The sequence below is a fragment of the Sus scrofa genome, chromosome 14 (assembly GCF_000003025.6).
Source record: "Sus scrofa isolate TJ Tabasco breed Duroc chromosome 14, Sscrofa11.1, whole genome shotgun sequence".
Classification (NCBI taxonomy): domain Eukaryota; kingdom Metazoa; phylum Chordata; class Mammalia; order Artiodactyla; family Suidae; genus Sus; species Sus scrofa.
The window spans coordinates 129,440,923-129,508,072 of record NC_010456.5 but is presented as its reverse complement, the minus strand read 5'-3'; the positions used below and the strand labels follow the sequence as shown (position 1 = coordinate 129,508,072).

General features: G+C 42.5%; 1 protein-coding gene and 1 long non-coding RNA gene across 24 annotated transcripts; one reads left to right on the top strand and one right to left on the bottom strand.

The window, feature by feature from the left end:
- On the bottom strand, positions 33,336 to 41,890 carry LOC110256777. The gene is made up of 2 exons (XR_002338744.1): positions 41,678 to 41,890; positions 33,336 to 41,273 (listed from the first exon to the last, which is right to left on the bottom strand). It is a non-coding gene; the product is annotated as an uncharacterized LOC110256777 (long non-coding RNA).
- TIAL1 (TIA1 cytotoxic granule associated RNA binding protein like 1) lies at positions 40,923 to 66,864 on the top strand. 23 transcript variants are annotated; one of them, XM_013983803.2, is made up of 14 exons: positions 40,965 to 41,453; positions 43,582 to 43,649; positions 44,145 to 44,206; positions 48,500 to 48,596; positions 54,895 to 54,993; positions 55,235 to 55,289; positions 55,446 to 55,533; positions 57,429 to 57,504; positions 58,959 to 59,067; positions 59,380 to 59,475; positions 59,576 to 59,660; positions 59,886 to 60,009; positions 60,365 to 60,504; positions 62,097 to 66,864. In XM_013983803.2, the coding sequence occupies exons 4-14, from the start codon at positions 48,585 to 48,587 to the stop codon at positions 62,221 to 62,223; spliced, it is 1,011 nt and encodes a 336-aa protein (XP_013839257.1). In that variant the 5' UTR covers positions 40,965 to 41,453; positions 43,582 to 43,649; positions 44,145 to 44,206; positions 48,500 to 48,584; the 3' UTR covers positions 62,224 to 66,864. The 23 variants fall into 23 exon arrangements, 16 of the variants coding, with proteins under 16 accessions (XP_003133244.1, XP_001928970.2, XP_013839257.1 ...); XM_021073447.1 differs by having other exon boundaries at positions 40,985 to 41,453; positions 43,564 to 43,649; XR_002338741.1 differs by lacking the exons at positions 43,582 to 43,649; positions 44,145 to 44,206 and adding exons at positions 56,592 to 56,967; positions 60,211 to 60,269 and having other exon boundaries at positions 41,205 to 41,453; positions 62,097 to 66,863.

Sequence of the window (67,150 nt, the reverse complement as noted above, 5' to 3'; positions counted from 1 at the left end):
TATGGCTCTGGCGTAGGCCTGCAGCAACAGCTCCGATTAGACCCCTAGCCTGGGAACCTCCATATGCCATGGGTGCAGCCCTAAAAAGACAAACAAACAAACAAAAAACCCCAGAGAGCTCCCTCACTGCTTGCTTCCTCAAGTGAGAAGTGAGAAGACAGATGTTCCTCTGGCCCCTACTAGACACCGAATCCACTGATGCCTTGATCTTGGACTTCCCAACCTCCAGAACTGTAAGAAATTTCTTTCTTTCTCTTTCTTTCCTTCCTCCCTCCCTTCCTTCCTTCCTCCCTCCCATCCTTCCTTTCTTGCCACACCTGTGGCACATGGAAGTTCCTGGGCTAGGGGTCAAATCAGAGCTACAGTAGAGGGAACACGGGATCTGAGCTTCATCTGTGACCTACACCGCAGCTTGCAGCAACACCAGATCCTTAACCCACTGAGGGATGCCAGGGACAGAACACACATCCTCACAGAGACAACATGGTGTTCTTAACCCACTAAGCCACAATGGGAACTCCAGGAATAAATTTCTGTCATTTATAAGTCCCCCAATCTGTGTTATTCTGTTATAGCAGCCCGAACAGACTGAAACTCCAGGCCTCCTGGAGTTCATTCACCCAGACCAGCAGCTTAAACACGACTCTGAATTCCCCTTTCTCCCTTACCAGCCAATCAACACCAAGTGTGTAGATGCCATCACCTCAGTATTCTTTCACTCTGGTTACCCTTCTTTTTCTTCAGTCTAGCCTGGTCCAGGTAATCCTTATCTCTCACCCGGACCCCGGCAACAGCCTCTAATATCATCCATGGGCAATCCATTGCCCAAATGGCAGCCACCGTGACTTTTTTCAGGCATTAATGGACCATGTTCTTTCTCTGGTTAGATTGCCTTAATGACTCCCCATTGGCCTCTTTATATCCAAGGCCACACTCCTTGGCCTGGTGTATGTAAGACCCTTCATCCCCTCTTGCTGGTGCCCACTCCATGCCAGCCCTGCTGGTGTACCTCATGCCCACACTGCGCTTTCTCTTGTCTGCACACACTGCTTCCTCAACCTTCTCCCTCCGCCCCCACCCCCCAATGCCTCCCACTCCCTTCACCTGGCTGACTCGTCTCCATCTCCAGGCATCACCTTTGACACCACTCTCTTTCACCCTCCTACACGTCTGGATCACGTGCCATTTCTAGATGCTCCCATACAAATCCTGTGGCAACCTGTCAAGTGCACTGCATTACAGATGCTTGTCTAATGGTCCAAATTGTTGTGGATTGAGTTTCTTGAGGGCAGGTACAGAATCTTGGTCAATACAGAGTTCCCAGCCTCTAGCACAGAGCCTGGCAAATACCAGTTTTAAAACCAACAGTTGTAATGGTGACCACTTATTAAGCATTTACTGGAGGCTAGGTACTGTGTTTACACACTCTATGTGAATAATCTCATTTAAACTTTGCGATGGAGGCTGGGATCCCCTTTCAGGATCAGGAAAACCAATCTCAGGAGTCCTTCGGGGACTGGCTCAGCTGAAGAAAACTGCCTTGCTCAAGGTCATACCTCCTTCTAAGGGCAGTCTGCATCCAATGGCTGATCTACCCATCTATCAAGGGACATAATAGCCCTGCCCTTCTGGTCCAACTCTAGGAAAGGCTAACATGCTCTCCCAGCTCCAACCCCTGGGGTTGGCTAGTTCTTTCTTTTTTTTTTTTTTTTTTCCTTTCTCTCTCTCTCTTTTTTTTTTGTCTTTTTAGGGCCGCACCACAACATATGAAAGTTCCCAGGCTAGGGGGTGAATTTGAGCTGTAGCTGCCGGCCTACACCACAGCACAGCAACACCGGATTCGTAACCCACTGAGCGAGGCCAGGGATCGAACCCATGTCCTCATGGATACTAGAGTTGTTTCCGCTGAGCCCATGACAGGAACTCCTGGCTGCTGCTTTCTCAGTACTGCATCCCAACTCAGCTTCTCCCTCTGCCCAGTTCTGTTTCCTGCTCTCCCTTTTACTGGTGTTCCTCTGAAGAGAATCCTCTCATAAAGTTCTGCTGGCTACCTTCTGCTTCACAGTCTGCTTCCCAAGGACCCAAACTTGAAACAATCCTTGCAGCAGCCTAATGGGTAGGTGTTAATAGGATTCTCCCTTTACAGATGAAGCGATGAAGGTTTAGAGATGCTAGGTGACTTGCTCAGTGTCACAAAGCTCTCAGTTTGTACAGGTGGGATTTGAATTCAGGTCATTGATTCTAGAGCCCCTGCTTTTGACCACATACTCAATAAATGCAATAAGTGAATCGATGGCTAGTCCCGCTACCCATCTATCAAGGGACACCGAGGGGGAAAAAGTTTTTTAAGCTATTATTCAGAAGCAAACTTTGTGGACATAATTGTCTCAATGCTGAGGAAACGAGGGCAGCAGCAGATGGCTGTGGACGATCACAATCCACCCTGTCAATGGTGTGGATAGTCCTGGCTGACTCGTAGCAGAGGTCCCAGAGCGAAAACTCCCGCCCAGCTATAATGGTGCCTTCTACATGAAAATGTCACCCGGGATGGCTCAGCAGAAGCAAATCTGATTAGCGTCCGTGAGGATGCAGGTTCGATCCCATTGTGGCTCAATAGAAACGAATCTGATTAGTATCCATGAGGAGGCAGGTTCGATTCCTGGCCTCGCTCAGTGGAGTAAGGATCTGGTGTTTCCGTGAGCTGTGGTGTAGGTCGCAGATGCGGCTTGGATCTGGCATTGCTGTGGCTGTGGCATAGGCCACAGCGGCTAGAACTCCAATTCAACCCCTAGCCTGGAAACCTCCGTATACTGCAGGTGCGGTCCTAAAAAGACAAAAAGAAGAAAAAAAAAAAAAAAAGAAAAGAAAAAAATGTCACCCAAAAGATCCCAGTGTCTGGATGATTTAATCCATTTCCAATGGAACACATGAAGCGGCATAGAAGAACAGCCAGTTCTCCCGTCTGTGAAAATGCTGATCGACCCAAGTTGTTTTTGTTTGCCTTGGGAAGTGATCAGAGATCAACACATGCAGCTGTGCGCAGCCTCACCAGCCAATGCCTCCCATGGGGACCCTTCCACTATGGGCAGCCTAGACAAGGGGAGGCCAGAGCCACCTGGATGGAAGCTCGGGCCTCTCTCAAATGTCCTAATGGTCAAGTTCATTGGGAGAGAGGGACCACAGGCAGTAGGTGGTAGAGCAGAGAGAGGAATAGAAGGTGTCTGGTCTGCTTACGTGGTGGAGAACTTGATGATAAGCTCCAGATAGACACCCTGGTGGAGGGGGAGGGGGAAATCAATATGGCTTAGCTCAGAGTTTCAGATTTCAGCACTAACTTTGCATCTGTTTGTTATTAAAAGTTAAAGTCTGTGCCTGCTCCAACCCAGACGTCCTGCGCTCTCTGACCTCCTGTGGCAGGTACATCCTGTTCCAGGCATCTGGGTCTTTAATCATAAACTATTCTGTTTTGCTATTCAACTGTCTATGTTCTTCCCTAAAAGGATTGGCAAGAGCCATGGAAATGAGGACACTAGTATTAAAAACTGATTTTTTTAAATATCAGGTGCAGGTGCTAAGCACACTAGGAGGTGATCTTATTTCTCTCAGCAGTTCTAGGAGGCATTAAGCCCATTGCATGGAGGAGGAAATAGGCTTAGAGAAGCTAAGTAACTTACCGAAGTTCATAAGGCTGACCAGCAGGTAGAACCAGGATTTGAAATTAAATCTGTCTGATTCCATGGCTGTGCTTAACCACAAAATTAAATATGCCTTTGCTTTTGGCTCTTTCTCCAACTGAGCTGTACGAGGGTAGAGAGTGTTCCCCCAAATTCACCTCCACCCAGAACCTCAGAATGTGCCCTGACTTTGCAGATGTATTCAAGTGAAGGTGAGGTCATAATGGATTAGAGAAGACACTAATTTGGATGGGTATCCGTATAAGAGGAAAATGTGGGGCGTTCCTGTTGGGGCTCAGGGGTAACAAACACAACAAGTGTCCATGAGGATGTGGGTTTGATCCCCAGCCTTGATCAGTGGGTTAAGGATTCAGCATTGCCACAAGCTGTAGGGTAGGCTGCAGAGGCAGCTCGGATCCCGAATTGCTGTGGCTGTGGTGTAGGCCAGCAGCTGCAGCTCCGATTGGGTACCTAGCCCGGGAACTTCCATATGCTGCAGGTGTGGCCCTAAAAAGCAAACCAAAAAAAAAAAAAAAAAAAGAAAGAAAGAAAGAAAAAGAGGGAAACGTGGACACACACAGGGACAATGCCATGTGATGACACAGCGAGGGTAGAAGTTGCAGTGATGTGCCTACAAGCCAAGGCTTGCTAGCCAACGCCAGAAGCTGAAAGAGGCGGGAAGGATCCTCCCAGAGCCTTCCAGAGAGAGCGTGGTCTTGCCAACACCTTGATTTCCAATTTCTAGCCTCTGTAACTGTGAGAAGATACTTTTTCTTTCTTTTGTTTTTTTAGGGCTGCATCCGAAGCGTATGAAAGTTCCCAGGTTACGGGTCAAATCGGAGCTGCAGTTTCTGGCCTACAACATAGCCACAGCAACTTCGGATCCAAGCCACATCTGGGACCTACACCATAGCTCACAGCAACGCCAGATCCTTCACTATGGATACTAGTTGAGCTTGTTACTGCTGAGCTACCATGGGAATTCTTAGACAATACATTTCATTTGTTTTAAACCAACTAGTTTGTAGTATTTCATTGAGGAAGCCCTAGGAAACAGCCACACTAGCAACTTTTTTACCTAACCCACATGTCCCTTCTGTAATCCATGACAAGACCCACCCTTTGGAGCATGATTGACAGATTGTTTCCTTTGTCCCTCATCAAGCACAGCTTGGATGGCTTTCCAGATTCTTCATCTCTCCATCAGGCAGAAATCAACCCTCTTCCTGTTTGAGGAATTGTTTCCCTCAAAAACTACTAAACTCTCAACTCATTGGAAGTGAAACTCTTAAATATGTTGGTTTTTTTTTCCTTTTAGGGCCACACTCATGGCACATGGAGGTTCCCAGGTGAGGGGTCAAATCTCAGCTACAGCTGCCAGCCTACACCACAACCACAGTGACGCCAGATTAGAGCCACATCTGCAACCTACACCACAGCTCACGGCAATGCTGGATCCTTAACCCACTGAGCAAGGCCAGGGATTGAACCCGCATCCTCATTACTGTTGAGCCACAATAGGAACTCCCAAATGTTTTTGTTTTTTGTTTTGTTTTGTCTTTTTGCCTTTTTTTTTCTAGAGCTGCTCCCGTGGCATATGGAGGTTCCCAGGCTAGGGGTCCAATCAAAGCTGTAGCCGCTGGCCTACACCAGAGCCACAGCTACGCGGGATCCGAGCTGCGTCTGGAAATTGCACCACAGCTCACGGCAACGCCAGATCCTTAACCCACTGAGCAAGGCCAGGGGCCGAACCCACAACCTCATGATTCCTAGTCAGATCCATTAACCATTGCGCCATGACAGGAACTCCCCAAATGTGTTTTTATTTATTTATTTATTTATTTTTTAATTTTTTTTGCCATTTCTTGGGCCACTCCTGCGGCATGTGGAGGTTCCCCGGCTAGGGGTCCAATCGGAGCTGTAGCCGCCAGCCTACGCCAGAGCCACAGCAACATGGGATCTGAGCTGCGTCTGCGACCTACACCACAGCTCACGGCAACGCTGGATCGTTAACCCATTGAGCAAGGGCAGGGATCGAACCCTCAACCTCATGGTTCCTAATCGGATTCGTTAACCACTGCGCCACGACGGGAACTCCTCCAAATGTGTTTTTAAATGAGATCTTTTTCCTTTCATCTGTCAAAATCCTCCAAACCTTAGGGTCAGGTCTCAGTGATCTTACCCTGACGAATCATCAATGAATTGATAGTTTAGCAAGTCCAAAATCAATGAATAGCCATAAAAATAGAGGAAGGGAGTGAAAAATGTCTAGTTATGTATTCATTCATTCATTGCAGCAAACATGTGAGGGCTGGTTTCTAGGACTATAAGGATGGATAACATGTGGGCCCAGCCCCTTTCGTGGAGGTTAGAACCCCATGAACAGTTAATCACATCACAAAATTGTGAAATGTTCTCAGAGCCCCAAAGTCAGAGACATCAACTCAGACTGATGAATCTGGGAAGACTTCAAGGAGGAATGGACATTTGTGCTAAAATTTTTTTTTTTTGGTCTTTTTGCCATTTCTTGGGCCGCTCCTGCGGCATATGGGATGTTCCCAGGCTAGGGGTCCAATCGGAGCTGTAGCCACCGGCCTAAGCCACGGCCACAGCAACGCGGGATCCGAGCCACGTCTGCAACCTACACCACGTCTCACGGCAATGCCGGATTGTTAACCCACTGAGCAAGGGCAGGGATCGAACCCAAAACCTCATGGTTCCTAGTCCGATTCGTTAACCACTGCGCCACGATGGGAACTCCCAAAATTTTTTTTTTTAAATCAGTAATACACGTACACGATACAGAACTCAAAACGTACCAAAGAATGCTGTATTCATTTGCTAGGACTGCTGTAACAAAGGCCCACAGACTGGGTGGTTTAGAATAATAGAAATGTGTGGTCTGGAGTTCCCTGGTGGCCTGGCACGTTAAGGATCCAGCATAGTTACTACAGTGGCTTGAGTCACTACTGTGGTGTGGGTTTGATTCCTGGACAGGGAACTTCCACAAGCTGTGGGTGCAGCCAAAAAAACTGTATTGTCTCATAGTTTTGGAAGCTAGAAGTCCAAGATCAAGGTGTTTGCATGGTTGGTACCTTCTAAGAACTGCAAGGGAAAAATCCATTTCCATGCCTCTCTTCTGGCGTCTAGTGGTTTGCTGAGAATCACTTGGTACAGGGTTCTCCATGTGTACCTGTCTATCCAAACTCCCCCTGTGTAGAAGGATGCATGGCATATTGGATTGGGGGCCCACACTATTCCTATATGATTTTCTCTTAGCTAGACACATCTGCAACGACCCTATTTCCAAATAAGGTCTGATTTTGAGATACTGGGGATTAGAACTTCAACAAATGAATTTTGTGGGTCACTATTCAACCTGTAACCGTACTCAGCAAAAAATAAATCTCCTTCTCTCTGATGTTCCCAAGCCTCCCAGGTCCCCACCCAGGTTACTGGGTATTCTGCCAGGGTCCTCCATGCATTTACCACCATGTATGTGTGTTCTTCCCACGCACAGATGCTAGCACGCCACATGCACTGGCATCCTCCTTACTTTTTTCACTTAGTACCCTGCAAAATTTTCCATAGCAGTCGCTACAGACCTTGCTTGTTCCCTTAAGTGGCTGTACCATAGTTTATAATTTATTTAACCGGTCCCCTATTAATACACATTTAGACAGTTCCCAGCCTTCTGCTATTACAAACAATGCCACAATGTATATTTTGGGGAAGACGTCATTTTGCATGAAGGTACAAGTACATCATCTATTAATACCTTGAGGTGGAAGTGCTTGGTCATCAAACCAGTTCATCTTTAAAATTTGAGACGTTTTACCAAATTGCTCTCTCAAGGAGGTCAGAGAAGGTTGGCCTTGCACCAGCTGTGCGTGTTTTCCTACAGTCTTACCAGAATGTGTATCTAATTTACTGATCTTTGCCAATCTGATATATTCCCTTTGTACTTTTAATTTGCATTTCTATTATTATGAGTGTAACTGAGCATCTTTTCATCTGCTTAAGAGACATTTGGTATTCCTTTTTGAACAGCCTGTACCTATCCTTTGCCCATTTGTCTACTGGAATTGAGGAGCAATGAAAAGGATGTTTACAGTTGCTGAAGAGGAAATAAAAAAGGGCACCAGATAATTGTGAGGCATACAAACTCAGGGACTGGCACTGCAAAATGGCTTGACGACCTAACCTTACCAGCTCTCTCCAGTTGCCTGAGATTTCTGGCGTAGGCCTCCTACCTCCTCGAGCCTAAGAAACAGCCTGCTTAGGAACCAAGAGGAAGCCTGGAAATTAGATTCTGGGTTTAGAATTGCAAATTGGAGCTTGGACTGTGTGAGAAAGCACTGGGCCCCTCCTCTGAGCCTGGTTTATCTTCAGGGGGGTGATTTAAGTTGATGGGGACAGGGTGGGACATAAGGCATGGGAGCTTGTTGCTTGAATTACTAACAACAGCCTTGGGAGAAAGATGAAGCTTGAAACAGGTACAAATGTCATAAAAAGACAGTCAGAGACCAGGTGCAGAAATTCTTCCCTAGACCACAACATGCTTTTGTGTTTTTCTTTTGTCTTTTCTTCACTGGCTAGGGCTAGGCTGAGTTCAAAGTCAAATGAGCAGACATTTCTGTCTAAATCTGTTATTATCTTGGAAGGTATGACTGAGTATGGAAGAGCTGTTTTCAGGAGAGAAGGGATTAGGGTTATGCTTGTGGTGTCTCTGCAGCCATGTGTTTGCACTCTGGAGATTAGGCAGATGCTGGTCAAACAGCCCCTGTTGTTTCCAGAAGGGGCCCAGGGTTGCTCCCAGGGGTTCTATCAAATCTTGCTGCTCTGTCCTTCCATTCCTGGGGGCATTTATTGAACACTTCCGGACAGAAATCTCTCAGTTTGACCCTGTGGGAAGATTCAGACGTGTCCGCACTAACCTGTGCCTTTCAAGGTGGTAGAGTCTAGTTAGGGAAATAAGACTCTTATGATAGTTAATTGTATATGTCAGCTTGGCTGGGCCTTGGTGCCCAGATATGTGGTCAGCATTATTCTGGATGTTTTTTGTAAAGATATTTTTTTTGGATAAGTGAAGTGTTTAAAATAGTGGACGTTAGTAAATCAACCATCCTTCAAAGAAACTTTAAAACATTAAAGAAATAAAAATAAAAAACAGGGTTAAGAATCTGACTGCAGTGGCTTGGGTCACTGCAGAGGTGAGGGTTAGATCCCTGGCCAGGCACAGTGGGTTAAAAGGATCCAGTGTTGCCACAGCTGCAGTGTAGGTCGCAGCTGTGTCTTGGATTCAGTCCCTGGCCTGGGAACTTCCATATGCCATGGGTGTGGCCATTAAAAACCCTAATTAATTAGTTAATTAAAATCATGGACTTTGCATAAAGCAGACCACTCTCCTTAATGAGAGTGGGCCTCCTCCAACCCACTGAAGGCCTTAATCAGAGCAAAAAACTAATGTCCCCTGAGCAAGAGGGAGTTCTGCCTACAGGCTGCCTTTGAACTTGGACTAAAACTCTTTATTGGGTTCCCAGTCTGCTGTTCCACCCTGAAGGCTTTGGACTTGCCATTTCACAACTGTGTGAACCAATTCTTTAAATATCTCTTTCTCTCTCCCTCTCTCCTCTCTCCGATAGACAGATAGAAAGACAGATACATTCTGCTGGTTCTGTTTCTCCGGAAACCCCTGACTAATACAACCACTAGTGAGTTGTATTGCGGTATCTGACTAAGCACAGGACGAGGAAGATGACGAAGAGAGAGAGGAGGTGAGGACCTCACCAGACAGGGAGGCCTTGAGCGGGAACTGGAGAGTTGAGCAGAATTCTGAAGCAAGGTCAAGAGAGATGAAAGAAGGAGGAGACCAGGCCTTCTGGGAGGGGGAACCGCAAGAGGGAACCTGTGGAGCGAGGCCCAAGCGGGGCTGATCCTGCAGATGCAGATGCTCCTGGTACCAGGCACCTTGCCCATGGCAGCGTCAGAGGTGCAGCAAGACCTTGTTAGTGGGAGTATGTGTCCAATGCCTGTCTCCCTCTTGGGCCACTAGCTGGTGTGTTTTGAGCATGCGTATTCCCCATGCTTACCTAGGCCATTAGCGTGAGCTGGTGTTGAATAAATATTTGTGGAATGAATGCATTCACTTTGTCCTCGGATTGAATTACAATCTATAGAAGAATGAATTCCCAACCTTGTTCAAAAAGGGGTCAAGAAATTGGCAATAATGGTTAAGAGGATTGCTTTTTCCCGACGGGGAAATAACTTTATTACTTTCCATTTCAAAAAGCATACTTGTAAGCAATTCAGACAATGCAGAAGGAGAGAAAGTAGACTATCTACAGTCCTGTTGCCCAGAGACAAGATGGAAATGAAATAGCATTAAATCACCATTAAGTGTAGAGTGTGATACATTTGTGGGGTTTTTGTTTGTTTGCTTGCTTTTGTGGTTTTAGGGCTGCACCACGGCATGTGGAGGTTCCCAGGCTAGGGGTTGAAGGAGAGCTACAGCTGCTGTCCTACGCCACAGCCACAGCAATGCCGGATCCTGAACCTACTGAGTGAGGCCAGGGATGGATCCTGCATCCTCATGGATACTAGTCAGATTCATTTCTGCTGAGCCATGATGGGAACTCTAAATTTGATGCCCCGTTGTCAGAGCTTCACTTGCTCTTGAGCCAGGACCGTCATATTTATGGAGCAGGTACTCCTGCGTTAGGGAGTGAAACACAAAGCAAAATAGACAGACGTGGGCTTTTCCTGCCTCCTGGGAGTGATGAGCAGATTAGAGGGAGTCTCACAGAATCAAAAGCTTTTCCCCACTTGGGATGTTTCTGTCCCACCTCTTGGCTACTGGCCACGTGGTCTTTTGTTGTGGTTGTGCCTAAAAAGATATTGTCCCTTCCCCTGCCAAGGGTGAGAGGAACAAACCTCTCAGAGCATTTCTTTGGAGCCGTTTCCACTTTACACAAAACGGGTTGTTAATTTTGAAGGGCTCTTTTCACTTCTTTCCTTAGATCCCTCTGGAAATTCGGTCTTCTTAGTTTAACGATTTTTTGTCTTTCTTTTGGTATTGTTTGTGTTTAAAGATCACATTCTTCTACTGGGCAAGCAGCTATTCACTCTGACAGGCCAAACTGGTTTAGTTTTTAACACTCTTCACTTATAAAAAGAAGCATTCTTCTCAGGACATAGAAAGGAGCAATTAGCACTGTCTTCGTTTAAGTTGTTGTTTTTTTTTTTTTTATTTTTTTTAGTGTTGTTCATTTTTAAGCACCTAAATGATAAATGTGTCCTGATATGAACATGTGTTTTAAATTTTAAATTCAGGTGTAAATGAAGCATTTCATCCACTAAGTCTTAATCCAGACTTTCTTGCATTCTTTAGGGTTGTTTTTATAGGGTGCAGGCCAGTGCTTAACTCATTGGCACCTGAGAAAAATCTGTTATGATTTTCCAAAATTTCTCTGTTTCCCAGATTAATTTTATTCACTTCACCCATCCAGCTATACTGTTTATAGGCCACAAGATGCCAGGACCTACTTGGGAACCAGAGCAAGCAGCATTTGCTTTCATGGTGTCTACAACCCGGTGAGGCCACCCGCACCCTCTGGGACAGGCCTAGTGGCCCCCTGAGCATTCATACAGTGTTCCTTACCCACTGCTCTAGGCTGATAAAGGAGCATTTGAAAGTCAGGGAAAGCCCTTGCTAGTCAGTGGCAGCTCACAGGCCATGCCAATAGCAGCCCGGTCCCAAAGTCAAGGGAGGCCAAGCTGTGCTCATGCTGGACTCAGTGACCAACCTAATGTGGCAGAGGAGGCCAGCAATTAGGATTCTCTCTCTCTCTTTCTCTTTTTTCCTTTTTAGAGCCACACTTGTGGCATATGGAAGTTCCCAGGCTAGGGGTCAAATTGGAGCTGTAGCTGCTGGTCTACGCCAGAGCCACAGCAATGCTGGATCTGAGCCTCATCTGCAACCTACACCACAGCTCATGGCAACGCCAGATCCTTAACCCACTGAGTGGGGCCAGGGATTGAACCTGCATCCTCATGGATGTTAGTCAGATTTGTTTCTGCTGAGCCACGACAGGAACTCCTTCTTTCTTTTTCACATAAAGAGCAGAATTAGATTTTGTGGTTAGAATTTTTAAAAACGGTATTCTTTTCTCTGTAATCTCATAAGCAATTTATATATACTCTATAAAAGCTGGAAAATACAAAAATCACAGAAGAACATGAAAATCTCGTGCAAGGGTGAGAGCTTTGAAGGAGACAGGATGCAGGTTGAGATGGGGGAGAACTTGCTAACGGTCAGGAGTGAGCCCCTGGTCACTGGGAGTGTTCACCTGGCAGGGGACTGAACAACCCACCTCTAAAAGGCCTCTCTGCTCTGATTTTGTGGGGGGATAGCATGTCCTTTGTCTTCTGGCTTCCTAACACTGTGCTCATTTTCCTTAGCCCTCCCCCCACAGAGCAAGGGAGGACAAAGTGAATCAAGGCTCTGCGGAGTGGCATTGCAGAGTGAGTTTCAGAGATGCCACATCTGTTTGTTCATTTGTTCATTCATTCATTCATTCATTCACTACTCTTTAAATATTTATTGAGCGGTTACCATGGATGGGGCACCACATCAAGCTCTGAGGATTTTCCATGAACAACATAAACTCTAGATCAAGTTATTACATAGGCATGAAAGTCGTACCGATAAGAATTTAGCCACAAGCTTTCAAAAAATACACAAAAGCAGAGCTCCTGCCGTGGCTCCGCAGTTATGAACCCAACTGGTATCCATGAGGACGCGGGTTCGATTCCTGGTCTCACTCAGTCGGTTAAGGATCCGGCGTTGCCATGAGCTGTGGTGTAGGTCTCAGACACAGCTCTGATCCCATGTTGCTGTGGCTGTAGGGTAGGCCGGCAGCTGTAGCTCTGATTCGACCACTAAACTGGGAACCTCCATAGGCTGCAGATGCAGCCCTAAAAAGACAAAAAACAAAACAAAAAAATACACAAAAGGAAAGAGAAAAATATTTAATCACTGAATAGCAGTAAATACTGTTCACATTTTGATAGGTAACTTTTCAGTGTTTTGTATACATTTTAATTTTTTATCAGAATGAAGTGTTATCCTCTATCCTCTATTTGTAGCTTGTTTCATAATATGTTTTCCCATGTCATTAAATAATTACATCAAAAAAAAAAAAAGAATTTAGTCACAGGAGTTCCCACTGTGACACAACAGGATTGGCAGCACCAGGAGGCAAGTTCGATTCCCAGCCCAGCACAGTGGGTTAAAAGGATCCAGGTTGCTGCAGCTGCAGGGTAGGTTGCAACTATGGCTCGGATCCGATCCCTGGCCTGGGAACTCATACGCCTTGGGATGGCCAAAAATGAAAAAAAAAAAAAATAGAATTTAGTTACAGTTGTTAACAGCCAGAAGGAACAGAAGTTGGGAAGGCGTCTTTGAGGAAGTCACAGGCCTTTTTCAGATGAGTAGGAGGTAGCTGAGCAGAGGAGGGCAGAGGAGCCCTTCTACAGGAGGTGTGAAGGTCTGTGTTAAGGAACCTTCAGGAAATGAAACAAGGCCGGTGTGGTGGGAGCCTGGAGAGCAGGGCCCTGCTGTGAAGTAGGCTGGCCTTGGCCTTGCAGGGCCAGCGAGGCCTCTCGGGGGGTGTGGGACGTTTTCCCAAGGGCAATGAGAATCATTTGCAGAATTTTAAGCCAGGAGTGACATGATCAGATTTGTGTTTTTAGAGACTTATTTGGCTGCCTTGTGGAGAATGCCTTGTAGGAAGGCAAGGTTGGCGGTCAGGAGGCTAGTTAAGAGGCCAGATGAACATTAAGTGAGAGATGCTGTGGCTGAGACTAGAATGGGGAAAATTGAATGAAAATAAGGTTTGATTGAACATATTACTAAGTGCCTGGCACCTGTATGATTTCATCCACTCCTCACAAGCACTTGTGAAGTCGGTTTTATTAATAGTTGTTTTATAGAGACCACTGAGGCTCAGAGAGGTTAAGACATTTGCCTCAGGTCACACAGCTGGTGAATGCAGAGTCAGGATTTGAATCTGGGCACTCTGGGTCCAGAGCCTGTGAGCTTAATTACCATCTTTACTAGAAAGAAATAGATAAGACTCAAAATACACTTGAGAGTGAACAGCAACAGAACCTGGTGATTGATTGACTTATTTCTCCCATGAACCCACTAGATGATCTGTGCCATTTGTTAAGACTGGGACAGCGAATTCAAACTTAAAACTTTTTACAGATACGGCTTAATGGGAGAAAAGCTGCAGGTCAATTAATTTATACTAGGGTGATAATAATAATAGCATATGCCGATATGGAGCTATATGCCAAACGCTCATAATCTTCTATGAGAATTAATTTTTTTCTTTGTATGGCCGCACCAGTGGAAGTATCAAGGTTATCATCCCTGCTCTGGTCTTTTGAATGTTTGTGTCATCCCAAAATTCATATGTTGAAATCCTAACCCCCAAAGGTGATGGTAATAGTAGGTGGGGCCTTTGGGAGGAAATAAAGAAAAAGAAAAAAGGAAAAAAGAAAGAGGTTCCAGAGAGATCCCTGCCCCTCTCCCACCAAGTGAGGACATAGCTACAGAGAGAGAGAGGGCTCCCCCAGAATGTGACTATGCTGCCTTTTTTTTTTTTTTTTTTTTTTTTGGTCTTTTTAGGGCCACACCTGTAGCCTATGGAAGTTCCCAGGCTAGGGGTTGAGTCAGAGCTACAGCTGACAGCCTACACCACAGCCACAGCAACACAGGATGAGAGACACATTTGCAATCTACACCACAGCTCATGGCAATACCAGATCCTTAACCCACTGGGTGAGGCCAGGGACTGAGCCTGCGTCCTCATGGATACTAGTCGGGTTTGTCATTGCTGAGCCACGACAGGAACTCCCCATGCTGCCCTCTTGATGTTGGACTCCACCCTCCAAAATGGTGAGAAATAAATTTCTGTTCGTAGAAGCTTCCCAGTCTTTTATTTTGTTATAGTAGCCTGAACAGACTAAGACAATACTATTTCATAGATAAGAAACAGAGGTGCCGAGATTTCAACTGACTTACCCCAAGTCACAGAGCCAGAACATAAGCCCCAGCAGGCTGGCTGCAGAGGCCATGCAGCTTCCAGGAGCCTTTGCAACATACTGGTCCCCCTACCGGGCTTCACCAAAGCAACCATTACTCTGAGTGAAAGCCTAGCCATAAAATTGGCGCTTGGATGTTTAAATAATAAAACTTGTGACTGGCATCTCTGGCTCATTGCTCACTTATGAAGGAATCATGAGTCTGCTGTAAGCTGATTATTAGTAAGGCCTGTATTGCTGAAAGGCGTTCTTTTCCAGACATCATTTTCTGAATTGGTTTGGAGGTTGTTTGTAAGATTGTGACAAGTTATTTAATGAGGAGTACACAGGGAGACTTTTCTCAGAGTTCTGATGACATTTTTTCATTATGCAGATGTGGCCTTCTTGGTGGTGCTGAATAAAGCTTGGCTTAATTTGGATGCCTCTGAAATTACATTTGGAGGGATTTCTGTTAAAGGAAACCAGTGGAGGGGCCATCATTAGTTCCTCATAAGCCTGGGTGTCTTTGTGTAATGGAGCTACGGCTTTCCTCAAATCATACACAACCCCTGTGAATTAGAACCCAAAGGGGATGGATGCTCCTGCGTTTAAACAAATCTTCAGGAGTGTGTTTAAACAAACCTTTCTGCTGTGGCACAGTGGGGTCGGTGGCATCTTGGGAGCACTGGGATGCAGGTTTGATCCCTGGCCTGGCACAGTGGACGGGGGATCCCATGTTGCTGCAGCTGTGGCTCAGTTTGCAACTATGGCTTGGATCTGATCCCTGGCCCAGGAGCTCCATATGCTGCGTGGCGGCCAAAGACAGAAAGAGAGAGTAAAAAAGAAAGAAGGCTTCAAATGAAGACTCAGCCCCTGGAACCACCCTCAGGAGTCCCCATTCCTGTTTCAGAACCTTGGAGAACCTCCCACTGCTCTCAGCAAGAACCCAAGCTCTTCACTGAGCTGCCAAACCCGTCCCAGTGTCACTCCATCCGACCTTGCAAACTCTTCTCCCATCCACCCCACTATCCATTCCCACTAGAGTCTCACCTCCCCCAAAAATATCCCAGCTGGGTTCCTTCCTGCCGGAAATGGGCTTCTCCCTTCTCTTCATCTGGATCTTCTCTCCATCTCTTCCTTTGAGACCCTGACAGAAATCTCCCTAAAAAGCTTTCCCCACCTGACCCAGGTACTTCAAGTAGAGATTTATTATACACAAATGATTATTTGGCTGTGTGTTATCTCCCTCTCTAAACAGAGAGGCCAGGGATCAACTTACTTGTTTTCATTCTTTTTCCTTCTCACCATCTGTGGCCCCTCCATCCCACAGAGCACGTGGTGAACAAGTGCCAAACTGGGCAGACTATGCTGCCCAAATTCTGACCGCCACCCTCTGCCCAATCTCATCATTGCAAGACTATCCTGACCACAGCCCTGTGCTAAGGGGTCTAGGTTTTGGACCATGTGAGCCTTGGCTCACTGAAATGTCTCGGCTAGGAGTGAATCCCCAGAAGCCAACCCAATGGTTGGCATGTAACCTGCGATGACCTGGGGAAAAAAGATGAGCTGAGTCCTTAGGCTCTGCTTTTAGGAATGTGAAGTAAGAAACATAGAAAGAACTGGCAGAAGATGGGGTCGTGACTGAGTCACATGAAGGGAGGGAACAAAAGTGAAAATGGAGGGAGGCCTTCTACCTAAAGGTCCATAGCTGCCTTGACTCCAGGATACCCCCTGGAGAAGAAGAAGGCCGGCTGTGGTCACCGCTCTTGGTCTCTGAGTCCCAGTTTCCCTTCGTGGTAGTCAGCGTCCGAGATGCCCCCATGACTATAACCTCCTGGTACTCACCATTGTATAGTCTCCTCTGACATTGAATAAGGCTGATGGGTGTGGCCCATAGGATAGTGCAGAAGAGACTGGCTGACTTTCAAGATAAAGCATAAAAGACATTGCAGCTTTTGCCTTGGTGTCTTGACTCACTCAGCCTGGGCGAAGCCATTCACCACATTGTGAAGACACACCAGCAGCCTTGTAGAAAGTCCTTGATGAGAAGGAGCTGAGGCCTCCCACCAGCCATCAGCGCAACTGGTGAGTGAGTCACCTGGGCAGTGGGTTCTCCTGCCCCATTCAAGCCTTCGGATGACTGGAGAGCTGGCTGACTGCATGAAACACGGAGCCAAAGCCTCTAGCTAAGTGGCCCCCAAATTCCTGACCCACAGACACTAAGTGAGATAATAAGTGTTTGCTGCTGTGTCTGTGTGTGTCTTTTTTTTTTTTTTTTTTTTAGGGTTGCACGTGTGGCATATGGAGATTTCCAGGCTAGGGACTGAATCGGAGCTGTAGCTGCCAGCCTGCGCCAGAGCCACAGGATCCAAGCTGTGTCTGCGACCTACACTACAGCTCACAGCAATGCCAGATCCTTAGCCCACCGAGTGAGGCCAGGGATTGAACCTGCATCCTCGTGGATACTAGTCGGGTTCGTTTCCTCCATGCCAAGATGGGAACTGTGCTGTTGTTTTAAGCCCCTAAATATGTTATGAGCAATAGACAACTAACACACTTTGTTTCTTTACAATAAAAATTCCCTGTGTTGGCTTATGTGTAAATACTCACTATTTACTCACTGATGCCTTGTGTGGTTGATGGGTTCCCACGCATACTCAGGACAGTTTATGCCCTGGGATTAGCATCTGCTCCACTGGAAGCATAGAAGAGCTATAATACATCTCTCTGTATTGGTTATACCAATAACATGATATTTATGTTTGATGTGTTAGTTTTTTTTTTTTTTGTCTTTTGTTGTTGTTGTTGTTGCTATTTCTGGGGCCGCTCCCGCGGCATATGGAGGTTCCCAGGCTAGGGGTCCAATCGGAGCTGTAGCCGCCAGCCTACGCCAGAGCCACAGCAACACGGGATCCGAGCCGCGTCTACAACCTACACCACAGCTCATGGCAACGCCGGATCGTTAACCCACTGAGCAAGGGCAGGGACCGAACCCGCAACCTCATGGTTCCTAGTCGGATTCGTTAACCACTGCGCCACGACGGGAACTCCTGATGTGTTAGTTTTCAAAGAGCTTTTCATACACATCTCATCTGATCCTCTTAGCAATTGACATGGATGTGTAATTCTACATCTCAGATATACCTACTGCTATAGATTACACTGAGAACGTTTGCATTAGTACATGGATAAAGCACTTTTTGAAATTTTTCACATACATATGGGATCAATAGTTTTCCTAATTCAACAAATACTTATTGACTTCATGCTATGTGTAAGGAGTTAGATAGAAATCATATAGAAAGGAATCAGAAATTAACCTTGCCTTCAGGGAATTTATAATCTAATGGGAAGATTGGAATGTGTATCTAAATAATGAAGATACCATGTAGAATCTTCTAAAGCCCTAACACCTGGAAGTGAGCAGTGACCTTCTCCTAAGAGCTGCACTAAAAGCTTTAAGAGTCCCTACTTAGATGTGATATCCACAAGGGCAGGGATTTGTCCTTAACTCTTTGTGTGTGTGTGTGTGTGTGTGTGTGTGTGTGTGTGTGTGTGTGTGTGTGTCTTTTTAGGGCTGCGCCTGAGGCATATGGAGGTTCCCAGGCTAGGGGTCAAGTCAGAGCTATAGGTGCTGGCCTACACTACAGCCACAGCAATGCCGGATCCAAGCCGCATCTGTGACTTACACCACAGCTCACGGCAATGCCAGATCCTTAACCCACTGAGCAAGGCCAGGGATCGAACCTGCCCCTCATGGATACTAGTCAGATTCATTTCCGCTGAGCCACAACAGGAACTCCTGTTCTTAAGTCTAACACCTGTGACAGTACTTGGCACATGGTAACTATTTTTTTTTAGTGAGTCTCACTGAGTCCCCACAATCTCATGAAAAAAAGGAGAGTAGCAGAGTGGTTAGTGCGTAGGTTCTAGAATCAGTCTCCTGAATTTGGATTCTGGCTCCATTACTCGCAGGGAAATGATCTTGAAGAAATTACCGACCATAACTCAGTTTCCTGACATGGGGGGCGAGGGTGTTCATAGGTGTCTAGCTATATGATCTAATCACATTATCTCACAGGGTTATCCTGGGACTCACATGAGATAAATACTTGGAAGCGTGTCTGACACATGATAAACACTAAAGTGTTAACTCTCATTACTGTCGCTATGATTATCCCCATTCTACAGACAAAGAAACGGAGGCTTGGAGATGTTTAGTAAGCATGGGTACATGCTTTTAACGGTATCATTCTAATATTTCCCAAAAAGGTGGAAAAGGAAGGCAGACCAAGATTAGTCTCAGAATATTTTCTAAAGAGAAAAGGGAGGGTGAGTTCACATCTAAAGATGTGAGGAGATGAGTGGAGCACCTCTTTGGAAAACAGTCAGCTCTAAACCAAGGTCAACCGGATTCTGGCCCCAAGTTACTTTTACTACGTCCCCTCCCAGATGGTTAGTTGGCAGAGAAGCCCCTCTGGGGCTGGGGCGAGGGGTCCGCAGCTGGAGAGGCCATTTTTGCACGACTCACCAGGCAGTTCATAGCACAGTTTAGAAACACCAGGGAGAGCAAGACTGCTAATCACACAGTCTGCTGATGTAAACTCTATTTGGATACAGTAATGTTTTAAAATAACCGCAAATACAATTACCACTCTGAGGAGGGGGCTGGTTGAATGACTAGAGAAATATCATTCAGATGGTTCATTGAGTAATTACAGCATTCCACAAACTGTGTGCAAGGCAAGGGCTGTGGGGCTGAGTCACAGGGCCGAGCTCAGGGGCGGAGGGAGGTTCAGCACCAGCATCAGGAGGTGGTACTCTTTTTCTTTTCTTCCTTTCTTCCTTTCCTTCCTTCCTTCTTATTTTTTTATTTTTATTTTTTTGCTGTGTTCACAGCATGCAGAATTTCCCAGGCCAGGGATCGAATCCGTGTCACAGCTGCAACCTGAACCACAGCAGTGACAATGCCAGATCCTTTACCCACTGCACCACTGGAGAACTCCAGGAGGTGCCATTCTTGATTGGGCTCTTCCCTCCTTGCTGTCCTCCTAGCCTCCATGGGCAGGTGCTATGGGAGGCCCAGAAATACTTCCACGCCAGGGCCACAGAGCTTCAAAAGCTCCGTTCCTCTCCATGGTCACTCCCGACACTGATAACCCAAGTCAGAATCTCAGAGAGCTTGAACAGGGCAGGCAGGTGGCCAGTCACCCATTCAGTTAATGCACCTGCTGTCTTGAGAGCTGGGTGGAAGGATGGATACCTCCTGCCCTACTACCTGGAAAGCACCTGCTGATCTTTCAGCTGGAAAGACGTGAATTCTTACTACATAGGACAGGGGTGGCCAGGCAGAGGCAGGGCTGGTTACAATGCCACCATGGGGGGATTAAAAAGTTATTTTTAAAAATTATTTAAAGGTGTAAAAGTGTTAGCAAAGCACATTGAACTCCTGCTGCTTCAGACAAGCCACTCTTTGAATCTTGGTTTCTCTAACCCTTGGTTTTTTGTTTTTGTTTTTGTTTTTGGTCATTCTGTCTTTTTAGGGCTGTACCTGCAGCATTCGGAGGTTCCCAGGCTAGGGGTCCAATCAGAGCTGTACCTGCCAGCCTATGCCAGGGCCACAGCAACGTGGGATCCGAGCAGCATCTGTGACCTATACCACAGCTCATGGCAACGCCAGATCCTTAACCCACTGAGCGAGGCCAGGGATGAAACCTGCATCCTCACGGATGCCAGTCCAGTTCGTTAACTGCTGAGCCATGACAGGAACTCCGGCTTCCCCAACTCTTAAGGAGTTAAAATTAGTATCTACCTCAAAGAATTGTTGGGTCAAATGATGTATGGGTTTTTAGCACAATGCTTGGCAAGAAGCCAGGGCTCAATCAATTCTTCCTGCTGTCATTTGATCACATGCATGCTCTTGCATCCTTGGGAGGAGAGCAGGTTTAGACCTCTGCTCCCTCCCTGTCTCTGAACACTTCTCCATCCGTGTTTGGACCCTCCCGGCATTTGGCCACCATTGTATGTTGCTAAAGACTGATGACTCGCAATTCTTTTTCTGAACTTTGAAACTCAATGTCAGTAGCATACTATTTCCTGAACAGCAAAAGCTCCCCCAGCAGCCCCAGGTGAGAAGTGGCAGACACCCCCCACCACTACCACTTTGTTTTGAAAAAAAAAAAACATTCTTTATGAGAAATATAATTGAGCCTAGCTGGCTGTACGACTCAATTTTTCTATTTTCCTCCAAAGTGAATGCCAGACATTTCTGTAGCCAAAGACAGGATTAACGTTTCTCAGCCTAGTAAACACACCCATCTGGATTCAGCAGGGAGCATTAGGGCTCCAACCATTTCCTGTAATCAGCTTGAAGGATCCAGGCCCCAAGCTTGGAAATTGAATTCTAGAAGTGAGTTTTCCATCGTGGAAGCTGTTTCAATTATGGCTTCTTGCAGATGAACCTCAGACAAACGCAAACTTACCAGCCCTGCACTTCAGTAAGGAGTCTGCACAATGGGAACCTTGGGGCAGCACAAGTGAATAGGCCACCTGGAGGCTCAGAACACAACTGCTGGACAGAGCCACCTGCTCTGAGTGCCCTCAGTGTGCCAGACATCAGGTGAGTCTGAGCAACTCAGGGGCCCCGAACCTGGGGCCCATCCTTAAATACCTGCAGTCCAAAGGGGAAGGTGCATTTCACTGTTGGAGCTGGCATGGCAGTAAACCCTGGTGCTATGAAACCATTAGCCCAGCATGGGGTTGAGGGTGCGACCTCCGAGCTGAATCTCTGAGATTAAATAGCAGTCAGCCACGTGAAGAGAGATGCAAAGGGCATTTCAGGCAGAGGGACGAATAAGCCAAGACCCAAAGGTATGAAACGTGGTGTGTAAGTGTGGCTGCATGTGTGTGCATGCACATGTGCATGTGTGCACATGCCTCCAGGCTGCCTTGTATTCAAGTGGGGGGGGGCGCGGAAGATCAGCTTTGCCCATTACCATCATTTTTAGCCTCAGAAAATCCTCTAGGAACTGCCCCAGTATCTTATCTCCAAGACACCACATTTCTAGGGCACGAGATTCAGAGCACAGTGAGCCCTCCCCAGCTCTGCAGAGGCCAAACAGCGGGATTTCCAAGCTGGATCTCTAGAGTACAGTGGGGCCTGAGTATTAGAATTAGGGTCCGTGGGTGGCAGAGTAACCAGGGCCTGGGTGGATATTCCAGGACACAACTGTCAGTCTAGGAAGTTCTCGGCTCTAGATCTCAAGAACAAGATTCAGGGCCATTTCAGAGGTCATCAGACAGGTGCCCATAGGGCGATCTGATAGCAGGTGCCACATGGCTCAACATAGAAGACCTGGGAGCAGAGAGAGGCTGGCTCACGAGGCAGGAGCCTTGCACTTATGCACTCTTGGTATCCGACACAATTTGGGTGAAGGATGCTTAGGAAGGGGGGCCTGAACCTGTGAAACCTGTGGCACCTGGCCACTGTCAGCTCACCTGCAGGAAGCCCACAATGGGAGTTCACAGGAGGTCGGACAGACCAGAGTTCAAGTCTTAATCTTGCAGTTTAAGATTCTTAAATCTTGCTGTGGGCCTGAAATGACTGACTTTCACAAAATACCAGATTCCTTGCTGTTAAAATGGGGACAAGGGGGCTCAGGGGCTAGCGCGGGGGTCAAATGAAGTCAGTGTAAGACCTGGCGTCAGAGTGAGTGTCAAACAGTAAGGGGTGTTGTCCAGGCGCCACTGGATAGGCGGTTGCAGCCAGGTAAAAGGCTAATCTTGAACTGTTTAGGCTGCTAGGAGGAGAGTCCTACCCTTCAGTTTTGAGGCCTCTTTAACGTCACCATAGTGGCAGTGGGGTTGGCTCATCCATAATCACATCCTTGGGAAACCAGAGTTGGTGGCTCCTGAAGGGCCTCCAACAGGTCTTTCCTCCTTCCTGCTTCTGCTGAGCTCCACGTGGCTCCTGGCCACCTTCTCCACATCAGGCTGCCGGAAAAAGGGCATCCGGCGAGAAGGCAGGCAACCTGGGTTTTCATTCACTGCCCAAATGGAACTTGTTGGGACTGAACATTTCCCCTGCCCCACTTGGTTTCAAAATCCAAGAGGGAAAGGTTTTACAAGAGAAGTAATGTAGAGTCAAATTTTCAAAAACTCAAACAATCTAGGACCTTAGAAATGAGTTACTTCTGGTTTTAGTTTTCTAATCTGTAATGCAGAGATAACAGTCATATCTTCCTCTTGGGGTTACTGTGCAGATTAAATGAAAGCATTTGAAAAACACTGGGTGCAATGCCTGGCTGAGAGCAAGCACCTCACATATGTGAGTGATAGTCATCATAGCCATTCTACTTCCAGAGATGATATACGTCTCTTTCCAGAAATACTCCATGCTTACAAGAAAATATACCTACATACGCATGCACACAGAGAGATGCTAAACAATTTTTTTCGGCCACACCTGAGGCATACGGAAGTTCCTCGGCCAGGGATCAAACCCGCACCACAGCAACGACCCAAGCCACTGCAGTGACAATGCCAGATCCTTAATCCACTGCACCACAAGAGAACTCTGAGAGATACACTTAAGCCCTGTGACTTGCTATGTGCATTTAACAATCATCTTGGGCATCTTTCCACACTGATGCTTATTGATTTACCACATTGTTTTTAAAGAACTGGACAGTATTTCATGAAATGAGTTCCAAATGTTATATGACCAAAGGAGAGCATTTAAAATATATAATTGCATACTTGTCTGGAGGTTTTATATTTCAACATATGTGCAAAACCTACTCAAATAATTCAAACATCCTTTACAATGTTTACAAATCTTATAAACTTGACCCATATTGTGTGCCCACAGTGGTGCAGAGAAACAAACTGGAACTTCAGGTCAAGAGCACTGTGGACCAGACTGGACGTGCCTAATGGGGCCAGTTAAAAACATCGTAAGTTACTATACTTATCCCAGATTAATTTGGCACAGAATCAGCGTTACAGAAAGTGTCATAGTTGTTTGCTCAAGATTTTAACTGCAATGTAAAAGCACCAGTGGTTTTACTGTTATTTTTCCATTTGGATTCCTGGCACCTCAAATTCAATCAGTGCCCTGCTGTTCAGAGGTATTTTGAAGTGTGCCAAGTCTTAATTGAAGTGGAAGTGCCTGAAACCAGAGTTAATACTATGAGCAACAGGGAGTCAAATTTATGGAGATAAACTGTTGCTAGCTCTGCATTTCAACTACTTTTGGTTCCCAGGGTCAATTGAAATTCTGATAATAGATTGGATGGTTGGAAGCTGGACTGGGTCAAGGCTGCAGCTCTGGTGATTCTGCTGAGCTTTGGGTTCCCTTGGAATGTAAGGAAAGAGTTCTGCTGCCAGGTGCAGTGGCCCAGGGTGGCCAGCACCTGGATGCAAAGTCTGCTGAATGCACCAGGCACTGTGCTGGGAGTTAGAGATGCAATGGACAGCAGGATGAGATCTGAGCAGGGTCCCTATCCTGTAAGATTTTCCTTGGGAAGACTTGACGCAAGCAAGCAAAAAAAATGAATAGAGCTTATGGTTGGTACCTAGAAGGAAATAAAGTGATGAAATAGAGAATTATTGGGAGAAGCCACTTTCCATAGGAGATTAAGGGAGGGGGCATGTGAGCTGAGACCTGATAGATGAGAAGGGCCTGGCTCCAGGAAGAGCTGAGAAAGACCATTCCAGGTGAAAGGAAGAACAAAGGCCAAGGCCCCAGGGTGGGAAAGAGACTGGTATGTTTGGTGAACTGAGAAAGCCCAGGTGGCTGGATCATAGGGACGAAAAGGAGAGGAAACTCCACAGTGGGGCCCAGATCTTGCAGGGTCGTATCAACCATAGCAAGTAGCTTGTTTGTTTGCGTCTTTTTAGGGCCACAGGTACAGCATGTGGAAGTTCCCAGGCTAGGGGTCAAATCAGAGCTGCAGCTGCCGCCAGCCTACACCACAGTCACAGCAACGCAGGATCCTTAACCCACAGAACAAGGCCAGGGATTGAACCCACATCCTCATGGATACCAACTGGGTTCGGAAGCTACTGAGCCACAACAGGAACTCCAAGCTTGGATTTTATTCTCAATGCCTTGGGAGGCGACTGAAGGTGTTAAGCAAAACAGTCATGTGGTCTGGTTCTCATTTGTTCAAAAAGACCACTTGACTGCTGTGTGGAGAGTGCATGGAACGGAAGGAGACCAGTGGAGAAGGCGGTAGCTGTTTTCCATGCAAGAGATGATGGTGCTGGGGGCAGTGGTTACAGCAGCAGAGGCACAGCTTAGTTACAGATACCGCCAGCAGGCTGAGCCCCCTGTAGGCTCCAGGATACAATGATCCTCCAGAGTTTCCCATCAACCCCTCACCAGCCATCCCGAGTACTTGCTGAGCACAGGGACAGATGGCTGGTGCCACAGGGTTTATAGGAAACATTAAGACAGATACCTGTCTCAATGGGTACATCAAACACCCCCCACATACAAATTAAATCATAAGATGCCAGGCCTCAGGCATTTGTGACTGTGGGCATGAGTCAGGGCAGCAGGGACAACTTCCTTGGCCCCACAGACACGTGGGATCCTTGGCAAAACTGTGAACCCTGTACTGTCTCTACTGCCTTCATTTCCCCAGCCAGGAATACAGACTCACCCCATCTTTCACACCGACCCTCTACTCAGACCCCACATGCCAGCTTTAGCCACCCCAACACAATCTGCTTTTTATTTTTAATTTTTGGCCATGGCTTGATGTGGGATCTCAGTACCCAGCCCAGGGATTGGACCTAATTAGCAGAGTGAAAGTGCCAAGTCCTAAGCACTAGACCACCAGGGAACTCCCCACACTTGCTTTCTATTGATTTATTTTTGGCTGCGTCCGTGCTCTATGGGAATCCCCAAGCCAGGGATCGAACCTGCGCCACAGTAGCGACAACTGCTGCAGGGACAACATCAGATCCTTAACCCACCGAGTCACAAGGGAACTCTCACATCCGTTATTTATTTATTATTATTATTTTTTTTTTTTTAGTGTGGCCTATGGAAGTTCCAAGGCCAGGGACTGAATCTGAGCCACAGCTGTGACCCGTGCCACATCTATAGCAATGCTGGAATCCTTTAACCCACTTGGGCCAGGGATCGGAACCTGCACCTCCACAGTGACCCGAGCCACTTCAGTCAGATTCTTAACCCACTGTGCCAGAGCAGGAACTCCCCACATCTGTCTTTTAAAGTGATGCTGTAACCCAAGTGGGTATTTCATTTACTGGTCTGTGTGGGAGAGAGATTTAAGGTCTGGCTCCACCTGGGGACTGAAAGGCTACAGTACAGGCCGGGACTAAACAAGTGCTAGGTGAGTCCAGAGAAGCAAACTTCAGGGCAAGAGCTGTCTGAGGGACAGGTCGGCGGTGCTGAGCTCTGACAACTTTTAGAAGCTGGATTCTAGGATTCCTGGCAGGGAGCCATGAGGTGTGGCTTTTCTCTCTAGTTGCTTTTAAGATCTTCTCTTTGTCTTTTGGTGTCAGTAATTTCACTATATTGTGTTGGGGTATGGGTTTCTTTTTATTTGTCATCCTTGGTATATAATGTAATTCCTACTGTTTTGAGCTCCCCCCGCCACACCTCCCACCCACCACCCATCAAAGTGTTGAAGTTCTAGCCCTAGTACCTTAGAAGGTGACTGTTTGGAGACAGGGTCTTTAAAGAAGTAATTAAGTTAAATGAGGTTAGGAGGCAGATACACTTGGAGGAATAACAGGTGAAAGACAACCTCTTGCCAGCCCCAGAGAGAGGGTCAGAAGAAACCAACCCTGCTGATACCCTGACCTCAGATTTCTAGCCTCCAGAACTGGGGAAGATAAACTTCTACTGTCTAAGCCACCCAACCTCTGGTACTTTGTCCAGGCAGCCCTGGGTGCCAAGAGACTGCTCACTACCAAAAATAGCAGCCAGGAAAGAGTAGACATTATTTTCCAAATACTGGCAGAAAGTAAAGGATGAAGGTGAAATAGGAGAATAAACTTTTTGATTATTTTACGGCTCTTCAAGGATGTTACTTCAAATCAAATATTGGGAGGAGTTCCCATTGTGGCTTAGTGGTTAGCGAACCTGACTAGCATTCATGAGGATGCAGGTTCAATCCCTGGCCTCGCTCAGTGGGTTAAGGATCCAGTGTTGCCATGAGCTGTGGTGTAGGCTGGCGGCTACAGCTCCGATTTGACCCCTAGCCTGGGAACCTCCATATCCCGTGGGTGTGGTCCTAAAAAGACCAAAAAGAAAAAAGAAAAAAAAATTCGAATACTGGGAGAGTGGGAGGGCTCATGAAAAGAGTTTACTAGAAAATGTTGGAACCAAATATTACTGATTGATTCAGGGAAGGGTCATCATTAAGTGCTAAAACCACTGGTGAAATAATGTTGGGGAAAAAGATACTTGAGCAGAACTCCAATTATTACTTCGCAGATTACTTATTAATTACAAACAGTAAGAGCTCTCTTTCCAAAGGGGAAATCTGGAGGACATCTTCTTCGTCAGTCACCTTTTTCACGTCGTCTTTAACATGACCAACGATGCAACAAATCAGCACCACATAGCTTCTAATGGGATGTGCCGAGGACACTGCATCACTTCTGAGGTCTTCCTACCAAAAATGTTTAGCCTGAATATATTTATGAGGAAACAATGAGACAAATACAAAGGGAGGGCCTGAACCTTTAAAAAGTGTCAATGTAATTTCAAAAGAAATATGATTGTGATAAATTAGTATTTGAAAGAAGGGAACGGAAGCACAGACTCAGCCTAGTGTAAGTTACCCCCTAACTTACAGGTAGATAGACACCTGGGGGTGAGTAATGCACTAATTCTTAGGTTGGGGGGCAGTTCCTGAGAATGCACTTTATTAAACTGACAATGTCACACATTACAAATATTCTTTAGCATGTGTGACATATTACATGGTGTTTTAAAGTGGCATTTTGGCTCGGGGAAGTCAGGAATGCCCACATTTTACCTTTGGCCTATCATCTCTAGCCAAAAGATGGCTCTAGTTCCAAAAGAGGAAGCAATGGCAGGTAACTGGGGGCCCAAGGACCATGGATTGTTCCACCAAACCCCATCCCAGGAGAGGGGGAAGCTGGGCAGAGCAGTACTGCCCCTCTTACCCGGATTGGTTGGGCTGAGGGGCCTGCTCACGGGTTCTGCGCTCTAGAATTTCCTACCCTAGAACACAGACTTGGGCCTTAGATTGTGCTGCTGCGATGGGAAGAAAAGTGGGCTTCACACACAGCCATCATGACCAGGGAGAATGGACCCAGGGGGCAAGAGCAAAGGCACCAAGTGCAGAGCTGGTTGGTGCAGGTGGGGAGGGAAGGGGGGGAGGGACGGTGGTTTGGGCAAAGGCTCTTATGGAGGGAGCAGGCCTCCCCCCTTTTTTCGTCCTGCTATTATTTTACAGGGAGGGACTTAGGAAGGAGCCACGTTGTACCCGAGATCTTTCTCACTCAGTAACACTGTCCACTGGCAAGTGTGGCCCATGTTGAGTTCCAGAGAACCTCATCTCAACATCAGGGGGGAGCAGGCGTTGGGTGGGAGCAGGACAGGAAGGGACCTGGATTCCTGAGCCTGGAGGACAATCTGTGCAAACAGGGCAGCTCCAGTTTATTCTTCTAAAATTTAAATTGACACAGTTCTTGGGGCTTAGTAAGTGTTACATTGCTTCCTTCCCCTCAAAGAACCCATGGTCTCCTCGGCCCAAACCTTTGGGTGGTGAGAAGTACTGTTATCCTCACTCCCCGCTGGGTCAGCCAGGGGCCAGCTGGGTCCTTAGGGACAGAGCTCCCTCTACTGGCTCCAGATGTTGAATAGAACCCTCCCTATGTGACATCGGCCTCAAAGAACTGTCATCATAATAATCTGTAACAATTTGTTTCTTATCTCGTACACTTATCTACTGCTATAGACCAATAATGTTAATATGAAGTGTAGCAAGGCTCTAGAGCCAGCCTGGGCCCTTACTGGCAGTGACCTTTGGCGTGTTTCTTAATTTCTGAGCCTCAGTTTTCTCATCTGTACAATGGATATAATAATACTGTATCAGTCAGGGTCCAGTGGGCAAAACAGAAACGGCACTAGTTGATTTAACAGAGAGAGCACGGGGGAATTGTTAAACATGAGTTGGAGGACTGAAAAAATAAAATGGGTCTTTTGTGGCTACAGGATAATAACTACAAATAGCAGCTACCATTCCTTTGGTGGAGAGAAGAGGTTGGGGTTATCAGAACTGCTTCCATCATCTCTTGCTGCTCCACAAATCACCCCAAAGCTTAGAGGCTTCACATCCCCTGAGGTGGCTGGACAGTTCTGTGGGTCTCACCTGGACACACTCAGGCTGCAGTCTTCCACTGGGAGGTAGGCTGGGATACCTGGGTGGGTTGGCTTCTCTATGTCTCATTCAACCTCAGGGAAGCTAACCCAGGCTCCCTCATGTGAAGGTGGCAGCAACAGTCCAACAGAAGAAGTCCCAAAGCCTAAGTGCTGGTCCAGCCTTAGCTTCCTATTAGCCAATATCCCACTGGCCCCAGCAGGTCACATGGCCTGAGTCATGCAGGAGAGAGAACATTGACTACAGGAGGCATTATCTATCCAGGGTCAATTATCTCAAGAACCTACAAGCTTAGAGGAGGGGTCTCCAGCTACTGCTGTTACCTCAGGACCGTGGCAGGATGGGGTGTCTCATGGAGCTGGGGCACAGACAGCTGAAAAGTGGGCGCCACCCGTCTATGCCGGGAGTGTGGAAAGAAGTTGGAAATTGGAACCATCTGCTGTTCCCGGCAAGCAAATAGAAGGAACAAGTCCCTTCTGCCTTCTGATCTCCCTCCAGTGGTCCTTTTTTGGCCAGCTGACAAAGGGGAAATGTAGCTTGCAGACTCCCAGCCCTGGCATCAATCAGAGAACTGGGCAGAATAGGGGGAGCTGAAATAAAACCTGCCTTGGAGGCATGGGGAAGACTGGTACTGTTTGCACAGCCCAGATGAAATGTTCAACAAGGGATAACTTTTGTTATTAACCCCTTTTTCACCTTTTTTTCCCTTCTCTTTTTGTCTTTTTAGGGCTGCACCTGCAGCACGTGGAGGTTCCCAGGCAAGGGGTCTAATCGGAGCTGTAGCTGCCAGCCTACACCACAGCAACTCCGGATCCGAGCTGTGTCTGCGATCTACACCACAGCTCATGGCAATGCCGGATCCATAACCCACTGAGCGAGGCCAGGGATTGAACCCACAACCTCATGGTTCCTAGTCAGATTTGTTTCCACTGCACCACGATGGGAACTCCCCCTTTTTCATCTTTCTTAATTTAAGCACACCTGCACTAAACTCTTGCTGTACTAGGTCCCATGCGGTGAGATAAAATTTGGAGATAACTGAGGTTTTATTCTATCCCCATTTCTTACTGCCCTGTAGCCCTCATCCACAAAGGCAGTGACATCCCAAAAGCACAGAGGGGAAAGGAAGCCATGAGGTCCCTGGAAGAGTTGTTTTTTTGTTTGTTTTCCTGCCCCAAAGGAGATGGTAATGACAAACCAGTAGGAGAGAAAGAATCAGAGGGGCTTAACTAGATCTGATTTGTTGAGTCTGCAGGAGAGGCCCTATATGCTGGTCTCTCCAGGAGCTCAGGCAAACACCAACTGCTGTGGGAGTGCCAAGAAAGGAAAGGTTTCCTTATTGTGTCTCAAAAAGCCAGGAACAGCCTCATCTATCCAGGACACAACACGCTCAAACTGGGGAATTGAAAGAAAATGAATCAGGGATCTATTTACAAAAGTGTGGGCAGGGTTTAGTAAGAGCAAGGAGGAGGAGCTGGTACAGTCCTCTGGTACTAATAATAGTTGGGAGCTATCAACTACCACTTTTAGGCCTGAGGGAGCAAGTAAAAGGACCAGTTACTAGAACCTGGTGAGCTGTATGTTGAGGGCCGCTGGACAGGAGCTATGGGAGACACAGCCAACCCACTGCAGCAGCTCAGTGGGCAGGAAGCTGGGGGAATAAATACTGTCGTCTTTTTCCTCCTACCAGCTAGTACAAGGGTCACCAGATTACATGGGGAACACCTCTGCTAAAGTATTGTTTATCTGAAATTCACATTTAGCTGATGTGTATTAGGTCTGGCAAGCCTAGCCTGTGCTCCTCATTGGCTGAACTCAGACAGAAGCCAGCACTCAGGACAGCCTACTGATGCAGCCACAAGGGTCCCTTTAGGTTTTATTTTGTAGGCAATACGGATAATGCTAGATTTTAAGGAAATGAAGAAACACTTTACTTATCTATTTGTTTATTTTTTGGCTGTGCGCACAGCTTGCAGGAGTTCCCCAGTCAGGGGTCAAATCTGTGCCATGACACTGACCCGAGCCAAGGCAGTGGCAATGCTGGATCCTTAACCTACTGAGCTACATGGGAACTCAGGGTTTGGGGCTTTATATAAATTTCTTAAATAACAATATTTAAAATTTTAAAATATTTATGTAGGGTATGTAAATTTAATATACATGACATATTATTTTTAAGATAATTACCTAAATTATATTATTAATTTTGCAGATTTATACTCAATCTCTGTGTATCATTAACATGTTTAAGTAGGCAGTTTTATGTCACCATACAGTTTCTTTTCAGGAGAATAATTTTCATGATTGCCTCCTATTCATTTTTTGGCATATTTTTATGAAGGTATAATTTATATACAATTATGTAATTGTCACAAAATCAAGCTATAAAACAGTTCCATCACACCCCAAATCTCCCAAAGCCCTTCTGTAGTCCATTCCTTCTCCAGCCCTCGGCCTCTGGCAACCATTGATCTGTTTTCCAGTTTTTCATATAAATGGAGTTTTCCAGTTTTTCATATAAATGGAGTCATACAATATGAGGACTTTTGGACCTGGCTTCTTTCATTTAGCATTATGCATTTGAGATTTCATTCCTGTTGCTTCATTCCTCTTCATTGCTAAGTGTGATTCTATTGTGTGAATGATGTAACAGTTTATCTAGATTCAGAGGTCTAAGGACATTTAGGATCTGTATCAATATATATGTACACATACACCTAGACATATACATACATACGTATATTCATCTCTCCCTTTATCAGTATCTATGTCTACACTTATCTTCCTCTTGCGCTCGCTCTGTTTCTTCTCTCTAGACAATTTATTGTGAGGCATTGGCCCATGTCATTCTGGGGGCAAGTAAGTCCAAAATCTATAGGGTAGGCCAGCAGGCTGGAGACTTAGGCAGGACTTTTTTTTTCTGGCTGCCTCACAGCATGTGGAGTTCCCAGGCCAGGGATCAAACCTGAGCCAGAGCTGGAAACTATACCACAGCTGCAGCAATGCCAGATCCTTAACCCACTGTGCCGGGCTGGGGATCAAACCTGAGTCCCTGCCACTTCAGCGACACCGTCCATCCTGGTGCGTGCTACAGAGAGAACTCCTCAGGCAGGACGTCTATGCTATATTTTCCAGGCAGAATTTCTTCTCTAGGAAACCTTGGTGATTGCTCTTAAGACCTTCAACTGATTTGATGAGGTGAGCCCCACCCACATTATTAAGGGTCATCTCCACGACCTAAAGTCAACTGATTGTAAATGTTAATCACATCTTCAAAATACCCCTGGACTAATGTCCAACCAAACAACTGGGCACCATAGTCTAGCCAAGCTGGCACATAAAATTGTCACAAGATATTTCCAGCTTTTGGTGAATACTCATAAAGCTGCTATAAACATTAAACATTCCTGCATGGGATTTGTGTGGGCACTAGTCTTCATATCACTTGGGTAAATAACTTGGAGTGGGACAGCTGGATCATACAGTAATTTTTAATGTTATAGGTGACTGCCAAATTGTTTTCCAGAGTGGTTAAAGGGGTGAGGAATTAAGGCAGAGTCTCTTAACTGATGACCAGGCTGGGGTCCTGATCTAACAGACTGTGAGATCAGGGATTGGAGAACTACAGGGAGGAGCATGTTAAGGCCTCTGGAGGATATAACAGATCCCGGCCCCCAACTGTCAGATACCGCAGATTCAAGGGCCCTTAACTTTCCATCGGATCAGAGGTTTGTGTGCGTGTTTTTAAAAAATTGTTTCTATTTGACTTTACACACAGTAGAGGCTGAGATTGCTATGTGCTGGGTTTTCAACACACCTATGTTCCTTTTTTTTTTTTTTTTTTTTTGTCTTTTTGCCTTTTCTTGGGCCACTCCCACGGCATATGGAGGTTCCCAGGCTAGGGGTCAAATCGGAGCTGTAGCCGCTGGCCTACGCCAGAGCCACAGCAACACGGGATCCGAGCCGTGTCTGCGACCTACACCACAGCTCACAGCAATGCCGGATCCTTAACCCACTGAGCAAGGTCAGGGATCGAACTTGCAACCTCATGGTTCCTAGTTGGATTCATTAACCACTGAGCCACCACTGGATCTCTTCAACACACCTATGTTCCTTATTTGTCTGAATTCAAATTTAGATCAGCATTTTGCCATATGTGTGTGTGTGTGTGTTTGGGTTTTTTTTTTTTTGCCATTTGTTTCGTGTGGTTTTACGAAAAGTAGGGCCTTTAATCATTTAGAGGGCACTCTCAGGTCTGAAGCCTACTATGAGTGGAGGAGGGTATGTTTTTCCACTAGAGCAACTACAGTGATGCTTTCTTTTTTTTTAGATTAATTCTAATCTTTATCAGATCTATATACAGAGTTTAAAGAATCAGAATCTATAGGGCCTATGAGGAAAACCAGAAATTCCCTCCTGGAAACTCTCCCATTTCTTGTTTCCAGAATCATTCATTTTTAACTCAACTGAATATTTAGTATTTACCTCCCTATCTTTAAATAGCTTGACTTTATTGCCATTTCCTGGTTCCTCAATTTTAGGTATTACCTAGTGACTTCCCACTCTAAAAGGCTTTATCTCTCTTTCACCCCTCCTTTACTGCACAAATGCAGATTCCCTGTCATCAATATTCAATGCTTTTATTATTACGGCCATGGAAATGCTATGCACAGCTGAGCCAAATAATACAATATAATTCTCCTTTCCTACACAGGTTTCCTTTTAAGGAGCTGGTAAATGTCTTATTTTCTCTTCACGTGGTTTTCCACGTGCTTGTGATTAACACCTTCCCCAGTTCTCCCTCAGTTGTTTGCTCTCCTTTAAAAGAGATCAAACAAATTAAGTATTCATTACATTTCATCATCATCTTGAATAAATCTCTCTTGGACTTTTTTTTTTTTTTTTTTGGCACCGGCATGCAGTGGCTTGATGTAGACTCTCCATTCCCAGACCACAGAGGTGAAAGTGCTGAGTCCTAAGCACTAGACCACCAGGGAACTCCCCATCGCTCAGATCCTTTGTAAAAGATTGTGGTAAAATACACATAAAATTTACCATCTTAGCCATTTTTAAGTGTACAGCTCAGTGGCATTAAGTGCTTACATATTGTTGTGCAACCATCCCTCACCATCAGCACCATTCATCACCAGAACTTTTCCATCATCCCAACCCGAACCCCTCTGCCCATTAAATAGCTCTCCACCCCCTCCCCTAGCCCCCAGCCACCACCCTTCTACCTTCTTTCCCTCTGAATCTAACTATTCTAGGGACGTCATATAAGTGGGACCATACAATACTTGTCCTTTGTGACTGGCTTATTCCACTTAGCATGATTTCTTTAAGGCTCATCCATGTTGTACATGTGTCAGAACGCCCTTCCTTTTTAAAGCTGAATACTATTCCATTGCATATATACATTTGGTTTATCCATTCATTCATCAGTGAACACTTGGCTTGTCTCCACTTTTTGGCTACTGTGAATAATACTGCTTTGAACATGGGTGTACAGTGTCTCTTTGAGATCCTGCTTTCAATTCCTGGGATATATATTCAAAAGTGAAGTTGCTGGGCCATATGGTAATTCTGTTTTTATTTTGAGGAACTGCCATACCCTTCTCCACAGTGGCTGCATCATTTTACGTTCCCATCGACAGTGCACAACAAGGGTTCCAATTTCTCCACATGGTCGCCAACACTTGCTATTTTTTGTTTCCGGTTTTTGGCATTTTTTGATAATAGCCATCCTAACAGGTTTTGGAGAGCAGACTTTCCTTTTGATTATTCTTCATCAGGTTTTTAAAAGTAGTTTCTCTACCTCTGATTCTTCCATATGCGTGAGTGTCCTCTCAGATTCTCAACCCTCCTGTCTTCCACTCCCTCCCCTGGTGACACTTTCTCACACCTAAGACTTCAGTTGCACCTACAGATTTATTCCTCCCAAAGCCAGTCTGGGTCCCTAAACAAGCTCTAGACCTGTCTATTTGAACACTGTGAAGCTTTAAATACATTCACGATGAGCAAGTGCAAAGCCTTGCAAGTGCAAATGCCTCTTCTTGTATTTCCTGACTCAAAGACCCCATAATCTGGGCAGACAGTCAAGCCATTAACATGGGAGTTAACTCAGTTTTCCCTTTCTCCCACCCTTCTGCCTCTCTGTTATGTTGTATCCATAACTTGGTCTCTTTTCACTGTTACTGCCTAAATCCGCTCAACTTGTAATTCCTTATCTCTTACCTGGACTATTGAAATTACGTTCCAGAAGCCCTCTCAGCCTGAAATCTCTCATCCCTATGATAATCCACACATCCTGCTACAGAACAGATCTGATATTACTCCCCTGCTTAAAACCTCTGAGTATATACGGAAGGATAAAAGACCAAGAATAGTCAGGACATTTCTAGAGAAAAGCAGGAAGGCTAACTGACTCTACCATGATTCAAACTCCTATGAAGATAATAGCTTTTTATTGACATAGGCATAGACTAGAGGGCCCAGAAAAAAAACCTGTGAGTATCTGAAACTCTAGCATAAGGCTCTGGTGCCCTGCTCAGATCCCCCTCCAAGAGAACCTGCTGTTGGGAGTACAGTTAGTGGACAGCCTCCAGGCCTTTCTTGTCCAGCTTAGAAGACAGTAACTTTATATTCACTGAAGTGTTCATGCAGAGAGCAAGCTCTCTCCCAAAGCTGCTTTCAGCCAGTGACTGAGACAGTTGGGGTGCAGCAGCCAGGCCATTTCTGAATGACATAGGACTCCTCTAATAGGTAACCTTTGCTCTGGGGGTCCCCAATGGCCTACCCAAGGTTTTCTTAGAGCTGCACCAAGTTGGAGACAATTTCTAGCCAATCTTCCTTCCTCCTTTCCCTCTTTGCACAAGTGTCCAGCCTGTATTGTGGATTCTTGCCTATTTCCTCCTTTTATCCTCCCCAAGAGTTTCCTTTCAATGCATCTCTTGCACATCTAATTCTATCTTGCTATCCTCTTAGAGGACCCAGACTACACAAAGACAAGAGGAGCATGTCAGATCAATTGGGAAAGATTGAATGGAACTATTCAAAAATGGAGTTTAAAAATAATGGTTATGCACATGGAAAAATATGAAATTGGATCCCTACATTTGTATAAAATTTAACTCCAGGTAGATTAATGACTTAAATTTCAAACACTAAGTTTTAAAATTTTAGTAGACTCTATGGATTAAGTATCTGTTTTTTTTTTTTTTTTTTTGTCTTTTTGCTATTTCTTGGGCCGATCCTGCGGCACATGGAGGTTCCCAGGCTAGGGGTCGAATCGGAGCGGTAGCCACCGGCCTATGCCAGAGCCACAGCAACGCGGGATCCGAGCCGCGTCTGCAACCTACACCACAGCTCACGGCAACGCCGGATCGTTAACCCACTGAGGAAGGCCAGGGATCGAACCCGCAACCTCATGGTTCCTAGTCGGATTCGTCAACCACTGTGCCACGACGGGAACTCCTGGATTAAGTATCTTTTAGATACTTAATTTAGACCTAGATCTGTAATTTAAACCTTGAGGTAGGGAAATATTTCTTAAATGATACACATGCACAGCAAATAGATTTGACCCTTTAAAATTAAGTACTAAAAAAAGAAATTAAGTACTTTTTTCATTAAAGGCATTTAGAGCGGCAAGTTACAAATTAGGAGAAGATAACTGCAGTACACAAGATTAGCTTTAAGAATTCCTTAAAATCAATGAGAAAAGCACATATAACCCAAAAGAAAAATAGGCAAAAGATACCAACAGGCATTTTTCAAAAGAGGGAACACACAGAGCTAATAAAATATGAAGAAATGCTCAATCTTACTGATTAAGACCACACTGAGCTAACACTTTGATTGATAAAAATGTAAAAAGTCTGACAAAAGCAAGTGTTGAGGAGGACGTGGGTCCCCTTATAAGCCCTCCTACATGATGCTAATGGGAGCACAAATCCAGGTATCCACTTTGGAAAAAATGTTTGACGTTATCTTCTAAAATTGAATACTCACATACCCCATGACTCAACAATTCTACTTTTAGGTACAGACTTGAATAAACCAAAGAGAGCTCATGTACATCTGTAACAGAAGAGTACAGGAATGTTCATAGCAGCACTGCTCACAACAGTAAAAACCTGGAGGCAGCCCAAATGTCCATTCATGAGAAGTCAGACAAAGTGTGCTATGATCACACACTGGAATAGCACACAATAGTGAAAATGAATGAACTAAATACATAAAATATGGCTGAATCTTCTGCATGTTACGGAGGGTGAAGAGAGTCCAAAAAGATGCAAAGGCATTTTTTCCCCTTTAAACAGACTTGACTTTTAGAGCAGTTGTAGGTTTACAGAAGAATTACAAAGAAAGGATAAAGTTCCAAGCCATCCTCTCTCCACCACACATGCTGTTTTTCTTGTTATTACTACCTTGCATTTATGTGGTGCATTTGTTGCAAAGGATGGACCAGTGTTGATACATTATTGTCTATAGTTCACATTAGGACTCATGATGTACATTCTATGGGATCCATCATTACAGTACCACACAGAGTAGTTTCACCTCTGTAAAAATGCCCTGTGCTCTACCTACGCAGCCCCACCTCTAGCAACCATTCATCTTTTCCCCTTTCCCATAGTTTTTGTCTTTCCCAGCATGTCACCCAGTTGGAATCATACAGTTCGTAGCCTTTTGACACTGGTTTCTTCCACTCGGCAATGTGCATTTATGTCTTTTTGTGGCTTTATAGTTCATTTATTTCTGTCACCAAATAATAGCCCATTGTCTGGATGTACTAGTTTGCCCATTCACTTACTGTAAGACATTTTGGTTGCTTCCAAATTTTGAGTTACTAAGAAACCTGCTATAGGAAGTCCCCCAGTGGTGCAGTTGGTTAAGGAGCTGGCATGGCTGTGGCTGTGACGCAGGTGGCAGCTGAAGCGTGGGTTTGATCCCTGGCTCAGGAACTTCCACATGCCATGGGTGTGGCCAAATAAATAAATAAACCCTGCTATAAACATTCATGTGCAGGTTTTTGTGCAAACATAAGTTTCAACTCATTTGAGATACCTAGGAGCTATGACTAGTTTTGTAAGAAACTGCCAAAATATTTTCCAAAGTGGTTACACCATTTTGCATTCCCACCAGCAGGGAATGAGAGTACCTGTTGCTTTTTATCCTCCCCAGCATTTGGTGGTGTCAGGGTCTGGGATTTTGGCCATCCTAATAAGTACGTAATGGACATACCCTTTTTTTATTATACCAAAAAAACCCCTCAAAAATACATGTGTATACACACACACTTTTTGGGGAAAAAATTATGTATATACATATATAGAGAATAAAACTCTGTAAAAAGAAAAACAAGAAATGCTAAATTCAGAATTCAGCATGATGGTGAACCCAGGTGAGGGGAGGCAGGAGGATGAGAGAGTGTGTGTGTGAGCAAACCCAAGAGTTAGACTAAACTGCGTCCCTAAGAACTTTTTTTTTAGGGTGGAGGGCTCACAGCTATTATTGCATTTTTAAAAAAGTAACAAACTAAATGAAGGCAGGAGTGGTAGACTGAATAATGACACCCCCCCCCAAGATGTCTATGCTCTAATCCCCAGAACCAGTGTACTCATTAGGTTATGGTAAAAGGGGTTTTGCTAACATGATTGAATGTCTCAGAGAAATGGGACGTTATCCTGGCCCCATGTGATCACAAAGGGTCCTCATGAAGTCAAAGAGGGAGGAAGGAGGATCAGTCACAGAGAGAGAGGCAGAAAGGTCAGAGAGGAAAGAAGATGCCATGCTGCTGTTTTTGAAGATGATGGGAATGCAGACGGTTTCTAGAAGCTGGAAAAGGCAAGAAGCCCATTCTCCCAAAGACTTTAGAAGGAACCAGCCCTGCCAACATCTTGGTTTTAGTTCAGTGAAACTAATTTCATACTTCTGACCTCCAGAACTCTAAAATAATATAGTCCTGTTTTTTTTTGTTTTTTTATTTTATTTTATTATTTTTTGTCTTATTGCCATTTCTTGGGCCGCTCCCATGGCATATGGAGGTTCCCAGGCTAGGGGTCCAATCGGAGCTGTAGCCACCAGCCTATGCCAGAGCCACAGCTAGGATCACGGCAACACCGGATCCTTAACCCACTGAGCAAGGCCAGGGATCGAACCCGCAACCTCATGGTTCCTAGTCGGATTTGTTTACCACTGAGCCGCGATGGGAACTCCCAATATAGTCCTGTTTTAAGTCCCTAAGTTTGTGGCAGCAACAATAGGAAATTAACACAGTGGGCGTGGATCAATGATGAATTGGATGATGATGGTTACAGCTCTGGACGTCGGTTCAATTAAAAAAAATAAAACCTCTGAATAGCTCCTCATTGATTGGGAGACAAAGCCCCAAACTCCTCAGCCTGGTACCCATCTTTAACAACATGGTGCTATAAAACCGTTGCCCACCTTTCTAACTTAGCTCTCCAGATTCCTACTCCATGCCTTCCCCCACTTCTCCCCCCACCAAACCCATACACTTTTTTTACCCATGGGTCCTGGCCTCGGTGCCCCTTGACGTTCCCATTGACTCAGGGGGCTCAACTCTCTTCTCAAGGTCTTATGAAGCCTTCCAGGTTGAACCCCCCACTTCTTCCTCCCCATATTGACATTACAACGTTTTTGCTGCACGGTTGACCCCCATCACAGGATTAGGAGTCAGTGGTAGTGTTTATAAAACCAACTCTCAAGGCACAGTTTACCTGGGACCTTCTAGCTCTGGCAACAGGATGAAAAATCTTTCTTCGCCGTTATAATCCTTCACTTCACTAACCTACAAGAGGGGGTACGAGCTCAAAAGCATTCTCCCAAAGACGCTTGGGGGTGGGGTGAAGGAGTGGGAGCGTAGGGTGAACTGCCGCCGGTGAAAAAAACAAATTCTACAAGGTTACGTAGCCAGTTTGAACGGGGTTTCCCACATACTCGAGCAAGACTTCATTCCCCGTCCATATGATGGATGGATGGATGTCTGTAAACACAGCCTTAAGTCTGTGCACGTCTCTGCCCAAAGACTCACTCTAATAACTAAATGAGGGGCAGAAGGGCATTATCGCCCTCTTTACACCAACTCGATGAGTCATTTTAGTGGAGGGCTGCTCTTTTGACCCCCTTATCCGATGAGATAACGAATGAAGAAGCCGTCTACCCAGGGTAGAATACCTATTTGCGGGAAAACAAGCCCAGAGGAGGAATCGGCGGGCTGTTGAGAAAGCCGGAGGGGCCCCGGCGAGCGCAGCTTCCAGCTCAGCGCTGGGCCGGAGGAACCCCCCAGCCCCTCCGCCCGTCGCGCGGGGCGGCAGTTGGCGACCGCGGGCGGGCGGTTTTGATGAATAGAGGAGGGCCAGAAAGGCCTGCGGGCTTGGACGCCACGCGGAGCCAGAGCACGGAATTAGCCGCAGTTGAAGATACCGCTCTTGGGCTGGACAGAGGCGGAGCAGCAGCCCACGCTGAGCCAACAGAAGAGTCTTAAAATGCCTGAAGCAGTCCTAGGACAGCCCCCAGCGCGAGGCACTATGGGACTTGCAGTCTACTTCTCCGACGCCGCTTTTTCCCAGCTCGATTCCCTGCCTTTCAACGTCGCTTTTATTCTCTCCCTCCCCTCCCAGCACGCCGACTTCCTGGTCGCCGCACGTCTCACGTACGACTACACTACCCAGAAGTCTCTTCTTCGCTTCCCAGAGCGGCTCCGGCTCCTCAGGACTACAGTTCCCAGAAGTCCTCCGGGGAAGTGCTTACCTCTCTCATTTCCAGGACCACAATTCCCAGAGACTTCAGTTTTACGGCGGTTCTCTTTTTTCTCGAGTTCTTCTTGAGCTGGCTGGGTTTCGCTAGCCAGCCGGCGAGTAACGACGACGTGATCCGTCGTGACCGGGCACGAGGTTTCCTCAGTGGCCCCTTTTGTTCCCCACTCAGTTCTCCGCTTTTTCAGGCCGTCGCGGCTGGCCTGAGCGGTGACCTGGCGGGCCGCGCCTGCGCTCTGCCCCGTTTCCTGCCTGGCTGGTGGCGGCGGCCATTTTGTTCATCCTCCTCCTCCTCCAGCTCCTCCTGGTTGGAGCGCAGTGTCCGGAGCGGGCTGGGGGGAGAGAGCCCGAGAGCAGGGTTCGGTGCCTTTTCCTCTGTCCCCAGCCGGTGCCCGGAGCCCCCCTCCCCTTCCTCCCCACCCCCTCCCTTCCCCAGCCCTGCCCTCCCCCTTGTCCCGGGATCGCTCCGTCGCACCCACCATGATGGAAGACGACGGGCAGCCCCGGACTCTGTGAGTACCCAGACGGGGGGTGCCAGGCGCCTAGAGGCCCGGGCACTGCGGGATGCTATGGGAGGGAGCAAGAGAGCGGGGCCGAAGCCAGGACTCTCGGCGGCTCCCTAGCTGGGGTGGCGCGGACGCGAAGTGCATTCCTCATTTGTCCCTTTTTCCTTGGGAAGGAAGCCCTCCCTTCCCCCAAACACAGTCACTTCCTGGGGTCCGGGGCTAGTTTCGACCTTTTCCTCTCGCGCCCTTCTTTGCAACCCCGTCCTGAGCCGGGCTTTTGCACGGCAGAGTCTGTCAGGCCCGGGAGAGCTCCTGCTCCCCCTGTGCTTTGGGGGCCCTGGGCTGGGCCGGGAGCTGCCGGTCCCCACGGGGGCTGGGCCTGGTGGGGGTGGGACTGGGGGTGGGACTGCGGCCACATCCCCTGCGTGCTGCGAGGAATTAGCACTCACGCCCTCCACGTCCCCAGCTCCAGTCGCTCCCGGCTCTTCTCCCAAGCTAAGCTCTGCGAGGAAGCCGGACACTCTTCCGCCACTCAAGCCCCTACTCTCTTTCTGCCCCACGTGCCCCCGCCCACGCTGTCAGAAACACTCGCCAAGCGCCCGCTACTTTTGAAGTGCAAAAGGGATGCCTCTTGCCGCCGGAGCATCTTTCCTTTCTTGGATGACGAAGTTTACTTTGAGCGCTACCTACGCTAAACTGACAACCAGTTGTTAAACAGCTTTTTGCTCTATTGGTGCTACCTTCTCTATTACATACCTAATCTATTTCTGCGTCGAGCCCTTCGGAGTTGGATAAAATGATATTTTTATCAGCTATTCGATGTGTGTCTTTTGAGTGCTTTTTCTTCCACCTTGCTGTTGCTCTTTACCCTGAAGCCCAAATGTAATGAATGAATTTCATCTTCCCACCGCTTTCCTTCCTTTCCTAATGAAGAGTGATGACTCAGCGTTTGCATTCCTTTCCAACTAGTGTGGCACTCCTTTCTTTTTTCCTGCATTTTTTTTTTTTTTTAAGTGTGAGTCTAATTAAATGTGTTAAGTTGGGCACTGGGTTTTCCTCGCCTTACGAAGCTCAACACACCTGCTTCGAGTACAAGGAGTCAGTCAGAACGCTGCTTTTGTTTTCTCTTGGCTCTGCCTGGTGTTTATATGACCATAGTTCACTTGGCTCTGCTGTCTGATGGGGTAATTACTTTTTGGGGAATAGATGCAGGTGGAAGGGTGCTCAGGAAGTTTGACTAGTTTCTGATCTCTACTCCTGCCAAAGAAAGATTGCTCAGTCCAGAAAATAGATGTCTTATGTTCAATATTGATAGTTGGGATTTTCATTTTGTTGGGGCGGGGGGGGTTGCATTTTTTTTATTCCTATTTCTTTAATGTCTCACTAAAGTATCTGCTATACTGTTTTGAGAATTTGAGGCCAACTTAAGCACATCAAATACTTGAATGGAAAGCCTGCTTGGTAGAAGTTTTGTATTTATGTCCTGTGTTGTCTTCCATTTCTGCTCTATTTTCCCAGAAGAGAGAGAATTGGGACAAACATGAAGTTTGTCCCCTAACATCTGTTGAAGTCAAGACTTGGTATTTAGTTAGCAGTGTGTTCTTTGATGGAAGCATCTGGGAAAGCTGGATTTAGGTCTAGCTAGTATGTGTTTAATAAAGATAAAAGTTACATTGTATTTAAAAATCTGAAATGTCACCATTGCATCCTAATAGTTACTGAATAATTGGTAAATTTTCGTGGCACATTTCTGATTAACTGTATCTGTCTCTTCCTTATGAAGAATTCTTGGTTTTGTGCTAAATAATATGCTATTTCAGTACCTTTAATTCGTATCGCTGTCTTTGCATCTGCCTTGTCTTCATCTCCATCAGACCTTAGGCCATAGACTAATAAGCTAACGTCTTTGTGTCACTTGTTTCTTACCCCTACCTTCTCCAATCTCCTGTTCTTTCTCAGAAACACACCTAACTTGTCTATGTTTACAGTTGTCTAAAAAATGTGACATGTATACATATAAGTAAAGAAACATCTTGAGCTTCATTGTACGTGTATGTCAGTACATGTTTACTATTCTGTCTTCCTTTTTCCTTCTCCCACTCTTCTCCATGGGAAGGGTTTTTTTTTTTTTTAGACAAGGACTGCTACATCTTCCTAGGTCTTACCCCTGCAGCACTTAGTTCACTGCCTGGAACATAAGAGGTACTCAAATATTTTACAATGATTATACTTCTTTTCATTAAATTAGTATTAAGTCCGTTTTTTTTAAAGTCCTGATTGATTTAAAATTTTAGGCAGACGTGACTGTCATATGTGGTGCAGTCTGCTGATTTTTATGTATTTTTTTAAAACCTTCAAATGTAAAATTTTGAGATAAAAGCAAATGTTTCACACTTGGATTTTTGTCAGATTTTAATAAAAATAATGCATAACTTTTAAAATGTTCGTTTTATGTATTTCTTCTAAAAGTTCTTTTAGATACAAGTAACGTGATAAAAGCATTGACAGTGACTAGAGGTTGATACCTAGTAGAGTTTTTTGTTTATTTATGGCCATCCTTCTTTTATTTTTCATTGTTATCTATGGATTAGGTTTTCAAGTGGCTAGTATGTTTTAAAGAATGTACTCTTAACAAGTTTATCTTAAACTGTTTCCTTAAAATGCCTGTGTGTTACTAGTGAGGTTTTTTTCCTGCAGACACACACAAGCTAAGACATATGGTTCTATCATCAGAAAACAATATGGTGTTTATAGCCTAGGTAGGTCTTTAAATATTCATTATCCTACAGTATTACTAATTTATTTGATGGTATTTAAAGTGGTATAGAATTGCTTTGATGTTGAGCCTTAAGTTTGTCATATAGTTGCTTTGAAGGTCTGTTTTCTGATATTCTTTGTTCTCCTTTGACATTTTTTGGGGGGTAACATGTATTGGATAACTTTGGGATCTAAAAAAAAAAACCAAGCAAATGAGATCTTGCTGTGTTAACACTGGTGTTGGAGGTGGATTGACTGACACATAGCTTGTAGGACCCACATTTTAGATTTGTGTTGTGGGTAGTAACTTTGAGTGCAGTGATTTGATCCATGGTATATCTGAATGTGTTATATACCACATTAAAATGTAATAGTGTTCAACTGTAGTTTAATTTATTTTCTTCATCTATTTGATACACCAAAATGAGTAGTAGGAATTGTGGATCTGGGATTATACCATGTTATGCAATGCCACCTTTTAAGGCTGGGTTCTAACTGATAAGAGGGTCAGTCCAAAGGAGGAATTAAACCATTGGTTTAGAGCATGATCTGAACCTCTAAGAAGGGCAATAGCAGAAGTAAATACTATTAAATCCCATTATAAAATTGATTAGCTATATCATGGATTTGGCTATAATATGGCTGTAATTAAGCCTCCCATTCAGTTTAATCATATTCTGTTTCTTTAAAATGTGTATGTGTGTTGATCTTCCTTATGCAGCAGGTCTCACTTGTACCTCCTGCACCCTTCCTCCACCCTGCCTCCTTTCTAAAATGAAACATCTGACAAATTGATCCTGTTGCTTAGAGGCCCACTGAAGGATAGTGTTGCAAAATCTCCTTTTATATAGGAACTTTAAAGAACAAAATCAAAAATGTTTCTTTTTTAGAAATTTAGCTTTAGTATCTTGTGTAAAAGTGCTGGTAATTTCAGCTTTTGCAGGGCTAATCTTTTTAGAGTGAGAGCACATTCAGTGTGGAAAAGTATGACTAGTCTTCTGAAAGGCATGATGTTCTTAACTTAAAATTCTGCCCAGTTGGACATAGGAAGTGGTTTGGCAATGTGAACTTTTGCCTGCTGTGAAACCGCCAAGTTCTAGTCTCAAATTTGATTTTTACCCTGTTAGGGATAAAGGCATCATTTTCCATTATTAATGCTTTAGTTCCAATAGTTCTTGTTCTTGGAAAACAAAACAGACCTATATAGTACGTGCCACCCCTCCCCTTGAGTTAAAAATCATTTTGGAATTTCATAAGTGTTTACTCTTTGAATTGACCTCAATATGAGTTTGAGCCATTTGTCTTTTTCTTTTATTTTGTGTATGTTCTTCAAGTAGAGATTTTATATTTAAACCTTTGGAACGTTAGAATGTAGTGACTACTTTATATCCAGAGTAAAAAGAAAGTTAAGTGTAAAAACTATATGTGATTTAGAAAAAAAAAGATAATATTTCAGTATACTACCAAGAGGTGATGTTTTTACTAAATTGGGCGTTGAACATTTGCCTTAAATATTTTTGTTAGTATTTATTTTGGGATAGATAATTTCATGATAATGTCAAGTCCTTAAGCTGTATAGTATAGTATTTTTAAAACTATAAAATGTTTCTTATTAAGTATTACGATGATGGCAAATGTAGAGGAATGAATTACAGAACTCTTAAGTAAAGGAAAATGTCAGATTTGGGTAAAATTAAGGTGAATTATATGGTGAATTATATCCTTTTTATCTTAATAAATTAAGATGTTCTACAAGTTGTTATGGAAGGCCATTTTTATATTAGTTTTAAGAATTTGCTGCTTTACCATTGAACTTTTAGTGGAGATAATTTGAAAAATAGGAAACCTGAAAAGTGGACTTTTTCTATAAATATTTTGTGACAATCTAATCTTAGATTAACATTTTGCTCTTTGTTATTGGTACTTAAAATGTAAATTAATGTATCTAAATGTGCCTCTAGAAATTCTTCAGAAGCACATTTGGCTTGGACTAAAAATCCTATGATTGGAAATGGGTTGGCTTGGACTAAAAATCCTATGGAACAGTAATAGCTTTAATTGTGACTGTTAGGTGTGTAAGGTAAATGCCTATGCAGTTTTTTTTTTCTGGAAAAAAAAATAAATGTTTAAACAGTCACACAGATTTAAAATTATTTAAGTCATTTAAAATTTATTATATTAAGATGATGATTCTGTTTAACTTTGCTACTAATTAACTTTGATATGTGAAAATCATTTTTATCCACTCCTATTCTGTTAGAAATAAGTAGCACTTTAGGTTAGATTAGTATTTACACTTCAGAGACCAATTCATGGTCTCTGTTCATTTTCTTTATAGATAGGTCTACCTTGTACGAAGAGAAATTCCATGGAAATTCAACACGTTCACAAACCCCTATGAGTTTTGTTTTGTTTTTTATTTAAATAAAGACTACTGTCTGACTAGCTCATAAGCCTATAACCTTTCATGACTGCTAGAAAAAGTATGCCTTTGGGTGGCCTACCAATGGATCTGCTCTACTTTAAATATAACAAAAAGGTGCCTAGTTTGTCACTGGTTTAGTCTCCCATTTAAGTAACATTGGACTTGTTTTAGTTTTAAAGCATGTTAAAGTTATTAGCACTCATTGCAACGAAATTCTTAGCTGAAGAAGAAAATGGCAATTCATACTTAGTCAGATTTTTTTTTTTTTTTTTTTGGACATTTAACCTTACTTTTCTCAGTCTGTTTCTCTTTCAGAATATCTCTAAAAGTATGGCACCCATAGATGTAAGGCTTATATTGGTCTCGGTCTCAGTACACAGTTTCCATATGTTATATAGTATAGCTAGGAAAGTAAAACTTTTGCCCTTCTGCTTTCCAGAAGAAACTATGTTAAATTTTACAGCTATTGTTTGGTTTACGAGGATCATAATATGTGAGGTTTAGGAATTACATACTGAGTATTAGAGAGGCTTAAAAGTTTATTAAGCTAAATTAGGATAGATCCATGGTACGAGGTGGTTATCTTTGGGTAGTGTTTTGTTTTGTTTTGTTTTTTTTCTTTTAAACTTAACTATATATTTTTTTATTTTTTAGGGCCACACCCTTGGCACATGGAAGTTCTCAGGCTAGGGGTCGAATCAGTGTTACAGCTGCCCGCCTACACCTCAACCACAGCAAGGCCAGATCCGAGCCGTGTCTGTGACCTGTGCCACAGCTCACAGCCGCGCTGGATCCTTAGCCCACTGAGCGAGGCCAGGGATCGAACCTGAGTCCTCATGGATACTAGTCAGGTTTGTTATTGCTGAGCCATGATGGGAACTCCATACATTTATCTGTATTTAAATTTTTTAAATAAAACACATATATTCCATTTGTAATCTTAAAAAAAAAAAAATCCAAACTTTAGATATGTTGTTGTAGTCAAAAATATACCTGGATTTGTCTTAAATTTTTCCTGAAATTTCTTTTTGTGTGTGTGTGTGGCTGCACTTACTGCATGTGGAAGTTCCCGGGTCAGGGATCAAATCTGCACCACAGCAGCCACCTAAGCTGCTGCAGTGACAATGACAGATCCTTAACCCGCTGCACCACAAGAGATCTCTAGAATCTCCAGATTTTCTCTCAGTTTCTAAAGAAATCTTTATATTTGCTTTGTTATCTACATAAAAATGTATTTTGTTGATTCTGATACATTTTAGACTAGGAAGTTTTATAATTTACCCTGCTCTCCTGAAACAAAACAATGAAGACATAGCACCAATAACAATCCTAATAGCAGGACAGAACAAAACCCTTCAATCTCTTGTGTGTTTTACTGTAACTTTAATTCTGCTCTTTGTTCATGTAATTGCTCTGGTTGGGGGGGGGGGGGTCTGAGATAAACTCACCTTTTGTCTGATATCCCTCTGTTCAGGTGTTTTAATCAGTATTGGTAGAGTGTGTATGTATGTTATTTTGAATCGTGTTTGACATCTAGAAATTGTAGTTGATACCGGTTTAAATTTTTATTATTTTTTTCTAACAAGATGAGAAAATGACGTATAGGGTATGTGGAATGCTATGCTTTGGGGGTATGCAAGGTCACGTCGATTTGCTCTTTATAAAGTCTTTTGAAGTGATGTTTTAGTAGCCTGAGAACAATTATTGCTTTCCTAAATGAGAGTTAATATTCAAAGGATCAGGCTTAATTGGAAAAATTTTGTTGAAGACAGGAAGTTAAAATGAAAAAAAGTTGATAAGTAAATGATAAAGTTTTAGAACCAGAGCTGAAGGAAGATCGCTGACAGTATTTTTTTTCCTTCCTGTACAGATACGTAGGTAACCTCTCCAGAGATGTAACAGAAGTTCTTATTCTTCAGTTATTCAGTCAGATTGGACCCTGTAAAAGCTGTAAAATGATAACAGAGGTAAGATCCTCCCAGTTCCACGTGTTGTCAGATAGCATGTGTTTAACATTTTAAGATACATGAGTCAATTAGTACTGTTTTAAACCTCGAGTTACTAGATAGATTCTTGTTTGTTGTGTTGACTTATTTGATTTGGCTGACAGACTAAGTTTAGAATGGAGTTTTATTTGAGAGGACAAAGTTTCTGTGCTGTTACTCTCAAATGCTTCTTTGTGATGTAGTTATCTTCAGGTGATTCTGCTTATAAAAATTGTTAGAGCGTATCTCAAAATGTTGAAAAACTAGATGATGTTTCGTACATTTCCAATAGGAGTGTTACATTTCCAATAGGAGTGTTACTGGTGTGTGTAAAACATGAGGTTATTATGCGCATAGTGCTACACAACAAATTTGAACATTTTTAGTAAATAGTGACTGAACAGCTTTATGTAGATAGGAATTTAAGTTGTTGGAATAATAATTGTTTTCTTCTTTTTCCAAAAAAATCTTACTTTTTATCTTTTCTTGGTAAAGACCGTAGCAGTGCCCAGTGACATGTGTTTCAGTTTGTTTTTTTCTTTTTTGTTTATTAACACTTGGGGGGGGTACTAGTATGTACTGGATACCACTATAAGTGCTAGAAATACAGTGATGAGTAAGACAGTTCCAGCCCCATAGAATTTTCCAGTCTAATGAGGGAGACAGAGGAGTTAGCAAACACTAATGATAGAGGAAAATAAATGCTGTGGAAACTGACAGGTTCGAGTGCTCTGGAAGCATTTGGGTCCATGGTCTTGGGTCAGGGGAGGATCCCTGGAGGATTCAGTGTCTAGGCTGAAAACTGAAAGGGATAGTTGTGGAAACTGACTAGATAGGAACTTGAGGAAGAAGGGATTCCAGGTAGAGAGAAGAGTGTTGATCTTGCCTGATAGACAGAGGGCAGGAGTGTTTGGGAGATAGGGGAAAAGATAGAAACTGTAACAAGGCTAGAGTTTCAAATGGGATTAAGAGATGCCAGGACTGTTAAAAACCTACAAAGCAAATTGGCCTTTTGATTTTTCGTAACTAATGATAATCATCATTGTGTTATATTATATCTTCTTTTCTTCTTGTCTTTGATTATATGCATTCTCTCATTAATCGAAATTTTACTTTGTTTTGGCACTATTCAAAGCATAATGCAGAGGTAGACCAGTGAGGGTCCCAGCGTTTGCATATTAGTGAGAGTCTTGTAGATAGCAGGTAAACTAGATAATTCCAGATAGGAATAAGAGCTATCAAGAGAATAAAACAGTTGATGGCAGTTGATGGGAGTGTTGGTGCTCTGTAGGCTGGGTGGTGAGGGGAAAGGTGTCTTGCTGCAGTTGGCATCTATTTTGTGAATGTAACAATACAGTTTCTTAAGGAGACAGGAACTAAAGTTCCCTGATTTAATGTTGAGGCTTTTTGGTTATGGTTTGTGGTCTAGAAATCTCTCTTCAGCAAACATTTGCTCCAAATCAAATTTTAAAAGAACAAATGAGTCTTATTAGACTGGATGTTTGCTGTGGGATCCAATGTTGAGTACTATCAGAAATCACCTCTTCAGGGGTTCCCACTGTGGCTCAGCGGTAACAAACCCAGCTAGTATCCATGAGGGCTCCAGTTCGATCCCTGGCCTCTCCCAGTGGGTTAAGGATTTGGCATTGCTGTGAGCTGTGGTGTAGGTTGCAGATGCAGCTTGGATTCCACTTTGCTGTGGCTTTTGGCATAGGCTGGCAGCTACAGCTACCATTGGACCCCTGGCCTGGGAACTTCCATGTGCTGTGGGTGCAGCCCTTAAAAAAGAAGAAAGCAAGCCCGCGTTGCTGTGGCTCTGGTGGCCGGCGGCTACAGCTCCGATTAGACTCCTAGCCTGGGAACCTCCACATGCCTCGGGAGCAGCCCTAGAAAAGGCAAAAAAGACAACTAAAAAAAGAAAAGAAAAAAAAAAAGAAGGAAGGAAGAAATCAAGAAATCACCTCTTCGAGCTGAGACAGGAATGACAGGATGGCACCATCTACATTAAGAGCTGGAGGCCTTGAGTTGGTAATGAGCTTGGTGTATTTGTAGAACCAAAGACCAGAGTGGCTGGAACCTGGTGAATGGTGAGAAATGAGTCTAACGAGGTAGGCAGGCAGGGTCCACTAGGGCAGTAGGGGCCATGACAAGAGTGTTCAGATTTTACTCTGATTGCAGGAAGGGTTTTTAAAAGCAGGGTGTTAAAGTACTCTTTATTTGCATTTTAAATATTACTCTATTTGGAAAATGAGTGTTGTATGTAGAATAGATTGGAAGGGGCAAGAGTGGAAGGAGAGGGAAACCAGCTGGGTTTAATTTCACTAGTCTAGGTAATAGATGATGTGGAGGGCTTGTTCTTTCGGGTGGTAGCCATAGACATAGAGGGATAAATTTGGGATATATTTTGGAGGTAGAATCAATAGGACTGGCTTGGCTGTGGGATACAGGGAAAGGAAGACATCAAGAAAGACCCCTAAGGAGTTCGCGCTGTGGTGCACTGGGTTAAGAATCCGACTGCAGTGTGTTGGATCACTGCAGAGGCACGGGTTTGATCCCCAGCCTGGTGCAGTGGCTTAAAGCACCTGACTTTGCCACAGGTGTGGTTTAAGTCACAGCTGTGGCTCAGATTCATTCCCTGGCCCTGGTGGCTTCCATATGCCATGGGTGTGGCCATAAAAAAAAGATGGGAGTTCCCATTGTAGCTCATTGGGTTAAGAACCTGACTAGTATCCATGAGGATATGGGTTCGATCCCTGGCCTTGCTCAGTGGGTTGTGGATCTGGGGTTGCCACAAGCTGCAGTGTAGGTCACAGATGTGGCTCAGATCCAACGTTGCTGTTGCTGTGGCCATGGCGTAGGTTGGCAGCTACAGCTCTGATTTGACTTCTAGCCTGGGAACTTCCACCTGCCATGGGTGCAGCCCTAAAAAGACAAAAAAAAAGACCAACAGAGACCCATGTTGATGATACTAGCTTGCAGGGGTTTTTGAAGCCATGGGACTGAATATGGTCTAGTTCCTATATCTAGAAAGTGCTGATAGAGAAGAGTAGAGGGGTCTGAGTTCAAGCCCTGAAGCATCTCAACACTTGTGTGACATTTATAGTTTGAGTTTAGGAGGAAGAGATACCTTCGGAAAGATCCTCCAGTGAGGAAACAGGAAAACCAAGAGAATATGGTAGAATCTATAGGAGAATGTTTAGAAGAGGAGGAGAGTTTGAGAAACATTAGGTAAAGATTTATTTTAGCAGTTTTTGTTTTTTTTTAACTTGTGTGTGCACAGCCACTTGAGGGGTAGAGGGATTTGAAATGAACTTTCACAACTTACCTGTGTTCTACAACTCCTACATTTGAACTTGTAAATAGTTGTAAAATTTTCTCTCTCTTGACATTTATGTCATCCAACAAAAATTGGTGACAGTTGGAGTTTCCATTGTGGTTCAGTGGAATCGAACCCGACTAGTAACCATGAGGATGTGTGTTCGATCCCTGGTCTCTCTCAGTGGGTTAAGGATCCGGCGTTGCCATGAGATGTGGTGTAGGTCACAGACGAGGCTCAGATCTGGTGTTGCTATGGCTGTGGCATAGGCCAGCAGTTGGATCTCTGACTCCACCCTTGGCCTGGGAATTTCCATATGCCACGGGTGTGACCCTAAAAGAAAAAAAATTGGTGACAACACCAGAATAAGGACACAGTTGATTTTAGAGTGTTACTTGGTGGTGGTGTAAATGGGAAGCTTGCAAAGGTGTGGACTCTAGTACATACTATTATTTTGTTTTTTATTTGCGGGTTTTGTTTTTTTGGTTTTTTTTTTTGTCTGTGCCTGCAACATACCAAAGTTCCCAGGGCAGGGATGGAACCCGAGCTGCAGCAGTGATGGCAGGTCCTTAACTGCTAGTCCACCAGGGAACTCTAGAGTATTATTTTCTTTTCATAAATTTTATTTTTAATAAATGCAAAATCTTTTTCCCCTTAATTTTACTTTTTTTTTTTTTACTTTAGTTACTGTTTATCTTAGATTCTAGCCTGCCCTGTATACTATCGTAAGTATATATTATCAATTCTAAGGCGAATGTTAAACTTTAACATTTCTGGCAGATGGGAGGTGACAAAAATCAGTGGTATCTTCAGAGAGATAAAATGCAGTGTGAGGAGTTCCCGTCGTGGCGCAGTGGTTAACGAATCCGACTAGGAACCATGAGGTTGCGGGTTCGGTCCCTGCCCTTGCTCAGTGGGTTAACGATCCGGCGTTGCCGTGAGCTGTGGTGTAGGTTGCAGACGCGGCTCGGATCCCGCGTTGCTGTGGCTCTGGCGTAGGCCGGTGGCTACAGCTCCGATTCAACCCCTAGCCTGGGAATCTCCATATACCGTGGGAGCGGCCCAAAGAAATAGCAACAACAACAACAACAAAAGACCAAAAAAAAAATAAAATAAAATAAAATAATGCAGTGTGATGTAAATATAGTAGTGGAATGTGTGTGTACATGCACGTATGTACATTGAATGGGATCTAGGTTACTAGTTAGACTTCTGTGTATTTTGTTACAATGATCAGTGTTTTCCTTAGAGATCTTTAGGGCAGGAAAGGTAGGGGAAGTTGACTAGCACCAATTTATTTATTTATTTATTTATTTTGTTTTTTTTTTTTTTTTTTAGGGCTGCACCCACGACATATGGAGGTTCCCAGGCTAGGGGTCTAATCAGAGCTGTAGCTGCCAGCCTACGCTTAACAGCCACAGCAGCGTGGGATCTGAGCAGGGTCTGCGACCTACACCACAGCTCATGCAACACTGGATCCTTAACCCACTGAGCTAGGCCAGGGATCGAACCTGCATCCTCATGGGTACTGGTCAGATTCATTTCTGCTGAGCCATGACGGGAACTCCAGCTAACACAATTTAGCTTCTTCTTTGCCTTTAAATCCTTCAGTGAATGGCACTGGTAAGTGTTAACTCCTTTACAAGAGGAATTTGAGTGCGTTTCTATTTGGCCTCTTTTCTATTTCCTTTCTCTGCCTTGTAAGAACAGCATTCACGTGGCTACAACAGTAGGATTTTGTATGGGAGCCCATAGTTTTCTTGTCAGTATTAATGATTACACTTTTTTTCTCTCAAGGAAATGCCTTCTGGTTGCTTCACCACTATTGTTTTAGACGTCTTATTTTGGATTTTTCTTCCAAAACTTTCCTGGAATGAAAAACAGTGGTTGTTGAAAAGAGCTTTATTTTATCTGGTATTTTAATCCCTTGTAAGTGCAACTGGAATTCTACATTTTGAATGTTTTTTAGGGTGTTTTACAGTGATGGATATTTTTAACCTTATCTAAAAAATGTGTTTGTACAGTGGTATAACTATTCAGTATAGGTTATATTCTTATAAAATTCATTTCCATTTTGGTTGATAGTGATGATATACTTACTATACTTTAGGTACTTTCTCATCGTCCTTATAAATATCTGTTTGACAGTGACCATCAAGCATAGTATTGCAGAATATAAAAATAAAGATTTCTCACATTGGTGTTTTTGTGATATAAAATTGTAGCTTTGTCTTAGAATATTTTATTCACACACATTTTCAGAAAATCTTTTCTTCATCACTAGTATATATATATTTTTGGTCTTTAGAAGACCGGATTCAAAGTGAATAGAATCTCTAGTGCTTTCGAAGATTTTAAAAGGTAGGGAATTCATTTCAGCAGCTGGTTATAATCTGAATTTCTTCTGTTTTCACTCTCATTCCTTCCTTATCCAGAAAAGAAATACGTAATCTCATCTCATCATATATAGCACTAATCCTAGTTTCATTCAGGAGTAAAGTTTGTAAAGTTGGTTCATTTCTGTATTTTTTTATAGTCATGGGATACAGTTTATGAAGGATTATGATGCATAAGTAGAATTCATCCCTTTGAAAATAATGTTGGGAGAGAAGAGCAGTGGTAAGGAGTGGTCCTCATCTATCAAATCTGAACTTGAGGTTTTGTTTGGTCTAATATAAACTTCTATTTTATATTCAGCATACTTCACCAGAATTTTGTATTTCGATTTAATACTGATAGTCTTGATTCTGTGTTCCATTGTAGTTCTGTTTGAGTACAACAGTATTCTGAGGTGCATAGTCAGTTGTAGGTGTAAATTTTATTTTGAAATTGTTAGGCTTTCATAAGCTTGTGCAGTCTCACCTCGTACATTCCTAGCTATCAGTAATGTTTTTTCCTGGATTTTCTTCTCAGCAACCCGATAGCAGAAGGGTCAACTCTTCTGTTGGATTTTCTGTTTTGCAGCATACAAGCAATGACCCATATTGCTTTGTGGAATTTTATGAACACAGAGATGCAGCTGCTGCATTAGCTGCTATGAATGGGAGAAAAATTTTGGGAAAGGTAAGATAATAGAATGGTGGCACCTTATGAATGTATATATTTGCATGTCAGGTTATTTTGTGTTCTTCCTTTAGCAAGTTTTTAAACAAATATTCAGCTTTGCCAAGTGATGGTTTTGCTTTATTCAGCCTAGTACTTTTACCAAAATAATCCTGCTTGATAAATGATTTAATAAGTGGTAAGTGTTATGATTCACAGTGAAATACCTAATAATTGTATTAAATATAATCTTTATTTTTAGGAGGTCAAAGTAAACTGGGCAACAACACCAAGTAGCCAGAAAAAAGATACTTCCAGTAAGTACTTCTGCTGCATTTTACTGTGGAGGAGTTCTGAAATTATCCTGGCAGCATTACCAGCTCAAAGAGGGTTTTTTCTTCCTTTAGTGTTGCCTAAGAAAGATTTCGTCGCTAACTTCTTAAGTATTTGATTGCCAAATGCTTTGATTTCAGATCATTTCCACGTGTTTGTTGGGGATTTGAGTCCAGAAATTACAACAGAAGATATCAAATCAGCATTTGCCCCCTTTGGTAAAATATCGTAAGTATCATAATCAATACTATACCCAGTAGTGATAGGCAAGATTGTATATGATTAACTTGTATCAGAACTAAGATTTTCTTTCCCTAGTTAGTGTGATTTTTTTGTTTGTTTGTTTGGTTTGTTTTTTTGATCAGTAGGTGTTGTTGAAAATGTTAATGTCATTTCAGTGTTTTGGGGTCTTGTTTTCATCTAATCCTGTGTATAACATGTTAAAAATTTTTAAGTAATTCTGTTTGTTATCTTTAAAGCAGATGGTTGGGTGATAAAACCTATTATAAAATCTAGCTTTTTGTCAAATGTTTTCAGATTTTGGTGGTTAAAGAAATGGGTTAAACAAAAATAAATGTGATTTATACTGTGTATTAAACTTTTATAGGAGTTTATAAGTGGGGGAAGTAGGTAAATTTTGGGGTGTGCTGTGGTGAAATTAGAAATGTATATGTTTAATTATAATGATAAATGTGTTTTGATATTTTAGCTGAAAAATAGCACTATTACAGTATTGAAATGTTTTAATGTCTGAGCCATAAATGTGGGATTAATCAGTAGATTTTTTTTTTTTTTTTTTTTTTGTTAGTGGTATTTGATTCTGCTTGTTAGGGCCCAATTGTGATTTGATTTTTTTTTAAACAAAGTTTATGATCAGATTTCACTGTGTTACTTTATCAACTATATTGGGAAATTAAAAGTGGTTACAAGTTGATAAAATGTTTGTCATAGTTTATCTTTCTGATTAAAATCACTTTATTTCCTGTGGATTTAAATTTAATGTTTTAGTACTACTTTACAGAAATGCTTCAACTAAGAACAACAATACATTTCTCTCTATAATTTGTTGTTCTATAGAGTTTATTGATAGATTTAATTCTTAATTTTCTATTCTGATATTTGCTTTGCTTTTTAATTTCTAAATGTGGTAAGTAGTACTGTTTTAAAAATCAATATAAAAAATAATAAAGGTTGCTGTTTTTCAATCTTTATTTATACCTGAGACCTGCAGTTTTTCTGAAGTCCAAGTCACAATTAAAAGTAATAGCATTCTGGTTATTTTGCAGAATTGCTCATAAGAATGGACAGGATCTTGAAGGCTAACTGCAAGGAACTGTGCACACTGGAACTCAGTTGTAGATTTTTTTCTCATTTCTATTTATTCTTATTATACATTATTTATATATACATATTTTAGTATTTACATTTTAACATTCTATATTCAGTGGAGTTCTATATTTCCAATCATTTTAACTTACTCACTAAAATTTCTGTGTAAATTTGTTGTTTTCGTACTGGTGTGCTTAGCATTGTTGTTAGTTTTTTATTCTCCTTTCTTAAATTTCTGAAAATGTCAATTTTTCAAAATTTACAGCTGCCCAAACTCCAAAATGATGGTAGAGAATTGACCAAGAAAAATAAAGAAATCTGTTAACAGGCCATGTATGCCTTTTTAATTCCTATTTTTTCCTCTTTTTCAATTTTTTAATATTTCATATATTTTGTATCACTAGGCAGAAGACATTTAACTATTTAGAAATTGCATGGTAAAGTAGTTAGCATTGTTACAGTAATTTATAGAAGCAGTAAACCTTAGAGGACACTAGCCGATAGAATATTAGAAAAGGAAACTATTGTTCCTATTAATCTTCAAATTTGAGCATTTAGTTTAGAAAGCACAGGCTATTTGATTAGGTTGCATGTTTATTACATGTTTTTGTCCTACTGCTTTTTTCTAACAGGTAAAGAAGCGTTAGGGAGAGTTCAGGAATGGCAGTAGTTAATTAGGGCTAACTGAAATTTTATTTAAAAAAATGCTCACAATACAGTGTGTGTGGTTCCTTTTAGTTTTTATTTTGAGGATGACTCTTACTTCCCTCATTTAGCTGTGCTTCTTTTCACAGGGATGCCCGAGTAGTTAAAGATATGGCAACTGGAAAATCTAAAGGCTATGGCTTTGTATCTTTTTATAACAAACTGGTATGTTTTTTTAACTCAATTTAAATTTAATACAAGACTTAGTCATTAATAAATATTTTTGGATGTTAACTGTAAACAACTGGGAGTCCCTTTGTGGCAAAGTGGGTTAAGGATCTGGTGGTGTCACTACAGTGGCCTGGGTTGCTGCTGTGACACAGGTTCAAGGAACTTCCGCATGTTGCAGGCAGGACCAAAAAAAGCCTACAAACAACTATTGTGTAGCTTTGTCTGTTTTAATAATAGGGTATAGTTTGTTCTTTTCATTTGTAAGCTTGGAAATAACTGGGGAAACAGAGGTTGATACCTATATTCTTCCTTACAGAGTGTTAAAGTTTGCATTTGTGACTTGGTAACAATAAGATGTGTGATAGAAGTAAAGCTCAAAACTGGAACAGATGAGCTAATCTCAGAATTTGGAAGGAAGTTAAATTATATTTATCCTAACCACAAAAATCTTAGTTTTAGCTTTTTAATTATTCATATTTTTGTAGGTGGGATATTAATGACTACAGCAAATTGTGTAAATGAAAATTTAAGCAATTCCTCTTGATTTTTGCATGTATTTAAGAAAGGGGTACCAAAATATCTTAAGTATTCACATTAAATATAGCATCAGATAATAAAATGGGCGTTGGGGAGTTCCTGCTATGGAGCAGTGGGTTAAGGATACATTGTTGCTGCAGCTGTTGGCGTAGGTTGCAGGTCTGGCTCAGATTCGATCCCTGGTCTGGGAACTTCCATATGCCACAGATGCTGCTGAGAAAGAAAAATTATTGGCAGCCGTTTTACAGCATTCTAAATCATAATGAAGAAGTCTTTTGTCTTAAGTTTTAAATCTTGTGTTATAGTCAAAATCTGTTAGAATGTAGATTGGGGGAGTAGGTTGAAGAGTTTTTTTAGATATTCTTCAGTAAAAATGTTATATTACAAATCAACTGTTAAATTAAGATATTTGAAAACTTTGTCCTTTTTTGGTAATCAGTGGGAGTGATTTTTCTTTGCATATTTGAATTACAGATTTTTTTTGTCTTTTTTTAGGGCTGTACCTGTGGCATATGGAAGTTCCCAGGCTACAGGTCTATTTGGAGCTGCAGCTGGCAGCCTACACCACAGCTCAATGAGGCAGCATTGAGCAGGGCCAGGGATCAAACCCGCGTCCTCATGGATACTAGTTGGGTTCATTACCGCTGAGCCACAATAGGAACTCCCAAATTATAAATTTTTCTTGATGCTTAAATGCTGTCCTGGTATAAAAATGGCTTTAATGAATCACTCGAGTTCAGTTCACTTGTGAAATTCAGTTTTATTTTAGGATGCTGAGTGAATTCATTTACTGATAAGATTTATTGGATCCAGTGGTGCCAGCGTTTTGTTTCATCTTACTGGGTCTTATATACCACCATTTTCTGTGTTTGTAATTGCTCTTTTTTTTATTTCTCTCTTTTTCTCTGTAGGATGCAGAAAATGCAATTGTGCATATGGGAGGTCAGTGGTTGGGTGGTCGTCAAATCAGAACCAATTGGGCCACACGTAAACCACCTGCACCTAAAAGTACACAAGAAAGTAAGAAATGTCTGCTTTACATGTTTTTATGGATACCTCAAAAAATCATGTGTTTAGTCTTAATTTCTTAAAATTTGAATTTTATTAGTATTCTAAGACTCATTTCATCTTCAGTGTAATTGTCTGAAAGTAACTGGGCTTTGATGTAAGTATATTTGGAGTTGTGAATCAGCAAATTTTACAGGTCAAGTCATAGTGTCAAGAGAAAAAATTCTGTTTCTCCCTACATTGAGGCACATCTTAATAGTATACAGTAATCAGTTTCACAGTGCTGTATAACTACCAACATTTTTGGTTTTTTTCTGCATGTAGATAACACTAAGCAGTTGAGATTTGAAGATGTAGTAAACCAGTCAAGTCCAAAAAATTGTACTGTGTACTGTGGAGGAATTGCTTCTGGGTTAACAGGTATAGTGTCTGGTTTTCTAATTCCCTTCTCTGGAGCTGCACTGTTAGTATTTTCATGATAACATGAACCTTAAATTATTTGTATGTTTTTGTTTTTCAGATCAGCTTATGAGACAGACATTCTCACCATTTGGGCAAATTATGGAAATCAGAGTTTTTCCGGAGAAGGGCTATTCATTTGTCAGGTAAAATTCTACGTATAGTTTTGTTACTTGTACATTTGATCCATTTCTTTCAGTTATATCATTTGTTCCCTTCAGGTATTAGAGTTTGTTATTTTAGGACTTCGTTGCAATGTAGAACTATAAACTACCTTCATCATGTACTTTAGTTATAAACTAATGAGTTTCTGTGTTACTAAGTTCTTTTAAAAAATCAAAAACAAAAAAACCTCATTCTCTTTCTCTTAGATTTTCCACCCACGAAAGTGCAGCCCATGCCATTGTCTCAGTGAATGGTACTACGATCGAAGGACATGTTGTTAAATGCTATTGGGGTAAAGAATCTCCTGATATGACTAAAAACTTCCAACAGGTAATTCGATTTTTCATAGCACTTTTTAAGGTTTCCATCTTACATATCTACATAAAAGCTTTAGAAACACCATTTAAAAGAAAACAAAGTGAAAAACAACAACAAAAAAGCATTTAGCTGCTTTCAGTTGATTTTGTTAATGCTATTTCAAAAGTGATTATTTTGTGGTATTAACTGAATCTTAATACTTTCTTTTCACAGGTGTCACCACCCCAATAAACTTAGACAATGATAAATAACAGAGTCCTATTCACATAAGGGTGCTTACTTAGTTTTTCTCTTCCTTGTCTCCCACTTTCTTCAAATACTGTGTTTTCTTTCTTGTTCCCTAAAACAGTAATTTGCTTTTTCCTAGGTCGACTATAGTCAGTGGGGCCAGTGGAGCCAAGTTTATGGAAATCCACAACAGTATGGACAGTATATGGCAAATGGGTGGCAAGTACCACCTTACGGAGTATACGGGCAGCCATGGAATCAACAAGGATTTGGAGTAGAGTGAGTTGTTTGAATTTTTCTAGAATGGAAATAGATATGACTGTGACAAAAGGAATTAAAAAGTGTGTTTTTCTAAGGAGAGTCTGCTTAAACATTGAACTATCTGGCATGTACAGGCATTGTAGAAACCTTATGCAAAAGGATTTGTAATGCTAAAAATTTGCTTTTTATTATCTAGGTAGAAAGGGAGGTTGGGGTAATAACATTTGGTTTGTCCTACTATCTCTGTGAGTAGTTGGTAGAATTTGATTTACATTTCTTTTTCTTTTTTTTTTTAAGTGCTGCACCCGTGGCATATGGAACTTCCCAGGATAGGGGTCAAATTGGAGGTGCAGCTGTCGCCTTCCACCACAGCCACAGCAACACCAGATCTGAGCTGCATCTGTGACCTACACCACAGCTCGTGGCAACACCAGATCCTTAATCACTGAGCAAGGCCACGAATCTGTGTCCTCATGGATGCTAGTCAGGTTTGTTACTGCTGAGCTACAGCAGGAACTCTTAGATTTTTTTTTTTTTAATTTGCTTTTTTAGGGCCGCACCCGCAGCATGTGGAGGTTCCCAGGCGAGGGGTCTAATCAGAGCTACAGCTAACGGCATACATACATACAGCTGCAAGCAACGCCAGATCCGAGCCACGTCTTCGACCTACACCACAGCTCATGGCAACGCCTGATCCTTAACCCACTGAGTGAGGCCAGGGATCGAACCCAAGATCTCGTGGTTCCTAGTCAGATTTGTTTCCTCTGTGCCGTGATGGGAACTCCCTACATTTCTAATATACTATTTTATCTACTTGTTTATTTTTGTTTGGAAAAGATCTTTGTCTAGGTGTGTTCAGAAATGATCTATGCCTGTTGGCTTGTGTGAGAAGTCTCTGAGATTTATCTGATACAAAGCAGCTTGCTTTTCTTCCTTTGTTGATAGATTGTGTTGGTCCCTTTTACTTTTCCCCCCAGACCAGCCCAGACCTTTATTTTCACCAATTCCTTCTCTTTCCAATGTGAACTTGTGTCTTTAAAATTGTTTATAGGGAATTCCTGTTGTGGCTCAGTGGTAACGAATCCAACTAGTATCCATAAGGGTGCAGGTTCAATCCCTGGCCTCATTCAGTGGGTTAAGGATCTGGTGTTGCTGTGGCTGTGGCACAGGCCGGTAGCTATAGCTCCAATTTGACCGCTAGCCTGGGAACTTGCGTATGCTGCAGGTGCAGCCCTAAAAAGCAAAAAAAAAAAAAAAAAATTGCTTATAAACTGATATACCATGTGTGTATGCAGTACATGCGTCATACACCGTGCAGTAGATGAAGTGTTGAATCATTTGTCATTTTTTAAGAATCAGTTTTGAGATACTTTGGATACTTTTTGTAGAAGTCATTATGTTGTTATTTAAGCACAAATTTAAGACTGATATTGGAGTGTGTACTTCGCATATGTGGATGAAGTGTCATTTATTTCTTTGCTCTTTGTTGTAGGTATGTTGATTTCTTGTCTATTCTATAAAGCAGCTTGATTTTTGCATAAATTTATGTAGATAATTTTTTCTTTGTGTTTGCTAAAGTTTTTTTTTTTTTTTTTTTTCTTCCTTGCAAGTCAATCACCTTCAGCTGCTTGGATGGGTGGATTTGGTGCTCAGCCTCCCCAAGGACAAGCCCCTCCCCCTGTAATACCTCCTCCCAACCAGGCTGGATATGGCATGGCCAGTTACCAAACACAGTGAGCTGGGACTCTAAACAAAATGTAATTCATGATAGCTTCAGTTTCCTTGTGACATTCTGAAGACATGAAAGTAGACATCGGAAAATGAAAATATTTATTTTAAAAATTGAAATGTTTGGAACCTTTAGCACAGCTTTGCTTTGGTGAAGGACACATGTCTTCTAGTTCTGCCTTTTTAAGTTTTTGTTCATGATGGATATGAACATGATTTTTCTTTGTGTACAAAAACTAAAATAAAGTCAATAAAGACAATTCTGACTACAAATTTTGATATAATAGGAGAAATGGGTAATACATTTTGATTCTTAGATACTATTCCATTTTTATCTTGCTGTTCAGTATTTTAACTCACTGTGTTTTTAAAAGAGCAAAAAAGGGAGGATTGTGAAAAACTGGGAATAACATATGAGTTCATCCTGAACCTTGATATTCCCTTCCCCTCCTCTGAGGTGGACCACATTCGAAGTCAGCAGAAAAAAGTGTGACATTGAGAAGAGATGCATGATTTTGAAGTCGCTTTGGAGGAAGTACTTTCTCTGTGCCTAAAGAAACCGAAGCCAGACTGACAAAAGAAATTTGCCATCTAAATAAGGGACAGCATTGTTTCAGTTACTTGAGCAAATGTTGGTGGTCCACATTAAGACATATTTTTAAAACTTTAAAAAGTGTTGATTATTAAAGCTGTAGTGAATTACATTTCATTTTGGGGGGAAAATTCAAAGTATGGTGTTTATATTAAAGTCAGTCATACTTATGCTTTTACATGAAGTTTAAATGATATACATTGTAAATAATTGAATACAGTGTTTAAAAAGCATGCTTCAACATAGAAGTAGCAGTAATGTAATTATTTGAAGTAACACTTAACACACTCCACTGCATTGAATGCAATGGATGAATAAGAATGTTTAAGACTGACATTTCCAAGGTTGGCTACTATGTAAAATTAAAATTATACAAATTACTATACAGAAAAAGCCTTAACTTTAATTTCATATAAATCTTTGATTCATTAGTACATTTTAAAATGTCATTGAAAATTAGATTTTTTTTTCTTTTTTTGCTTTACATCAGTTGGTATGTAAATACCTGGATTAAAACCTTGTAAACCTATTTCAAGGTTCCTATAAGTTGTAAAGTACAACTGTTTTTTAAAAAATCTTGGGGTGTTTTTTAAAATTAGATATATTTTGCCCAAGAATTTTTTTAACAAAATTGCTTAAAAAAATCTTAGACACTTTGATGTACCAATTTATAATTGGATACTCAATTTACTAGTACACAGAGTTGTGACTTTTATTTTTAATTAATTTTTTTCCTTGTGGGTAGTGTGCATGGGATGATAAGCCTGAACAGAGGCTGAGTTGTATGTGTGCAGAGTTAGTAAACGAATTGATTGGGTAGGTGTATATGATTGATGTTTGCTTTTGAGGTATTTTTCAGGCCATGTGGATAAAATCTGTCTCAAATTTCTATCGTAACAGGAATGTAAAAGAGATGAAATCCTATGTATTTGAATTCTGACAGCTAGGGGGTGCAAATGTTTAGGCAGTGTATTTGAAATGTTTTGAGGCCTGAACACCAAAATGAGAAAACTCTACAGTTAAGTAATAAGATGCAAATAGCACCCACAAAATACTATTTTTTAAATGTTTGAAGCTACAATTTGCTTTAAAATGATGGTTTTATAAATTGGTGACCACAATAATTTTGGTATTTTCCTTCTTCCCCCATTTAGAAATGTATTAAACATAAAATTTTACAGGGTCTGAAGTTACTCATTTTCAGGCCAAATTTTTTATGGCACTTTAGTTTTAACCACAGTACTCATCTATTATTACACTCTTATTTTAAAATTTACCCTTAGTTTTTTTTGTTCATGGTTAGCATCTTTGGGGGATGTTATGGAAAAGTTACTTTATATTTTATAAGGAGAACATTCAAATTATATCAGTTATGCCTCCTAGTTAAACATTTCTTAAACATATGGGAAACTTGAATTAAAGATTTTTTTTAATATATATTGATAAAAGCCTATTAAACTCTCAGTTTGCCTTTTTTGGTCTACCAGTAAATTAAGTAGCTTATTGCAGTACCAGCTAAATATAGCTTCAGTGTTTCCTGATTGTATGTTCTACAGTTTAATAAAATGACCCAGACCAGTAATACTGCATAGTAAACATGACTGAAGTGTCCTTCATCTTAATCCGAAAGACCGAGACTACATGCTCAGTTCAGGTGATGGGAGTTTTTCATATTAAATGGTTTTTAAAATATAAAGCTACTTATCCAAATGAAATGCACCACTTTAAAATACAACTGTCAAGCTAACGCAGACTGAAGACCATAATACAAACTGAAGTCAGTGCTATCTTGATCCAGTTTAAGCCTAAGAATCGTTGCCTTTTCCATGTTCCTTAAAAACAGCAGCAGAGATTCTTTGGCATGCAAGAAAATGTTTATTTCATAATCATTTTCTGATCTGATTTATATTTGGTGATGTGTTTCTGACTGCCATCTCCCTTGCTCTAATCTCTCTACTAGTATTTCCCCTCCCATGCCATGACCACTTGATTTTTATGCCTGCTGGCAGTGAGAGGCTGAAATGACTGGCCAACTTAAGCCAAAGCTGTAAACCACAGTTGAAGTAAGTCTTTCAATAAAGACGAGACTATATAAGTGGCTTTTTCTTATTGTCGTTTATTACATAATTATTCCTTCCAGGCTGCAATTCCATTTTAAGTTATTAATAAGGTATGTAGAGTGTTTATATATATCCAGGACCTATATCTGTCTTTCGTGTAAGTGATAAAATCTGTTTACTTTGTTGGATTAAATTTAATTTCTGGATATGGAGTAGAGATTTGCATCCTTCTAAAGACGTATGCTCTGTTGAATATTAATATAGTAAGAGCTCATTAGAGTCCACAAATAATAGGAACCATCATTTTACCATTTCTAGATTGATCTTTGGTAGTACTTGTGAGTAAAGATTGCATTCAACAGACAAAGTAGAAAAATTTAATATGTAGACAGACACTCTCTAGCAGGTATACCCAAATTTAAATCTTATCTATTTATTGAAAGTTAGCGTTTGGGCTTCCATTTAATATGATGTAAACATTGAATTTGCACTTTTAGTATGTGTTAGAAAGATGCAAAAATTATTTAGACTTTTAGTATTATGTAAGTTTCTCAAGAGGTCCAAAAGACCGGGTTTTGTTAAATATGAATTCTGCTGCATGTAATGGTCATCTGCTAATGTCCAGTGTTGTTCAGGTGTATCACAGTAAATTATGTTTCCGTCTATTGCATTTTTAAACTAGGAAGTGTCAGTAATTACGACATTTTAAAAAGGTGTTATTCTAAACTGTAGTCTAATATGGTATGCAAATGCCATGTTAGTATGAAAAATGGGCTTGTGCCTATGTAAATTGGGTCTGTTTTGGGGAAGAGGGAGGTCTGTTTTTTTGAATTAGTGCAGATACACTAGAAACTGTGATTCACAAGGTACTCTGTGTAAGTACCTCTTTTAGGGACAAGAAAAACTTGATTTTCGAATTGCTCCAATGTGAAAAGTTCATTTTATATCTAGGAAATAGACAAAGGGGAAATTAAATATATTTTTTTATCTTAGGCAAAAAAGTGGGGGAGTAGGGGGTTTTAATACTCATTGATCCTTTTGTTGAAGTAGGCTTTTGTCCTAGGGAAAAGAATATTAATCTGTATAACATTCATAGTTTGTTTTTTAAATAATGTGGCTTAGAGTAACAGCTGACAATAAGTGTGTATTCAATAAGTTATTTCCTTAGTGTTCCAACTCAGTTGTAATACATATTGCTACATTTGCATTTTTCTAGATTGTTGCTCTTTTCAAAATTCAGTAACCACTGTTCCTCTGAGATACTCCTCTGGGAAAATGACCCGTGTCTAATATTTTGAAGTTGTCTGAGGTAAACCAGGTTTTGCTATGTATAAAACCAGCAGGTATAACTTGTCCAACTGTGATTTTTCTTTTTTCTTGTTCCTGTATCTTTCTTCCTTGGGTTTTGGTATACCAATGAAGAGAAGTCCGAAACCGTCTGGACAAAATGGGCATGAAATATGTAGCCATATGTAACTGCCTGTTCTGAGAATGGACTATTTTGCATAAATTTCAGATTCTCACAGTTGATTTTACTGGTTAAGAGTTGTGAGTTGAATTGTTCTATATATAGGTGGTTTATGTGATTGCTTTTGCTCACAAAAATAAAGCTAACTCATAAGACTTAATGTAGCTAAACAAATGGATTTAATAATCTTAGCTTCTTTTTGAAAAGAACTAAACTGGGAAAAACATTTGTTAACTCATTTCCTTTGGCTATGTTATATTTCAGCACGTGGCCCAGCTCCTACTTGTTGATATGTTTAATGAGATTGGGAAAGGAGTGGTGGCTAGGTTAATGAAGAAGGGAGAAGTCCTTGATTCTGAAGAGCATTGACAGGGGAATAACAGTCCTGGGCAGATGTAGTAAACCATGCAGGATAGTCAGGGTTTGGATGCTGATAATTACTATATTAGCTTAAGCTATGCACATTTATCAAGAAGACTGGGAGACTTAACGGGTGATTGGAAATAAAATATTACCAATATCTTTGTCTTATTTACTGGCCTTGGTCATTTTTTTTCCCCAATTTCTCTTACTGTGTTTGTTTTCCCCCCCTCTAACTATTAGGATGTTGGGAAAGTGCCGCTGTTATAAAATACAGCCTTTGAGCATTTTCAGTAAAATGCTGGGATTAAGACATCTTTCAGAATCCACATTTAGTTTGTTATAATCAAGAATCTTTTATTTTTAAAAATGGATAACCTCATCCCAGGTTTCTTCACCATTTTTATGTATCTTTGATTATGTCCATTTCCCTCCATTAGAATGTAAGCTCCATGG

Coding starts and splice junctions, on each gene's coding strand:
- TIAL1 (XM_003133196.4), top strand. CDS start 41,422: ATGATGGAAGACGACGGGCAGCCCCGGACTCT. Junction 57,505..58,958: donor TATCTTTTTATAACAAACTG/GTATGTTTTTTT, acceptor TTTTCTCTGTAG/GATGCAGAAAATGCAATTGT. Junction 59,068..59,379: donor ACCTAAAAGTACACAAGAAA/GTAAGAAATGTC, acceptor TTCTGCATGTAG/ATAACACTAAGCAGTTGAGA.